We start from the raw sequence: 59,628 nt of genomic DNA on the forward strand, positions 1-59,628 counted from the left end.
CTTTCCTCTCTATTCCTGGTTGTTGATGGTGGTGTTGCTCTTATTTAAAATAGCAACCTTTTACGTCTCTCTCTTGGGGTACATTTGAGTCCCATACCAGATTGGTACAGAATTTTTCTGTCGCTGAAGGGTTAAGGCCAACCGTGTGAGAGATGTAAGAAGGGGCTGGTTCTTGCCGGATGTTTTCCTGTGAGGGGCCCTGAAATCTCCCGTTGACGTTGTGGTGGGCAGTATTTGGATTTCCAAATCACACCCACCCTGTCCTGGGCCTTTTTCAGAGAGTGTCTCTGCCCCATCGCACAAGGACCCCCTTCCAAGGCTGGCCTGATCTCATCCATCACAGCCAAGGTGCTTCGCTTCCTTTGAACACCCTTTATCTGGGAGTAGCATCAGTCACGATGTCATCTTTGGCTCCAGCCAAAGGGCCTTGATAATCTGAAAGTTCAAGGGAGAGACAAAGGGAATTAACTCCACGTGTTCCATGGCCAGCAGCTTCTGCAGGGAGCATCCAAACACAGGCACAGATAGCTCTTAAGTCCGGGAATTGTCAACTGCCTTGTATTCTGTGGGGTAGAAATAAGAAGGACTTGCAGTGAAGGTGGGTCTGTGGCCTATTCTGGACCGGCCACACTCTCCTTGAAGGACAAGGTGTATGGCTTGGGGGCAAGGGTGCCAACTTGAATAAAATATTGGGGAAGGGAAACAGGTAAGCCCTGCCTTGCATAATCACAAGACATGACACACACAAACACTATTTAAATGGCAGTGCCCATCAACTTTGGGGGGCCTTGGACCCCTCAAATATTTTATTGGGCAGGCCGAAGGAACCTTAGCCCTAAAAGAGTTGCTCCCTGCCCCATGCTTGGGGGTATTCCTAGATCCAGTCTTGTCCCAGGTGGCGTCAGGGGCATGGAGTGCCTTTTCCCAGTCCCAGCTGGTTGGCCAGCTCCAAATGGGTCGGGAGAGCCAAGCTACACCCTGCCCTGGCAGCCTCCTAAATAGACTACTCTAATGCGCTCTGCAAGGGGCTGCCCTGGTGTCTTCAGGTACGGCTGGGAGAGACTCCTGGCCTGAAATCCAAGGAGCCCTTGCTGTCGTTCAGAGTAGGCAGTGCTGGCCCAAGATGGACCAGTGTCCTGACTCAGTATGCAACGGCTTCTTCTGTTGCCTTAAAGACGGAGCTGGTGCAATCTGCTGCTTCCAGATCCCTGAGTGGGTCATTGAGGTGAGATCCACCCAGGTTAAGAACAGTTTCAGGTTAAGAACGGACCTCTGGAATGAATTAAGTTCTTAACCCGAGGTACCACTGTACACTCATCCTGCACAGCTTTCTTTTGGGAATACTGTTTTATTTTGGTCATTTTTTAAATGCTGCTTCTAACTGTTTTTGCAGCATCTTGTATACTTTAGCGTGCACAGTATTGCATTTTGCATCATTTGAGGCAATGGCAAAGGAGATGAGAGGGGAGACAAGGAGAAAGAGCCTCATTCCCTGGCAGAATCCGAGACCAGGGAGAAGAGTCAGTGGAAGAAGATTGGAAGAAATTCAAAATCTACCTACAGAAACATTGCAAAATCATTGAGGCAGACACAACTAAACAACTAAACAACAACAACAACAGCTCCCAGGTCCTAGTCTAAAGCTGTAACCGCTAGACCACCACTGTCTCTCCAAAGGCTTCTCTCCTCGTTGTGACTCACAGGCCCTCAACTGGCAGTCTCAGCGAGGAAGTTGAAAGGGCTCCCTCCCCTTCCCTCTCTCCGCCACAACCCAGCTGCTGGCAAGAAGTGTGGCAGCTGGCTCACAACTGCTCTGCTAGGAATAGAACAGACGGAAACTGTCCCCAGTCCTTGCCCTCTTTATAGCACAGGGGGAAGTTCAGAATTAATTGTTGGCTCTGCACACACGTCACTAGGAGTCTTGCTGATGTCGGGATTTCAAACCACAGGGCCCCCCTCTTCCTTTGTCCCGGGTCCCTCCTGACACAGGCTCTTGTTGCTCCGAGAAGAAGCTGCCAGACTGATTCCCCATCGCACAACAGCACCTGCTGGCAGCTGGCTGGGTACCCTCCAGAGTACCCAGAGGTCTACTCTGCCAACAGTTGTCTATGAAAAGCACACCAAGGGGGCATAAGAACATAATCCTTTCCATGGTGGCGCAGGTTACAGCAACAGTCAAGGCGACATTTTCTCACCTTCGCCGCATCAAGCAGTTGGTCCCTTACCTTTCCCACCCAGACCTGCCCACAGTGATCCATGCGACGGTCACGTCCAGGCTTGACTGCTGTAATTTGCTCTACGCAGAGCTGCCCTTGAAGCTGTCCCAGAAACTCCAGCGGGTGCAGAATGCTGCAGCGAAGCTCCTCACGGGGTCTCTGCCATGGGAGCATATTCATCCAGTGCTTTTCAAGCTGCACTGGCTCCCAGTGGAGTGCAGGGTCAGGTTCAAGGTGCTGGTTTTGACTTTTAAAGCCCTTCATGGCCTAGGACCCTCGTACCTACGGGACCGCCTCTCCCGGTATGCCCCACGGAGAGCCTCAAGATCCATAAATAGCAACACCCTAGAGGTCCCGGGTCCTAAGGAAGTCAGATTAGCCTCAACCAGAGCCAGGGCCTTTTCAGCACTGGCCCCAGCCTGGTGGAACGCTCTGTCTCATGAGACCAGGGCCCTGCGGGATCTGATTTCTTTCCACAGGGCCTGTAAGACAGAGTTGTTCCACCTGGCCTTTGGCTTGGAATCAACTTGATCCCCTCCCCTTCTTTCTTTCTTTTTTCATTTCTCCTCCTGTGATGAGGCTGCATTTTAATGTTTTAATGTTGTATTTTAATCTTGTTTTTAAAGTTGTTTTTCAATCAACTTGTTTTTATTATTGGTTGTTAGCCGCCCTGAGCCCGGTCTTGGCTGGGGAGGGTGGGGTATAAATATTATTATTGTTGTTGTTGTTGTTGTTGTTATTTCCTGCTGGATCAGGCCAATGGCCCTTCTAGTCCAGCATCCTATTCTTACAGTGTCCATCCAGATCCCTTGGGCAGGGAGTTCCACAGGTTAACCCTGCACTGTGTGAAGAAGGACTAGTTTCTGTCTGTCCTGAATGGCTCAACATTCAGCTTAAGGGGATGCCTGCAAGGTCTTGTGTTAGGAGAGGGAGATGACTTTTCTCTGTCCACCCTTTGCATGCCATGGATAATTTTATAAGCTTCTGTCATCACCGTCATAGCCAATAATAACAATCATGTCACCTCTTCATTTCCTTTTCTCCAAACTAAGAAGTCCTGAACTCTGCAACCTCCATAGAGGATTCACTCCATCCCCAGAGTCAGAACTTCTTAAAGGGGATGAGTGACTCCTGAATGTTGCTCTAACCACTCCGCGATACAACCAGAGTGTAAGGAGGGGGATTCTTTCCATATTGCTGCAGAGCTGGGCTGGGTGTGCGGTTCTTGCTCTAGCCCAGGGATGCCCAGCCTGTGGCCCTGCAAGGTTTCTATGCATTGGCGGACTGCAACTCCCAGCGGCCCCGTCAGACACGACTTGAGTTGCAGGTGTGGCTCACCTGACAAATCCCAAGGTGAGCTACCATTGGCCTCCCTATCAAATCTGAATCGACTCCCACTTCTTTTCCATCCCTTCCCCTGCTCAGTTTGCGCTTCAGAAAGCTGCACTTCTTCGGTTTTAAGATCGTGGGCAATTAAAGGCCCTTGCAAGGCCTGAGCTTGCCAGATTGGAGCCCAGAAAACTGCAAGGCTTACTCAATGCAAAAGGAGCGATCTATCTGCCTTGAGGAAATATTATTATTATTAATAATAATAATAAGATAATACAGTGGACGCTTGGGTTGCGAACGTGATCCATGTGGGAAGCACGTTCACAACCCGCAACAACCTGCAGTGCCACGTCTGTGCACACGCGGGTTGCAATTTGGCATTTCTGCACATGCGCAAAGCGCCGAAACCCAGAAGTAACCCATGCTAGTACTTCCGGATTTGGCGCGGTGCACAACCCAAAATCACGCAACCCAAAGTGTCTGTAACCCGAGGTATGACTGTAGATTTATACCCCACCCATCTGGCTGGGTTTCCCCAGCCACTCTGGGCGGCTCCCAACAGAATATTAAAAGCACAATAAAACGTCAAACATGAAAAACTTCCCTAAACAAGTACAGGTTTTCCTTAGACTTCCCGCCAGTTAATGGATACAGACAGTGGACTTTTCAGGACCCAGGAGCTGGATGAAAATGCTGGGCTGTGTGTGTCTGACAGCGGCAGTGTGGAGAGGGTCTTTCCTGGCTGCTCTCAACTTTCCCCTCTCTCGTTTTTTTAGAGGCAGCCGCAGCAGTGGCTGAGCTATGAAGCAAATGCAGGGATGCCCGCAGCTCTGTAGTGCTCTGGTTGAGCAGGGCCTGGCTGGGTCGATGGCCTTTGAGGTCCCTTCTGCCTTGAGAATTCAACGTTCCAGGTTGGTGCACAGGCAGCGAGTGCGGAGAGGGATGTGTCCCCCATGGAGATGTCATCATTTCTGACACGGCCGGGAGGAGGTGCGCTTGCATGGTGCTGTGTCCTTGGCCAGGGGAGGCCCTGGCAGCGTTATAAGGCCCCTCACTCTCTTCCTCCTCGGGGGAGAGCACTTGGAGAGGAACCAGAAGACCCAGGAGGTTGCTAGGGTGCTGCGAAGGCAGGGGAGGGGAGATGGGAACCCGCGGTCAGATGAGCCCCCGGTCTGCTCCTTCTCGTGTCCTGCGCTCCTTCTGCTCAGGGCAGCCACGCCATTCTGTGGCACCGGCCGTGGCCCCAAAGCCACCAATCTCCAGGGCGCTTCCCTTTGAGGCCATCCCCCGCAGCAGCCCCAACGCCTGGGTCAACCTGTACCAGTTCTGGAGGACCAACAGCTTCCCAAACTTCCACCACATCATGCAGAAGAACTTCCAGAACCTGGGGCCCATCTACAGGTGAGTTCCAAACCCGCTCTCTTATGCACTCTTATGCAGAAGCAATCCAGACGCGTCTTAGAGCTTTATTTAATCTAATTTTATCTATTTGATTTATATACAGTGGTGCCTCGGGTTGCAGACGCTTCAGGTTACAGACTCCGCTAACCCAGAAATAGTAGCCTGGGTTAAGAACTTTGCTTCAGGATGAGAACAGAAATCGCACGGTGGCAGCAGTGGGAGGCCCCATTAGCTAAAGTGGTACCTCAGGTTAAGAACAGTTTCAGGTTAAGAACAGACCTCCGGAACGAATTAAGTTCTTAACCCGAGGTACCTCTGTACTTGTCCTTCACCAAGAGAGCTCAGGGCCGTTTGCAAGATTAAAATGCAAGATAAAACCACAAATAAATAGTTAAACCAGAAGCAAGAAAACAATAATCTCGCATTTAGATCAAAGTGCCCTGTCATCTTAGCACAGCAAATCCACGTTCTTAAAAAAACAAACCCCAGACTTTTTGCAGGGGAAAATGTGGGGCAGAACCACATTGGAAAGTGTGGGATGTGTGTGGGAAGACACTTTCTGCTGGGGGTCAGGTGCATAAATGGTTGGACTCTGTCTGTGCCAAATCTTAGGGCTTTGGTCTCCAGAAAGTGTCTTGTGGATTTCAGCCCATTTCAGACTCCAGTCCCATAACAAGGGCTGTTTAAGCGCAACAGTATTTGTGCAAATGAACCAATGCAAATTTTGAGGCAGAGTGTGGTAGTGAGCCGTTTAAAACTTGCATGAGCTTGCGTGGCCATGCATGGCTTGCGCTTGGAAGACCACAGCCCAGGGTCTTCGCCTGAGCCACCGCTCAGCTCCTAGACCTGATTTCAGTATCAGGCAGTATTAGACTGCCGCCTTAGTGTGGGTTTGTGCGGCAAGAGGTCACTCACACATTACCAGCCCAATGGAGGTGGATTTATACTCAATGGTCTTCCACATGGGATCTTGCTCTGTCAGTTGCTCTGTGATGCTTCCGCAAATGCATTGCTTCCAAAGGAGAACACCCAACAGGCTTCCTTAAAAAGCTACCTTGCAAGAAGGTTGCTAGAAGGATTGGAGGCTGGGGCTGGCTGGGCTTCCCTAGGGAGGCAATTTCAGCAAGCCAAATAAATTAACCCCACGGCTGCTGAACAATGCAGACCCACCAGCTAGTACATCCTACAAGCCAGGTTTTTTGTTTTTTTAAAAAAACCTACTATCTGCATGTATGAATCAGCCCTCTGTTGAGGGCAGAGATTTCTGTTGAGGGCAGTGTGTGTGTGTGAGAGAGAGAGAGAGAGAGAGGAGAGAGAGAAAGAGAGAGAGAGAAAGAGAGAGAGAGAGAGAGAGAGAGAGAGAGAGAGAGGAGAGAGAGAGAAAGAGAGAGAGAGAGAGAGAGAGAGAGAGAGAGAGGAGAGAGAGAGAAAGAGAGAGAGAGAGAGGAGAAAGAGAAAGAGAGAGAGAGAGAGAGAGAGAGAGGAGAGAGAGAAAGAGAGAGAGAGAAAGAGAGAGCGAGAGAGAGGGGGGGAGAAAGAGAGAGAAAGAGAGAGAGAGAGAGAGAGAGAGAGAGAGAGAGAGAGAGGAGAGAGAAAGAGAGAGAGAGAGAGAGAGAGAGAGAGAGAGAGAGAGAGAGGAGAGAGAGAAAGAGAGAGAGAGAGAGAGCGAGAGAGAGAGAGAGGAGAGAGAGAGAAAGAGAGAGAGAGAGAGGAGAAAGAGAAAGAGAGAGAGAGAGAGAGAGAGGAGAGAGAGAAAGAGAGAGAGAGAAAGAGAGAGCGAGAGAGAGGGGGGAGAAAGAGAGAGAAAAAGAGAGAGAGAGAGAGAGAGAGAGAGAGAGAGAACTATTTTGTTTATTCTGCACTTTGGGAGCTGCACTCTGTTCTGGGATTTGGCAGGGGCAGTCTGGGGGGGGGGGTCCATATCTCAAGGGCTTGACTCCGTCCCACTTGGCAGGGAGACGCTGGGCACCTACGACTCCGTCCACCTGCTCCTGCCCCGCGATGCTGCCGTTCTGTTCCAGTCCGAGGGGATCTTCCCACGCCGAATGGGCATCAATTCGTGGATCGCCCACCGCACACTGCGGAACCACAAATGCGGAGTCTTCCTATTGTGAGTGAGGCCAGTAGGGAAGGGCGGGCTGCTGCTGCTGGACATGGCATCAGGAACTTTAGTGGCATGACTTCTGCGTTTCCCACACCCAGTGCCCCCCCCCCGATGGTTGGGATGGCCTCATGCAGTGGGATAACTTCCCATTTATTTATTTATGGGACCGTGTGGGTACATGGTTCCTCTTCCTCTCCTCATTTAATCTCCACAACAACCTTTTCAGGCAGTGACTGATCAACGGCCACCAAGTGAGCTCCATGGCCGAGTTGGGATTCGAACGCAGGTCTCTCCAGGACTAGCCCAACACTCTAACCTAGCCTTTCTCAAACTTGGGTGCCCAAATGTTATTGGCCTACAACTCCCATCATCCCTAGCTGCCAGGACTAGCGGTCAGGGATGATGGGAGCTGCAGTCTAACAACACCTGGGGACTCAAGTTTGATAAAAGGCTGCTCTAACCACTACACTGCACTGGGTCTCAAGGAACGCTGGTTCTCATCCCTTGTCAGAATGACCTCAAAGCATTCTTAGCTCAGTTGATGGAGCATGAGACTCTTAATCTCAGAGCTGTGGATTTGAGTCTCGCTTTGGGTGAAAGATTCCTGCATTGCAGACACAGCTGTCAACTTTTCCCTTTTCTTGCGAGGAATCCTATTCGGAATAAGGGAATTTCCCTTAAAAAATGGGAAACATTGACAGCTATGATTGCAGAGGGTTGGACTAGATGGCATTCGTGGTTGGTCCTTTCTGTGGTTCTGCGATTCTCCCAGTCCCTGCTGCCGCAATGCTCCAGAGCCAATATGGTTTTGAAAGTAGACCCATCTGCCTCCTCTTGAATCTCAGCTCCTCTGGTTAAAAGTGGCCTCCACAGAACAACCCAAGAAATCAGTGCTCTTCTGGCGTTACTGGACAGCAGCACCCTTCATGGCTGACCACTGGCCATGCTGCCTGAGGCTGATGGGAGCTGGAGTCTAGAGGACCTCAGGTACCCTCCGAATATGTGGAGGCAATGCTGAGCTCTGAGGCAGGAATGGTAACGCAGGGGAGCACAGAGCACAACCTTCTACTGAGTCAGATCATTGCTCCATGTAGCTCAGCACTGGCTGCACTGGTTGTGTGGAGAGTTCCCCGTCCACCACTCCAGTGGAAATAAAGACACATGACACAATTATGAAGGTTAATGGGCTAAATAAGGCCACAACTTTATTGGTTACGGGTGATGAGCGGTATTGGCTTAGGCATTGGTCCTAACTGACTATATCCGACTTCAGCCATCCGCTTGAAGTCCGGGAAGGGTTAACCACCAGTAGGGGGAGTCCTGCTGATGCACATCAACTAGGAACTCCCCTGGGGGTCACCGATAGGGGGAGTGCCTTAGGCCCTCACCTCCCTAGGCTTCGGACAGCGCCACCCCCCCCCCCAGAATCCTTTATCAGACTACCCTTCAATATGTGGGGCAGGTGATGGCGCTTCCTCCCCTCTTCCATCTACACAGCAATACCAATGCCTAACTGCCAATACCCAGAAAGTTGTGACGATTTGCTATGAGGTAGGCGAAAACCAAGTGGCTGGTGCCAATTTGCCAAGTGGAAAAATTCCTACCAGGCCCCTCAACAGCGACCAACCGAGGTCCATAGCAAGATCAAGGAATGAAAACCTTAAAGGGTGGGAGGGTGGGAAAAGCAGGAACAGCTGGCAGGCAGCAAAGAGGGAGATCCCCGCTGCCGTCCTGCCTTAAATAGGGCAGCCACGCCCCCTGAGCCAGCCGATTGGCCGGCCAGGGGGTGATGCGGCCGGAAATCCCCCCAATCGTGCAACCCCACCTCCTCCGTAGGGCAGAAGTGGCTTTGGCAGCAGCCGAATTCCAGGATTTCAGAGCAGGAGCCTCTCCCAGCCCTTCTTGGAGGTGCGGTCAGGATTCGAACCTGGGACCTTCTGCATGCAAGGAAGATGCTCTGCCACTGAGCTACCTCTGAGTGATGGGAGGAGGAAGGGGCTGATGGGAGGGTGGCAATTGGGGAGGGAAGGTGGGGCAAGCAAGGATTAGTGGTGGGTGATGGAGACCCTGCATAGGAAACCAAGCCAAGCACTCCAGGCGCAGAGTCTCCTACCTCACTTTGGGGTCTTCTTCCCACGCAGGAACGGGGAGGACTGGCGCTCAGACCGGCTCATCCTCAACAAAGAGGTGATCAGCCCTGTGGGCACCCGGAAGTTCCTGCCCTTCCTCAACACGGTGGCCGAGGACTTTGCTGAGTCCATACATCGGCTGATCAGGAAGAATGCCCGCCGCTCGCTCACGGTTGACCTCCACCGCGACCTCTTCCGCTTCACCCTGGAAGGTACGCGCCTTTTTTTTGGGGGGGGGGGAGTTCTTCTCCCTCCTCCTTCTTACTTGTGTAAGAATGCAAATACAGTGGTGACCCGCAAGACAAATGCCTCGCAAGACGGAAAACCCGCTAGACGAAAGGGTTTTCCGTTTTGGAGGCGCTTCGCAAAACGAATTTCCCTATGGGCTTGCTTCGCAAGACGAAAATGTCTTGCGAGTTCCTGCGGTGTTTTTTCCCTCCCCCCCCCCTTTTCCTAAGCCCTAAGCTGCTTATCAGCTGATCCGATAAGCCCCTAAAAGCCGCTAATAGTGCTAATCCGCTAAGCTGTCAATGGGCTTGCTTCGCAAGACGAAAAAAACGCTATACGAAGAGCCTCACGGAACGGATTAATTTCGTCTTGCGAGGCACTACTGTACCTATTTCAGCAGAGTTGAAAAATCAACACCCACCTGCAGCTTATCTCTAGAAGCCTTCACTGGCTCCTGGTGGAGTCAGGGTCAGCTTTAAGGTGCTGGTTTTGACCTTTTAAGCCCTATGCGGCCTAGGACCCTCGTACCCACAGGACCGCCTTTCCTAGTATGCCCCACGGAGGACCTTCAGGTCCACAAATGACAACACTTTGGAGGTCCCAAGTTGCAAGGTGCTTAGATTGGTCTCAACTGGGGCCAGGGCCTTTTCAGTACTGGCCCCGACTTGGTGGAATGCTCTGTCACAAGAGACCAGGGCCCTGCGGGACTTGACATCTTTCCGCAGGGCCTGCAAGACAGAGCTGTTCCACCTGGCCTTTGGTTTGGACTCAGTCTGACCCTTATGTTTCCCTCCCCTTAGGCTGCATTTTAAATTGCATTTTAACCTGTATTTTAAATTGTCCCCCCACCCCTGCCCATTATGTTTTTACTGTGATTTTACTGGTGTTAGCCTCCCTGGCTGGGGAGGGCGGGTATAAATAAAAATTATTATTATTTATTATTTAGGACAAGGTTGCATAACCTTCTGGAATAAATACGATATCCATGGATGCTTTAGGCAGATTTAGGTTACTTTTATCCCATTTGTTTTTCTCTTAACAAAGACTGTTTAGGTAAACAAGAAAAATACAAGCTTGACAGTTTACTCACTTTTAAAGTTTTGCCAGGTTTCAATATATTCAGTGATGAAAATCAGGCAGTCAATAATCCTTAAAAGTTACAAAAATCCGTGGTCTGGTTCAACTAGTATTCACAAGTATTGCTGCCTTTGGCAAATCCTGGCCATCGTGGCTCAAAGCCATTGAACGCCATCTCCTCCATAAATTTCCCCCGTCCTCTTTTAAAGTCATCCAGGTTGATGGCCATCAATGCCTCCTGTGGGAGAGAGTTCCACTGGAATATTCCCCTGGAATATTGCCTAGGATCAGTGGCGTAGCGTGGGGGGTGCAGGGGGGGCCGGCCGTACCAGGCGCAACATCTGCGGGTTAGGGGGCGCAAATCCACGGGTTAGGGGGCGCAAATTACTTGCCTTGCCCCGGGTGCTGCCAACCCACGCTACGCCACTGCCTAGGATTCAAAACTTTGTGGAGGAGGACGCTCCTTCCTTCCTTCCTTCCTTCCTTCCTTCCTTCCTTCCTTCCTTCTGGATGAGAGTGCATCTGGAAAGCCCCCACTCCCTCTCCTGTAACATCTAACCTCCATGCTTCCTCCAATCCCGGCAGCCAGCAGCTACGCCTTGTATGGGCAGCGCCTGGGCCTCCTGGACGAGAATCCCAATCCGGAGTCCCAGCACTTCATCGACACCGTGGAGACGATGCTGCGCACCACCTTGCCCCTCCTCTTCCTGCCGCCCGGGGTCATGCGCTGGGTGAACAACAAGCTCTGGCGAGATCACATGGAGGCCTGGGACGCCATCTTTAAGCACGGTGAGCCCCAGATCCCTGGTCGGGGGGAGAGGAGAGAGGACCACGGGGCAGTGGCCACCCTGCACCCACTGGGGTGCAAAGGAGCGGCTGAGCTGCATGGCTTGGTCTGAGTGGGTGGCAGGGCAAGCTCCATGCACCTTTGAGCTGGAATTAAGCATGCAGGGAGCATGCGTTGTCTGGAGCAGGAATGTGACACAGTCCTGGGCCTGCGTGAGTTGGCCTTAGATGGACCAGTCGAGGGGCTGGCAGTGGGCATTGGACAAGGGACATTTGGTGGCAATGGAGACAGAAAGGCTAGTTGCAGAGCCTGAGGTTGCTGAAGGTAACCAGAGTACAGTCATACATAGAATCATAGAATCATAGAGTTGGAAGAGACCCCAAGGGCCATCGAGTCCAACCCCCTGCCAAGCAGGAAACACCATCAGAGCACTCCTGACATATGGTTGTCAAGCCTCTGCTTAAAGACCTCCAAAGAAGGAGACTCCACCACACTCCTGGGCAGCAAATTCCACTGTCAAACAGCTCTTACTGTCAGGAAGTTCTTCCTAATGTTTAGGTGGAATCTTCTTTCCACCTTCTTTCTACCTCATGTTACGTTTGTTTCAGGTTGCACGTTTTCAGGTTGCATCCTGCAGCGACCCGGAAGTACCGGATACTTCCAGGTTTCGCCACTCACGCACGCGCAGACGCACAAAATGACATCATGCGCATGAGCAGAAGCGGTGAATCGCAACCTGCATGTGCGCAGATGCGCAGACGTGGGTTGCATTCTATTCAGGTTGCGAACGGGCCTCCGGAATGGATCCCGTTTGCAACCAGAGGTACCACTATATGTACCACCCTGGTACACCCTGCGCAGGCAGGTGGGGTCTCAGCCGGGGTACCAGATGGAGCTGGTAGACAGCCACCCTGGACGCAGTATTAACCTGCACCTCCACAGACTGCTGTGAGTCCAAGATGACCCCCAGACTATACACCTGGTCCTTCAGGGGCACAGTTACCCCACTTAGTACCATGGATCTAACAGGCACAGTTTAATGGGCAGGGAGTTCCTGCCCTCCAAAGACGCAGAAGGAGAGAAGGAAGAAATAATAATAATAATAATAATAATAATAATAATAATAATAATAATAATAATATTTCCCCAGCCATTCTGTGCGGCTTCCAACAAAGATTAAAAATACAGTAAAATGTCACACATTAAAACTTCGCTAAACAGGGCTGCCTTCAGATGTCTTCTGAATGTCAGGTAGTTGTTTGTCTCTCTGACATCTGATGGGAGGGTGTTTCACAGGGCGGGTGCCACCACCGACAAGGCCCTCTGCCTGGTTCCCTGTAGCTTTGCTTGTCACAATGAGGGAACCGCCAGAAGGCCCTTGGCGCTGGACCTCAGTGTCCAAGCAGAATGATGGGGTGGAGACGCTCCTTCAGGTCTACTGGGCTGAGGCCATTTAGGGCTTTAAAGGTCAGCACCAACACTTTGAATTGTGCTCGGAAATGTACTGGGAGCCAATGTGGGTCTTTCAAGACCGGTGTTATGTGGTCTCCGCAGCCGCCCCCAGTCACCAGTCTAGCTGCCGCATTCTGGATTAGTTGTAGTTTCCGAGTCACCTTCAAAGGTAGCCCCACGTAGAGCGCATTGCAGTAGTCCAAGCAGGAGATAACCAGAGCATGCACCACTCTGGCGAGACCATCTGCGGGCAGGTAGGGTCTCATTCTGCGTACCAGATGGAGCTGGTAGACAGCTGCTCTTGACACAGAATTGACCTGCGCCTCCATGGACAGCTGTGAGTCCAAAATGACTCCCAGGCTGCGCACCTGGTCCTTCAGGGGCACAGTTGCCCCATTCAGGACCAGGCAGTGGAGGCCTGAAGCTTGATCTTCTTAGCTTCCCTTAACTTCCAGGAGATCGGGTGCTGCCAACACACTGGTGCCCATCTCTGGTGAGTGAAGAGGCCCCTCACTGGTTCTCTCTTGCTGGGAACCATCTCATTCCTCATTTTGGTACCTGTTCAGCAACAGCCATGGCCTTGGAGCTCCTGGGGTCCCAATGTGCTATGTATGTCCTTGGGTGCCTTTGGGGGCCTGGATTCAGTGAGTGCTCAGCCAGCCCCACTTGCCTGCCTCCAATCTTTCCTGCAGCCAGTCCAGAGAGTGGCGCTTCCTGTCTGCTTCCTCCCTCCCCCCCAGTCTCAGCGGTGCTCCTTTTGGAACCCGCCATGGATGAGGATGGGGGCAAAACTTGGCTGGAGTTGGCCCTGCCTTCCATTGTCTCTGGCACCACCTGCTGTTGGGCTCCCTGCCTGCCACCCCTGGCCTGGATGTGGGCTTCTTTCTAAGGCTGAGAGTGGGGTGCTTCTCACTGCGCCTGGACCTGATCCCCACCTCTCTCTCCTTGCTTCTGCAGCTGACAAGTGCATACAGAATATCTACCAGGAGTTTTGCCTGGGGCAGCCCCGCAAGTATTCGGGGATCATGGCCGAGCTGCTTCTGCAGGAGGAGATGCCCCTCGACTCCATCAAGGCCAACATGACGGAGCTCACGGCCGGCAGCGTGGACACGGTGGGTGAGCCCCGCCCCATAAACAGATCAGGAACATCAGACCAGGCCAGACCATGGGTGGTGCTTCAGCTTAGTCTTGGCCACGTTGACCGGCAGCAATGGGTCTCCTGGGTTTCAGATGGGAGATATGGCCCAGCCTTAACTGGAGAGCCTGGAACCTCCTGCAAGGAGTCCTGTAAGGCCTGCCCCCTGCTTTGCCACCTGGCCAGCCCCCCACTGACTGCTTCCAGCTACGAAAACGGTTGCTGTGGAAGGGGCCACAGACCATGTCACTCTTAGTCTGGAAAAGCAGAAGGCTGAGACTATTAAACTGGCTTCAGTGGCTTTTGTCCATGTGTCCTGATGATGATTTATATACTGCCCTATAACCAGAGGGAATCTGGCAACCAAATTGCTGACCAAACAGTCTGAATATGTAACACCAGTTCTAGCACAACTGCTTGTTTGAGTTGTTGTTTAGTTGTTTAGTCGTGTCCGCCTCTTCGTGACCCCATGGACCAGAGCACACCACTCCTGTCCTCCACTGCCTCCCGCAGTTTGGTCAGACTCATGTTTGTAGCTTCGAGAACACTGTCCCACCATCTCGCCCTCCGTCGTCCCCTTCTCCTTGCGCCCTCCATCTTTCCCAACATGAGGTGGCCAAAGTCTTGGAGCCTCAGCTTGCGCCCTCCTCTTTCATCCTCATTAAAAGGTTCTTTAATTCCTCCTCACTTTCTGCCATCAAGGTTGTGTCATCTGCATATCTGACCTTGTTGATATTTCTTCCGGCGATCTTAATTCTGGCTTGGGATTCATCCAGCCCAGCTTCCCCTTATTTGGGGGAGGGGGGAACACAGTCCGAGGAGGTTCTTCCTCCCTTGACTCTCTCTCCCCCCCCTCCAGACAGCCATGCCCCTGCTCTTCACCCTCTTTGAGCTGGCCCGCAACCCACAAGTCCAGACAGCCCTTCGGGAAGAGGTCAAGGCTGCTGCGGTCTCATCCAGGGAGCTCTCCAAGGTGATGAATGACATGCCCTTGCTCAAGGGAGCAATCAAGGAGACGCTGAGGTAAGGAGGGCAGGATGAGTGCCATGCCTGGCGAGGAAATGGGTCCCACAAGGTGGCTGCGGGGGGAGGGGGCAGGGTGGATGAAAACCATGAGCTTGGGATTGGACTGGGAAGCTCATGGAAGAGGAATTAACAATGAGCTGCATGAAGAATGGATTTCCTGAAACAACTACTGGTGGTGCTAATCTGGGATAGCTCAGTTGGTAGAACATGAGACTCTTAACCTCAGGGTCGTGGGTTCAAGCCCCAAGTTGGGAAAAATATTCCTACCTGAGACTGGATGGATAATATTAGTTTTTAATTTGAAAAATAGCCGCAAATGCAAAGACATGAATGAGGATGATTAGACATCTGGAACATGGGAAGTCCCAATTTTTTATAATTGGAATATATAATTGGTGTATTGGATTGTTATTGAAAATGAATAATTTTTTAAATAAAAATATATATTCCTGCCTCACAGGGGGTTGGACTAGATGCAGTGGCGTAGCGTGGGGGGTGTAGGGGGGCCCGGCCGCACTGGGTGCAACATCTGGGGGTTAGGGTTAGGGGGCGCAAATCCACGGGTTAGGGGGCGCAAATTACTTGCCTTGCCCCGGGTGCTGACAACCACACTAGCCACTGACTAGATGACCCTCGGGGTCCCTTCCAAGTCTACATTCTGTGATGCTATTATTCTCTTCCTCCACTTTCTTTGGGAAGCCACAATGACATCCTTCTCTTGCAGGCTCTACCCCGTGGGGATTACAGTGCAGCGCTACCCGATGAGGGACGTGGTGCTACAGAACTACTGTGTGCCAGCTGGGGTGAGTGTCCTTTGCAGACTCCCTTCGTCACCTCCAGCCCCCTTCCCATCAGCCAGAATCCCAGGCCGATTCTTCTTGTTCTTGTCTGGAGCTCGTCCTACACTCGAGTAGGACCCTGGCAGAGACACGTGGCCACCTGGCATGTTCTCTCCCTCCTGGTCAATAGTTCAGGAGCTTCATTAGCGTTCTTCAGCCCAAACATCACAGTGACTGATGCCAACCGACACTGGCACACTTAGGGATCCACAGAGTTGGCGCAGTTCGCGTGACAGACCTCAGCAACTCAGCATTTTGGCTAATCTACTTTATTTACATATAAACACACACGGAGCACTGCAACATGGCTCCCTCTCTCTCTAGCATCAGACAGCAAAGAGAGAAAGAACAAAGGACAATAGTCCCACTTCATGGAACACAGTAACACAAACATCCCGTCTCCATCACTTCCCACTCTGTGGAATGAAAACATACACCATCATGATAGACAACAATCCCATGACTGCAGACACGGGGAATGAATCTTCAACAGTTCTATCCCCCATCAGAGACATTGTGATCAAGGAAGGCTGCCTTGGCCCAGACCGTTCCTCTCCTTGCAGAAGGACCATCGGTCAGTGGCGCCATTTCTGGCTTCTACCAACTCAAAGCAGATTTGGGTGGCAGAGTGATGGGAAAGACCCTTCTCTGCCTGAGACCCTGACATAATAATAATAATAATAATAATAATAATAATAATAATAATAATTTATTATTTGTACCCCGCCCATCTGGCTGGGTTTCCCCAGCCACTCTGGGCGGCTTCCACAGAAACAAAAAATACACTAAAATATCACACATTAAAAACTTCCCTGAACAGGGCTGCCTTAAGATGTCTTCTGAATGTCAGGTAGTTGTTTATCGCTTTGACATCTAATGGGAGGGTGTTCCACAGGGCGGGCGCCACTACTGAGAAGGCCCTCTGCCTGGTTCCCTGTAACTTGGCTTCTTGCAGGGAGGGAACCGCCAGAAGGCCCTTGGCGCTGGATCTCAGTGTCCGGGCAGAACGATGGGGGTGGAGACGCTCCTTCAGGTATACAGGACCGAGGCCGTTTAGGGCTTTAAAGGTCAACACCATCACTTTGAATTGTGCTCGGAAACGTACTGGGAGCCAATGTAGGTCTTTCAAGACCAGTGTTATATGGTCTCGGCAGCCGCTCCCACTCACCAGTCTAGCTGCCACATTCTGGATTAGTTGTAGTTTCTGGGTCACCTTCAAAGGTAGCCCCACATAGAGCGCATTGCAGTAGTCAAAGCGGGAGATAACTAGAGCATGCACCACTCTGGTGAGACAGTCCGCGGGCAGGTAGGGTCTCATCCTGCATACCAGATGGAGCTGGTAGACAGCTGCCCTGGATACAGAATTGACCTGCACACTCATGGACAGCTATGAGTCCAAAATGACTCCCAGGCTGAGCACCTGGTCCTTCAGGGGCACAGTTACCCTATTCAGGACCAGGGAGTCCTCCACACCAGCCCGCCTCCTGTCCCCCCAAAACAGTACTTCTGTCTTGTCAGGATTCAACCTCAATCCATTAGCCGCCATCCATCCTCCAACTGCCTCCAGGCACTCACACAGGACCTTCACCGCCTTCACTGGTTCTGATTTGAAAGAGCTGGGTATCATCTGCATATTGATGGACACCCAGTCCAAACCCCCTGATGATCTCTCCCAGTGGCTTCATATAGATGTTAAAAAGCATGGGGGAGAGGACTGAACCCTGAGGCACCCCACAAGTGAGGGCCCAGGGGTCTGAACACTCATCCCCCACCACTTTCTGAACACGGCCCAGGAGGAAAGAGCGGAACCACTGTATAACAGTGCCCCCAGCTCCCAGCCCCTCAAGACTGTCCAGAAGGATGTTATGGTCGATTGTATCAAAGGCCGCTGAGAGATCCAGCAGAACTAGGAAGCAGCTCTCACCTTTGTCCCTAGCCCGCCGGAGATCATCAACCAGTGCGACCAAGGCAGTTTCAGTCCCATGATGAGGCCTGAATCCCGATTGGAAGGGATCCAAATGGTCCGCTTCTTCCAGGCGTGCCTGGAGTTCTTCAGCAACCATGCACTCAATCACCTTGCCCAAGAATGGAAGATTTGAGACTGGGCGATAGTTGGCCATACTGGCCGGGTCTAAAGATGGTTTTTTAAGAAGCGGTTTAATGACCGCCTCTTTCAGCGGATCTGGGAATGTTCCCTCACAGAGGGAAGCATTCACCACCCCACGAAGCCCATCGCCCAGCCCTTCCCGGCTTGCTTTTATTAGCCAGGATGGGCAAGGATCAAGGAGACAGGTGGTTGGTTTCACGCGTCCAAGCAGCCTGTCCACATCCTCGGGGGGTAATGGATTGAAATTGATTCCATGCAACTTGACCAGACAGAGCTCTAGCACTCTCCCGCCCCAGCCCTGCTCTCACGGTGGTGTCTAGCTCCTTCCGAATATGAGTGATTTTATCTGCAAAAAACTTTGCAAAATCGTTGCAGAAGATCTTGGGGTGTTTACAAGGCCCCGATGTTGCAGGTGGTTCCGTTAAATTGCGGACCACCTGAAAGAGTCTCCTGCTAGTATTTTCTGCAGATGCAATAGAGGCAGTGAAGAAAGTCTTCTTCGCCGTCGCTATCGCCACTTAGAATCATAGAGTTGGAAGAGACCACAAGGGCCATCGAGTCCAACCCCCTGCCAAGCAGGAAACACCATCAGAGCACTCCTGACATATGGTTGTCAAGCCTCTGCTTAAAGACCTCCAAAGAAGGAGACTCCACCACACTCCTTGACAGCAAATTCCACTGTTGAACAGCTCTTACTGTCAGGAAGTTAGGTAGGCTCAACGTTGAGCTCTAACCTGTGTCCGGTCAGATTCGGAGTGAGTTTTTTGCCACCGACGCTCTAGCCGTCTCAGCGATTGTTTCATCGCCCTCAGCTCCGAAGAAAACCACAGGGCTGTCCATGCAATCGGAGAGGGCGCTTCGGAGCCAGACAGTCGATAGCCCTGGTTAACTCCGCATTCCAGCGGGCCACCATGGAATCAGCTGAAAGGCCATCAACTTGGGATATAGCATCCCCTACCACTCTCTGGAAACCATTTGGTTCCATTAAGTGGCGGGGGCGGACCATCCGAATTGGTCCCACCTCCCTGCAGAGGGGAAGGGTCGCGGAGAAGTCCAGTTGCACCAGGAAGTGATCTGACCATGGCACTTCTTTTGTTTCACTTTTACTTAGTGTCAGATCACCCACGTCACTAGAGGTGAACACCAGGTCTAAGGCATGTCCTTGACTATGAGTTGGGCCAAACTTATTCAGGGACAGCCCCATGGAGTCCATGCTTTGCACGAAGTCCCAAGCGGCCCCTTGTAAGGTCGTGTCGGCATGGATGTTAAAATCCCCTAGGACAACCAAAGTAGGTGTCTCCAGGAGAAAATCCGCCACGACCTGAAGCAGCTCAGACAGGGAATCCTTGGTGCAGCGGGGAGGTCAGTACACCAAAAGGAATCCTGTACTGCCCCTATTGCCCAACTTCCAGAACATGCACTCAGAAAACTGGGTCTTCCCAGTAGGACGCCTGATGCAAGCTAATGACTTCCTAAAAATCACTGCAACCCCCCTCCCCTTCCACATGACCTGGGTTGCTGTGCGTAAGAGAAACCTGGTGGGCAAGCAGCAGCAAGGACAGGCCCATCTGCTTCCTCCAACCAGGTCTCTGTCACGCATGCCAGGCCAAGTCCTCCATCCACAACCAGGTCGTGGATGGCAGTGGTTTTATTCATCATCGACCTGGCATTACACAGCAACACCTTCAGGTCCTGTGGGTTTCCCCTGTTGATTCCAGTATCCATCCGGTCAAGGCCAGACCCGGAGGCAGGGATAGTCTTCAAACAACGACTAGACCTGCCTCCTCGGTAATGCCATGGTCTGGTCTTAGTGTAACTCCTCCTCCTGCCCATGATCACCGAGATCGGATGTCCCAGTGCTTCCCCCCCTGTGGAACCTGCCCTAGCCATCGTGTTGGCTGGGGCCCTACTCCCAGGCAGCCCTGATCCCGCCCCTTAAAAACAAAACACAAACTATACAGAACCAATAAAACAACAACAAAAAAGGAACAGAACAATTATACTAAAATTAATCCCCCACCAAATATCCATCCCACCCACCCACCCCCAACAAAGCAAAAGAGGGAAAAAAGAAATAAAAATTTAAAATGCCACCGACTGCTTGAGGACATTTTAGACACATTGACCACTTGGAACCGGGAAGCAATGGCAGAACACTTCCCACACTTCCCCAAAAGTTTGTTCCAAATAAGGGCCTGGGACCCGCCCCCTGGGCCAGTTGGAAAATGCCCTGGAAGGGAGCAGGCCCTGCAGTCCTCACCCAGCTGATGGTCCCAGTCAGAGTAGGCAAGAGAAGAGATGTGGAGCTGCAGCATGGAGAAAGGGGAAATATAAGAGTTTTCCTCCCTCTCTCCTAATGCTAGAACTCATGGGCATCCCATGGAGCTGAATGCTGGGAGATTCAGGACGGACAAACAAAAGTCCTTCTGACAGTGCATAGTTATCCTTATGGCACTTCCTTCCACAGGAGGTGGGAGTGGCCCCCATCCTGGATGGCTTTAAAAGAGGATTAGGCAAGTTCATGGAGGAGAAGAGGGCTATTGATGGCCAACAGCCCTGATGGCTGTGCTCTGCTCCAACAGCCAGAGGCATCCATGCTTCTGAATCGCAGTTGATGGAAACCTCAGGAGAGGAGAGGGCTGCTCTTGTGCTCGGATCCTGCTTGCACGTTTCCCACAATGGGCATCTGGTTGGCCACTATGAGAACAGGAGGCTGGGCTCAACGGGCCATTGGCCTGATCCTGCAGGCTCTTACATTCTTAATGCCTGGTGTGTCCTTGCCTTCTTGGCTTTGCAATAGGATCTTTCAGCTTTATGTCTGCCTGGTGGATTGGGTGAGAAGAAGTCCTTTTGGTACACGCAGACAGGCAATCCGGATGTCCCTGAGAATGCACAGGGCAGCAGGGCTCCAAAAGATGCTCCAAAAGGGGATGAGGCGAACCTGCCTCCTTCAGAAATCCTCCTTCTCTGAGCTACCTGTCTACCCCCCCAAACCTGGACCTAGCTGTTGGTGGTGGGAAGGGTGATCATCTCCCCAAGATGAAGTTTCATGTCCTTAGTCCTGGCAACTGGGTGAAGAATTAGGGCAAAATTATATATATATATATAAAAGGGATGCGGGTGGTGCTGTCAGTTAAACCACAGAACCTAGGGATTGCCGATCAGAAGGTTGGCGGTTCGAATCCCTGCAACGGGGTGAGCTCCCGTTGCTCGGTCCCTGCTCCTGCCAACCTAGCAGTTCAAAAGCACCTCAAAGTGCAAGTAGATAAATAGGTACCGCTCTGGCGGGAAGGTAAACGGTGTTTCCATGCACTGCTCTGGTTCGCCATAAGTGGCTTAGTCATGCTGGCCACATGACCCAGAAGCTGTACACTGGCTCCCTTGGCCAATAAAGCGAGATGAGCGCCGCAATCCCAGAGTTGGTCACTACTGGACCTAATGGTCAGGGGTCCCTTTACCAGATCTGTGTGGAGTTTTGATCAATGATGGGCTGGGGGAAGTGAGCACATAACAGCCTGGAACAAACTTTTGTTGGAGGGACTGAAAGTCCAGGGTGAACGTACAAGCGCACCACCACCTTTGGAAGCTCCAGAGCTTGATTTCAGCCCACCAAGGATGTTGCCCCGGAGCCACCACTCAAGACTGTGTTCCTTCCCTTGCAGACCTTGTGCCAGGTGGGGCTCTATGCCATGGGCCGGAGCCCGGAGGTCTTCAGGGACCCCGAGCGCTACGACCCCAGCCGCTGGACTGGCAAAGAGGACAACAGCTTCAAGGCGCTGGCCTTTGGCTTCGGGTCACGGCAGTGCCTCGGGCGTCGCCTGGCGGAGGCAGAAATGACCCTCTTCCTCATGCATGTGAGTTGTGGGGTTGCAGGTCTGGGAGTTGGAAGCAATTTTCTGCCCGGCATCTTGGGAGGCGCCACAATGTGGGGGTGCACACATGACCCTTTGCTCAATGCCTTTGTACCCCTCTTGTGGAGTCCGTGTACATGGGTGTTGCCCACAGTTACCCACAGGCCACTGGTCCCCTCTGAAATATTGCGTTTTGGGGTGGCTCCCCCAAAGCCGATTTCACTCTGACTTCAAAACTGTTGAAATCCCAGGTGCCCACGGTGGAATGGTTTCCTGGGGGTGGCACCCCATGCTTGATGTTGGGGGTGGGTAGGTGGGTATCACGGAGGAGCTTCCTACTTCCCACTCACCCACTGCAACCGTATCCATGGCTACACAGAAGTAATCCCTATTGGATTCACTGGGGCTTACTCCTTGGCATGGACCCAGCTGTTCTGTGACTGGCACCCACTGCGCTTGTTCAAAATGCACCCACGGGCTCAGAAAGGTTGGTGGTCAACAACCATACAATAAATAAGTAAAATAACCAAGCAAGTATTAGAAATCACCCCAGAATTGGCCCTACTAAACATCTTCCAAGACAATAACGCCCACTTACACCACAAAGAATTCATAACCCACCTACTTTCAGCTGCCAAAACCATCATAGCCAGACACTGGAGAGACCTGTCAGGAGTAAGCATGGACCAATGGTACCAAATAGTATGGGAAACAGCCCTACTAGAAAAATTAACCAACAAACTGAAACTGACACGGGGACAAACAGAAGAAGACGCCTTCACCCCGGTGTGGCTCCCCTTCATCACATACACAGCCCAACAAGACAATGACAATAATCCACCAACTCCATGTGTTACGGTAAAATCTGGGTGCGAGGCTGCTCTGCCACCCAGCTCGTCGGACTAAGTCCGCGGGTCCCTGTGGAGGAAAATGAGCTCAGCCGTAGACAGGAGCAAGCTGCAGAAGATCCAAGTTTATTGCGCAACAGGTTCAAGGCGAGATTGAACAGCGAGAAAGGGGTGACATGAACTTTTAAAACTTCCCTCCATGTCCCAGAATACAGTGCAAAATACATCACAGTTACATCATGAATACATTAAGAAGAGGCTGGGTTACACCGGATTAACATATGGAGGAGGGAGGGGGGAATATGCAGAGCTGGAGATATGCGCAGATAAGCACATCCTGAGTACCGGTGATGAGAATGGTCCATGTATGCATAGTCTGCCACCTGGCATTGCCCGGAGGAAAGGCTTGGCAGAGCGATATGACAGGATTAGGGTCTTCCTGAGTATGTGACATCTTGCTTGAGGGAGGTGTCATGGAGTCCTGGAGAGACTGAGCCGATTGGCACCAAAAGCAAGAAAATTGGAGTTGTGGTTGATTTTATACAAATTTTTAAAGATTTTAGTCCATTTTATATTGATAATTGAGGTAGGAAACAAAATGGATACATTGTAGCAAGATTTGACACTTTTATGAGTTCACAAGTTTTGGTTCCATTGTTCTCCCAGTGCGGAGCGTCAGCAGCTTGTCAAGAGGTTAAATTTGGCGTGCAGGAGCTCGCTGAGCTAGCTCTGCAAGGCGAATACACGGTTCTGATTGGGTAGAACACAGCCATTGAAAGGATAGGGAATACAGCTTCGTACGGTCGACCCATAGTAAAGATAGAGCGGGAGGGAAGGCATAAGATTTTGGGCTTATTTCGCCCATAATAGCGGATCGGTGTAGGAAAGGGGAAAAGGCACTTTATTTATGGGTCTTGGGGTAGAGTGTGGTGCTTGTGCAACGGTGTGGGGGCTGAGGGGTCCACGTGGGGCTGGGTGCCCTTGAGGTCATCGCCTCGGACCCTCTGGTGACTGGCGGAAGGGTGAAGAAAGGCATGCCCCCCCTTCCGTATCAGCATGCAAATCAATATGGCTAACCTGATCCAAAACACCCACCCATCCCACTCACACACGAAAACAAAGACTGCCACAGCCAACCACAAATGAACAACCACACCCATGGCCAACCCCAACCTCTCTCACCACCAAAGGAACACAAGCAAACAACAAAGAACCTGCACAAGCAAAGCTGACACCAAACCCTACATATAGGAAGTAAAATAGAAACATCGCCACCCGACCCCCCCATCTCCCCCCCTCTTTCCCCCCTTTCTTCCTAATGCCTCAGCAAATGAAACTGATTTGTAAAAACGTTACATGGAAAAAAAAATACGAGAGAGAGACATTGCAAACACTTTTGTAAATCAAGAAAATCTTTAATAAAAATAAGAAAGGTTGGTGGTCCCTGTTTTCAGGCAATGGTGGGGAGAGAAAGGGGGTCCCTTGCCATGCACTTGAGGAACACCCACCCCAGCATACCTGCAGTCTCACACGGGTTGTGCTTCTTGTTTCAGATTCTGCGCAACTTCAAGATTGATACCGTCTCCAAGGCAGACCTCAAGACCGTCTATGGCTTCATCCTCATGCCAGAGAAGCCCCCTCTGCTCACCTTCCGGCCCATCGACTAGGGCACCAGCCCCTTTCTCTCCCTCTGGATCATGGAAGGGGCCCATCACTTGGGGGCGCAGGCATCCTGACACCCCTTCCTTTCTCTCTGGCCATCTTGCTGCCTTCCTTCCCTCCCCTTTGGGCTCCAACAGACATTCTTTCTGGCACTCCTCATATGATTTTATCCCAACCGTACCCCAAGGCTGGTAGAAAATTGCAGGCTGCATTGAAACTCGGAAAGCTGGAGAAAGAAGCCAATAACAGGTGACTACTAGCCCAGGCCAAGCCTTGGGAGAGGTTCTGTTCTTGTAATAGCACAAGACAGTGGATGCTCGGGTTGCAAACGTGATCCGTGCAGGAGGCACGCTCGCAACCCGCAGCGCCGGGTCTGCGCACGCACAGGTTGCGATTCTGCACATGCACAAAACGCGATTTAGCGCTTCTGCGCATGCGCGACCGCCAAAACCCGGAAGTAACCCGTTCCGGTACTTCCGGGTTTCGGTGGGTCCGTAACCCAAAAAAACATAACCTGAAGCGTCTGTAACCCGAGGTATGACTGTAATGGCTCAACCCATTGGGATGGCAAAACAAAACAAAACAAAACAAAACAAACAAATAAATAAATAAAATAAATCCTTCCAGTAGCACCTTAAGAGACCAACTAAGTTAGTAATTGGTATGAGCTTTCGTGTGCATGCACACTTCTTCAGATATACAGGAAAGCTCATACCAATAACTAACTTTCCGTACTTTTTGCTCTATAAGACTCACTTCTTCCCTCCTAAAAAGTAAGGGGAAATGTGTGTGCGTCTTATGGAGCGAATGCAGGCTGCGCAGCTATCCCAGAAGCCAGAACAGCAAGAGGGATCGCTGCTTTCACTGCGCAGCAATTCCTCTTGCTGTTCTGGCTTCTGGGATTCAGAATATTTTTTTCCTTGTTTTCCTCCTCCCAAAACTAGGTGCGTCTTATGGTCTGGTGCATCTTATAGAGCGAAAAATATGGTAGTTGGTCTCTAAGGTGCTACTGGAAGGAATTTTATTTTATTTATTTTGACTACGGCAGACCAACACGGCTACCTACCTGTAACTAGAACCACTGGGATGTGGTGCTGAAGACCCAAGTTTGGGGAGCCCTGCCATAGCTGGATCCTGTCCTCACAGTGGCCAGAAAGTTGTCTCTTCTGAGAAGACCACAGAAGAGGGAGCTGAGTGCAGTGGAAGCCCTCTCTGCACATGGGCAAATTCACAGAGGAGAGGGCAAGTGATGGCTATCAGCCACCATGGCTACGTTCTTCCTCTATGGTCAGAGGCAGAAAAAGTTCCGAATACCAGATGCCAGAAACTACAGGAGGGGCTTGCAGGCTTCCCACAGGCGACTGAGAAAACTGGGCACTCTTATGCTTTTATGCTCCAAGGAAGAGAGGGGCACAGGGATTGCTCATAAGAAACACAGGCCAACAAACAAGTCAAAAGTATTTATTTTATAAAGCTTTCCTTTGCTTTCTGCAAAGTCTCTTCGAACCCAACATAGTCTGGGTTTCCTTGTTCTCCCCTTCAAGGCAAGTCATGTGGCTGAGCAGGGGGGTCAGCGGGGGGACCAGGACTCCCACTTAATGTGCGCCTTTCTAGTCCAGAACTGTAAAGGGAGAAACTCGACATTCAAGGGGAACAGGAGCGATCAGATCAGCACTTTGGCAGCGGGGAGGCAGTCCCATCTGGGGTCTCCTGGCAGAGGAAGGCAGGATACAAATATAAAATAAATAAATGCACACACACTCGGTTTTGACTCACATCGTCTGGTTCATTTGGCGAAGGGGGGGGGGCTGCTGTGCCTGCTGCCGCCCCCCAGACGACGAAAAGGCATAGGGCAAGACAATGCAATCCCTATTCTGTGCACAAAATCTGACTCTACTTCAGCCCTGGTGGCAGAACAGAGCCCTCCTCTGCAGCCCAGGGCAGCAGGCTAGCTTAGGGCAGACAGCACCCAGCTCTAGCTTCTTTCCACCCCTCAGAATCTGCCGCCAGAGGCAGCTGCCTCACTCTGCCTCATGGAACGGCCGGCCCTGTATACATGGAGGTGTGGCCAGGTTTCTTGTGCGCGAAAGTCAAGGCAGGTGGCCGGGAGCCTGAGGCGGAAAATGAGAGCCCCTAGAGAGTTCACAGGAGCCCTCATTGGACTCTCTTGAAATCCAGGCACGGAACGAATGTGCCCACAGAGAACTCCGCCTCCGAAGGCAACCAAGAGTTCAAAGTGTATTCCAGGCAGTTTGGCAGCGGATCTCTCCCTACTGTTCATTTTGGTTAAACGGCTGTGTGCCTGTGTCCCTCCACTCCCTAGTAAATAAACCATTTATAGGGGGACTCTTGGCTTTGCCTGGTTGTTCAGAGGTTCTGCAAACTCTCTCCTAGTGACACCTCCCGTGTGAGCCTATCCAGTTCCACCCTGTGTTGGGTCGGTTGAAAACATTGATAGCCTCACTGCTTAAAATTGCCATTGGGCTCTGCCTTGGTCAGAGTAAATATCCCTTTAGGTTTGGGATTTTTGCCGTGAGCCTGTATACATATACGATCAGAAGGTTGGTGGCAGCATCCAAGGTTTGAGGAACCCTCGCCTCAAGGCTCTCACGCTGTTCTCCATCTGGGGAGAGAGGGGACCCCAGAAATGCCGAGGTGACAGCAGGGCTTTGCAGACTTAGCAGGCACCAAACCCCAGAGCAGAGGCAACTATTGCTCCCATGCAATTCAGATATGAACAGGAGGCTGCCTCGTTCCACGTTAGACGCAGGTCCATCTATAGCTCAGTGGGTTGACAGTGGATCTCTGGAGTTTCAAACAGGGGATCTTTCCCAGGAACCCCACCCTTCCTGGAGAACGGCAGGGACTGAAACCAATCTGCATACAAGGCGGGCGCTCTAATCCTCAGCTATGCTTCTCTGCCCTGGCTCATGTGCAATTTGACCTCTGCTATGCCAACTCAAGACGCCCGTCCCTGAACGTGTTGCCTGTGGCAATGCAGCTTTTGGGCCAGGGACCCCGAAGCCTCCCTGTCACTGTTCAAAGAGAAGCCGTTACTGGCTGCACGAAGGTGGAGACCCCAGCCCTCATGCAGGGAAGGGGAACGGCAGTGGTGAGCCGAGGGGTCGAGCACCCGGCAGCCCCTTGGCAGCCTCCCCAGGCGCTGCAACACGGCATCTCTGCAGGGAATCAGAGCTGTTCGCAAGTGCATGCAAGCTGGCCAGCGGTTTCCACTCGCCCCTGGCTGGCGTTTTGGCTGCCCCTTGCCCTGCAGAGCATTCCAGGAAGCCAGGAGCCTTTGGATCAGAATCATAGAGTTGGGTGGCCTTTGAGTTGATCCCTTTGCTCCGGGCAGGGAACCCAGAGCTAGGGCGCCCCCAAGAGGCGGTCCTCCAGTTCCACTGGGCACAGCGTCTTGCGCTCCAGGTCAGAAGAGCTGCAGGAGGAACTCGGGAGCCCACTCCAGGGCGGTCTGAGTGACGGCCAGGGCCGCGGCCCCCAGCGTGGCTGAGATGCCCCAGACCGCGGCCTTCACCAAAGGGCTGTGCTCGGCTGCAGGGAGGAGTTGACCCGCTTCCTCTGCCTTGCTGGTGGTTAAGTGTTGCTGCTGCTGGCGCAGGATGGCGTCTGGGCGCTGGCACGAAGCAGCCTGCTGGAAGGCTGAGAAAGTGCCAATGCTGATGCTGGAAGGGGTGGAAAAGAGAGGGGCAGAAAATGGGTCAGTTAGGGAAACAGACAAACCTCCTGGCTGTGGGATGTAATCCACTGGGAGCAGACAAGTACAACATTCCTTGTAATGCTAGAGTGGACATGCAAGGGAATGTTTGGTCCAGCTAGTCGAAACTTCCTGTTCCTCCTGGCCTGGAGGGAGCATCCTTCCTTGCATGGGGCTAGTGGGTGGGCGTGACCTAACCTGTCCAGGTAACAAAAGGACGAGTCACGCAGCACTCTCTCCCTCCTTTTCCATCTTCGTTTCTTCCTGTGAACTGCTGGACTGCTAACTGCAGTCACTGGGTGAACCCACATATGGGGCAAACCTGTTTGTCTATCTTTGTAACTTTAAGCCCAAAGCCTGACTTCAGGGATCACACTGTGCTCTGCCTGGTCGTGAGTAAAACTACTTTTTGTTACTTATGAATAAGACTGTGGTGTCTTTATTCTTTTAAGAGGGGTTAAAAAGGGGTCTTACCAGGAACATGTTAGGACACATTTCAATCTGGACAAGCCAGATTGAATTGCTTATTGTCTTAAGAAACTCACACAAGTTTGCAGCCAGTTTTCTGTTGTGTAAAAAGGGGGATGAAACTCTGCTAAGTAAAGGAACTTGCTAGCGCAGGTTAGGCAGGATATTAATGATCAACATATTTCTCGCCCTGATCTGGCCCCAGTGATTCCTGTGATGGTCACCTGCAGGTTTAATTACTGCAACTCGCTCTATGCGGAGCTGCCCTTGAAGCTGACCCAGAAACTCCAGCGGGTGCAGAATGCCACGGCGAGGCTCCTTACGGGGTCTCTGCCATGGGAGCATATTCACCCAGTGCTTTTCCAGCTGCACTGGCTTCTGGTGGAGTACAGGGTCAGATTTAAGGTGCTGCTTTTGACCTTTAAAGCCCTTCATGGCCTAGGACCCTCGTACCTACGGGACCACCTCTCCTGGTATGTCCCATGGAGCACCTTAAGGTCCACAAATAACAACACTTTGGAGGTCCCAAGTCTCAAGGAGGTTAGATTGGGCCAGGGCCTTTTCAGCACTGGCCCCTACGTGGTGGAACGCTCTGTCACAAGAGACTTGTGAAAACCATCTTCCGCAGAAACTGCTGCTTGCCTTCTATCACTGTGCCATTGAGAGTGTGCTCACTTATGGCTTATGTGTGTGGTACGGAAGCTGTACTACCCAGGACAGGATGGGGTTGTGCAGAGTTGTGAAGGCAGCAGAGAGCATTGTTGGCTGCCCACTCTCCACCTTAGAGCAGATCTATGCCACAAGGTGCCATAGGAAGGCACTGGACATAGTAAAAGATCCATCGCATCCTGGTCACTGTCTCTTCGAGCTCCTGCCGTCGGGACGGAGATACAGGACGATGAAGACAAGAACGAGCCGTCTCAAGAACAGCTTCTTCTCCAGAGCGATCTCGGCCCTGAATGGGAAACCTGAACTTTGAAAGTCATTTAATCTTCCTTGCTGTATTATACTGTATTGTTTTAATTAGTGTTTTTATACTTGTTCTGATTTTGAGTGGAGTGCCCTACCTGGGTGGATGGAGCAGCCAAGTAATTTCGTTGTCCCCGAGAGGGGGCAATGACAATAAAGATATTATTATTATTATTATTATTATTATTATTATTATCTTTCCGCAGGGGCTGCAAGACAGAGCTGTTCCACCTGGCCTCGGGTTTGGACTCAGTCTGACCCTTCTGTTTCCCTCCCTTTATGATCTTGATTTTTCAGCTACTTTAAAATGAGGCTGCATTTTAAATGGCATTTTAACCTGTGTTTTAAATTGGGTTTTTTCTTCCCCCCCCTTCCCCCCCTTCCCCCCTATTATGTTTTTACTGTGATTTTGTTGGTGTTAGCCCCCCTGAGCCCTGCTCTGGCCGGGGAGGGCGGGGTATAAATAAAATATCATTATTATTATTATTATTATTATTATTATTATTATTATTATTATTTCCTCTCCTGCCTCCCTCAACATTCCCACACTGGCATGGCAAACTCTCTATCTCTTCACCTCGGACTTCCACAGGATTCTCTGTGCATAAAAAAAAAACCTTAAGAAGCTTTGGAGAAGACTAGCCGTCTCCTCCCTTCCTTCGTAGCTGTGTGGAGCAGAAGGAGGGGAGGGTGGACATTGCAAAGACAAGCACAACAGAGCCCTACCTCACCCCATGCATCCACACACCTCCTGGGGGAGGAACCCAGGATCACACGGCCCCTCCTCCCGAGGTCCTGGCCCCCTCACCTCTTCTGGAGCTCAAGCGCTGCCTGCTTGGCTAGCTGGGCGTGGGGGAGACGCTGGAAGAGCTGGTGGGCACGGGCAATGAGGGTCTCGTAAGGCAGGTCCTGAGGGATCTGGGACAGGAGCTGGTGGATGCTGGGCATGTCGCAGTCACAGGCCAGCACCTCCTCTTCGCGGAAGAGGACAATCTAGAGGGGTGGGAAGGAAGGGAGAAAGAGGGGCTGGAAGTGTTAGGATATTCCTTTTCATCTTCAGAACAGACGTGTGGAAGTGTTGCATGTCACATGCCTGTTTACACTCCAGCACAGCTTGCTGGGAACTTCCCTTTTGCTTTTGCTGTCTTGCTTTGGATACGAAGGGGATCAGACATGTTTCCTTTTGTCCTGATGTATGCTGAATAACATATAGTTAAAGCTATGGTTTTCCAAGTAGTGATGTATGGAAGTGAGAGCTAGACCACAAAGAAGGCTGATTGCGGAAGAATGGGTGCTTTTGAATTCTGGTGCTGGAGGAGACTCTGGAGAGTCCCATGGACTGCAAGAAGATCAAACCGATCCGTTCTGAAGGAAATCAGCCCTGAGTGCTCACTGGAAGGACAGATCCTGAAGCTGAGGCTCCAAGACTTTGGCCACCTCATGAGAAGAGAAGACTCCCCGGAAAAGACCCTGATGTTGGGAAAGATGGAGGGCACAAGGAGAAGGGGACGACAGAGGACAAGATGGTGGGACAGTGTTCTCGAAGCTACCAGCATGAGTCTGCCCAAACTGTGGGAGGCAGTGGAAGACAGGAGTGCCTGGCGTGCTCTGGTCCAAGGGGTCACCAAGACACGACTAAGCGACTCAACAACAACATGCTGAATAAACTTCTTGTAAATAGGCTTACACAGCCTCTCCTGCCACTTCTGTTGCAAAGCATTTACTCTCCTGGTTTTCACAGCATTAAATATTAAAAACTTCCCTAAACAGGGTTGCCTTCAGATGTCTTTTAAAGATAGGATAGCTGCTTATTTCCTTCACGTCTGAAGGGAGGGTGTTCCACAGGGTGGGTGCCACTACCGAGAAGGCCCTCTGCCTGGTTCCTTGTAACCTCACTTCTCGCAGGGAGGGAACCGCCAGAAGGCCCCTGGAGCTGGACCTCAGTGTCCGGGCTGCACGTGCTCTAGGTTCTGAAACTTCTGAAGCTTGGGTCGCAGATTCATGCTGATCCAAGGACTGGAGTTTGCCCGGCACACCGGCTGGTGGGCTGGAGCCAGGTGGGGGCCTGCCAACTGCCCCTGTTTCCTTGGTTGCATGCCAACAGGAAGAGCATCTGCTGGGTCTAACCAGTGGCCAGTTTCGCCCAGCATCCTGTTCTCACAGTGGCCCACTAGATGTCTGTGGAAAACCCACAAAGAGGACATGAGCACCAGAGCAACTCTCCCCTCCTGCGGTTTCCAGGAATGAGATTCAGAAGCACAGCTGCCTCCAGCCGTGGAAGCAGAGCAGGAGCCAGCCTGGCCAGAAGCCATTGATAGCCCTCTTTTCCTCCTCCATGAATTTGTCTCATCCTCTTTTAAAGCCATCTAGGTTTGTGGCCACCCCTGCCTCATGTGGGAGGGAGCACTGGCAGAGGAAGAGGGGGCGGGGAAGCGCACCGCCCCCCGGCACCACGATCCCGGGGGGTGCCATCATGGCTGACACATACACCCCCGCGCAATACACACAATGGAAATTCCCAGCAAGCTGCGCTAGAATGTAAACAGGCATGTGACGCGCAACAGTTCCACACATCTGCTCCTTAAGGTGGAATAGAAATCTTAACAGGCGGCACGCCCCCGCACAGTGCGCCATGCCCCCAGGATGCATGCCATGACCCCCTGGGACATGCACCAGCCATGCCCCCGCCTGCTCTCTGCCCCTGGTGCTGGAGTATGAAGCCATAGCTGTCAACTTACAGATTTGAAAATAAGGGACCAGCAGCCTCGGAAATAAGGGATCAGCAGCCAAAATAAGGGATTTTCCGGGCACAGGTATGTTCAGCTTCTGAGCCCCTCCGAGTCAAAGGCAGAAAGCCCAGCCAGCAGCCAAACGAAGCCTCAAGCGGTGGTTCCCACAGCGCAGCAACCCGGCAAAGGGGATGCAGCAAGGAAAACCACCGTCACCTCTCCGCTGGGAAGCGCTGAGCAAAGGCGAGTCCCCAGGCAACGCGGCCGATTTGACCGGCACAAGGCATGCAAGCTCCACCCCCCAGTCGTTCTTAGACTCCTTATTGGTGAGCAACGCAGCCAAGCAACACAGTCGGAGCCTCCCTCCTCCCTGGCCAGCAGGGAGGGAGGGAGAGAGGGAGAGGAGCTGCTTCCTTTGAAACCCGGGAAATTTAAGGGACATTGTCAGGGAACTGCCATCGGAGAGACAGGTGGTGGACAGGCTCCAGGAGGATAGGAGAGAATCTGCAGCAGAAGAGGGAACCAGCAGGGGGAGTGCAGGAGTCACAGCGGAGGGGAGGCTCTGGGATGCTTCCAGTGAGAGTAGTGGAGAGGTAACGGGACCCCCGTTGGGAACTCCCACCCTTCGCCGGAAACTGTCACGCAGAGAGTCACGAAAGCGCATGTCTGTCAAACAGCTTTTATGTTGGCGTAAATTCCGTAGACGCCCGCTGTCAGATTCTACCAGCGACTGATGGAGTCATGCTTTGGGGGCTCCGTTAGTGCATCGGTTTGGATGACCAGCCAAACCCCAGAGGGATCAAGCTTTTACGCACAAGCAGCTCATTATCCCATCATAGCAATCTGACAGTCTTTGAAAGCAGCTTGTGCAAGCAGAAGGCATCATGAGCGAACCATCCGGAACCGGAGGAGCAGGAGCGGGAGCTGGAGCTGGAGCAGGTCCAAGCCTGGAACAAAGGTACAGGGCGTTGGAGGTCCAGCTGGCACTGCAAACGGCGAGGCTCGAGGAGAGGAGGGCTCAAGATGCAGATAAGGGGAAGACCACCCCACTTGCCAGACGGGTGCCTGGACTGGTGCAGAAATTTGGGGGGGATCCCCGGAACTATCAAGCCTTTAGGACAGAGATGCAATATGCTCTCAATCTACTGTTTGATGACTTCCCCGACGAGAACTCTAGAGTGGCGTACGTGATTGGCCATCTAGAGGGAGGGGCGAGGGACTGGATTCGGCCCCTGATGGCAGCCAATAATGAAATCTTAAAGGACACAATGAAGTTTTTCCGCGCCATGGATTTGATGTTTTCCAGCGAGATCGAGCAGGGAGTGGTGCGCAGGCAGTTAATGGCGTGTAAACAGGGGAGCCGATCTGTACGTGAGTACTGGACTGAGTTCACCATGCTGATTCATAGACTTGGGTGGGACCTTGCTAGTGAACCTATTCAAATGCTGTTTGAAGAAGGTCTCTCTCCGGCAGTGAAAGATGAACTTTCCCGGGCGCCTAGGGCGGAGTCTATGGGTCAGCTGACTAAATCAGCGCTGTCCATTGGGGCACGCCAGGAAGCTAGAGCTATGGAAAAGCGGGAAGGAAAGGGGGAACGTTGGAAGGACTTCCGCATTCCAGAGATTCCGGAGCAGCCTTTCCCGCCAGCAGAGCCGATGGAACTTGGAACAGCGCGCGCGCGCGCAGTTTCAAACACCAGTGAAGGGCGGAAGAAGGAGGGAAAGAGCGGCAAGAGATGCTATCTCTGCCAACAGCCAGGTCACTTTGCCAGAGTCTGTCCGCAAAGGAAGGAATGGCAAGGGATGGCGGGAACTGTTGGGGGGAAGGAGGAAGAAGAAATCACGGAGCAAGTAAAAGCCAACGCCTGGTTGCCAACATCAGGGCACAGCAGCCAGGCCAGGGAGTAATGAATGTGCCCACGCCGGAACCTCCAAGACCAGCGCTTGTGATAGAGGTGTTGCTGGAACTGGCAAACGGACACCCACTGAAGATAAAAGCGCTATTGGATTCAGGTAGCTCATGTAATTTCATAAGCAAAGAGTTTGCAGCTGCACACCAGATACAGACTATCCCATTGAGTAAGCCTTTGCAGGTTACCACGATTGATGGGAGGGAGCTGTTGGGAGGAGAAGTGAGCCAACAGACTGTACCAATGATAATGAGGGTGGCACGACACACCGAACTGATAGCGTTTAACGTAGCCACCTTGGGAGGAGCTCCTATTATCTTGGGTATGAGCTGGCTGGCGCTACACGATCCGCTAGTAGGCTGGCATCAGAGAGTGGTTTCCTTTGGATCAGCACATTGCCTAGAACACTGCAAGGAGGGAGAGGCTCAGGCAGGCGCCAGGGCCACTCTAGCAGGGATGGAAGTGATGGACAAGGGGAGGGTGCCACCACAATACGCTGACTTGCTTGACGTATTCAGCGAAAAAGAAGCAGATAAACTGCCCCCGCACAGACCCTTTGATTGTCAAATTACCTTACTCCCAGGAGCACAATTGCCAGTGGGCAAGCTGTATGCAATGTCAGACAGTGAGATGCAGGAGTTAAGGGAGTTCATTGACAAGAATCTCAAGCGAGGTTTCATCAGAGAGTCACGAGCGGTGGGGGGCAGCCCAGTGTTCTTTGTGGACAAAAAAAACACGGGCAAGCCCAGGCTTGTATGTGATTTCAGGGCCCTAAATGCAGTGTCAGAACCAGTGACTTTCCCTATGCCCAGAATTGATGACATTCTAACACGGGTGAGAAAAGGGAAAATTTTTACCAAGCTGGACCTTAGGGGGGCATATAACTTGATACGTGTGAGAAAGGGGGATGAGTGGAAGACCACTATGTTCACCCCCTTGGGGGCCTTTGAGTACACCGTTATGCCTTTCGGATTACAAGCGGGCTCCGCCTGTTTTCAATCATTCATGAATCACGTCCTGGGGCCACTGCTCTACAAGAACTGCGTAGCGTTCTTAGATGACGTCCTGGTGTACTCAGACAATGAGGAGCAGCATGTGCGAGATGTAAGAGAGGTACTGAGCAAGCTGCGAGAAAACCGGCTGTGGGTGAAACTGGAGAAGTGTCAGTTTCATACCAAGGAGGTGGAATTCCTGGGGTACCGGTTGTCTGACAAGGGATTGGCCATGGATCCCAGCAAGGTTCAAGCGGTACTGGAATGGAAAACACCAAAGACCAAGAAGGACGTGCAAAGGTTCCTGGGCTTCGGAAACTTCTATAGGAAGTTCATCAAAAACTTTGCCCATTTAACAGCGCCCATCACGGATTGTCTTAGTAGCAAAAAGAAATTTTTTTGGACGGGAGAAGCGCAGCAAGCGTTCGAACGCTCAAAGCAGGCGTTTGCGTCGGAAGAGCAACTTTTGCACGTGGATCTACAACAACCAATGAGAGTGGAGACTGACGCGTCAGACCGAGCGGTAGGGGCCGTTCTTCTCCAGCCGGGAAAAGATACGTCTGAATGGAGACCGTGTGCATTCTTCTCGCGGAAGTTGAACAAATCAGAGAGGAACTACACAGTGTACGACCGAGAACTGCTCGCCATTCATGAAGCATTCCGGAAATGGCGGCACTTGCTGATTGGGGCGCAGCACAAGGTTCAAGTCCGAACTGACCACAAAAATCTGGAATACTGGAGAACAGCCCGAGTGCTGAACCAGAGACAAGTGAGATGGGCCCAGGAGTTCTCCAAATTCCACTTTGAGATTCGTTACGTGCCCGGCTCCGAGAACGTGAGGGCGGACGCTCTTTCCAGGAAACCTGAGTACTTAGAGGGGGAGGGAGCGCCTGAGGCAAGGCATGTAATCCCTGAAGACCGCTGGGTGTGTGGGGCGGCATTGGTGGGGCAGAGGGAACTGATAGAGGGTACGGAGAACGATGAATACGCCCAAGAGAAACTCAGAGAGCTCCGGAGGACAGAGGAGAACACAGGGGGGTTCGAAGAAAAGAACGGGGCGTTGTATTACAAAGGGGCACTGTACATACCCGACGGGGAACTGAGGGGCAGAGTACTCAAGCAGTTGCATGACAGCCCCACAGCGGGACATTTTGGACAGCACAAAACCATGTGGTTGGTTACCAGGGAGTTTTGGTGGCCCAAGGTGAGGGAGGACGTACGGGAATATGTCAGGGGTTGCGACAGGTGCCAGCGAGCGAAGGGGGAGAGGGTGGCGCCAGCGGGGCTATTACAACCCTTACCCACGCCCGAAAGGCCATGGGAGGCAGTATCCATAGATTTTATGACGGACCTGCCAAAATCCAAAGGCAAAACAGCTGTCATGGTGGTGGTAGATCAATTAACCAAGATGTGTCATTTTATAGCTTGTTCACATGCAGTCACAGCGGAGGAAACCGCCAAGTTGTTTGTAGAACATATTTTCAAGTTGCATGGCGCCCCCTTGAGGGTTTTGAGCGACAGAGGGAAACAATTTACTTCCAGGTTCTGGAGGAAACTTATGAGCTTACTGCACGTAGAACTCAATTTCTCAACTGCCCGGCACCCAGAAACCAATGGGCAAGCGGAAAGGGCAAATGGGGTTTTACAACAATACCTGAGGTGTTATGTAAAAGACAGAGAAAATGATTGGGTGGATAAGTTACCTCTAGCAGAATTTGCCTACAACAACGCGGAGAACGTGTCCACAGGGATGAGTCCCTTCCTGGCAAATTATGGGTGTCACCCCCGGGCATTCCCAGGAGAGGGAGGGGAGAGGTGGAGCGTGCCGGCGGCGGAATATTTTTTTGAAGAGATGGAGGCGATCCATCGTCAGCTTCAACTTAACTTAGAGAAAGCCAAGGAAGAATATAAGAAGCAAGCAGACAGAAATAGGAGGGAAGGTGAAACTATAAGGGTGGGGGACCGGGTGTGGTTGTCCACCCAAGGGCTACCGTTCAAGGGCGGGAGTAAGAAATTGAGGTCCAAAAGATTGGGACCCTTTGAGGTCATACAGCAGGTCAACCCAGTGGCATTCAAACTCAGGCTGCCCAGTCACATGAAATTACACCCAGTATTTCACAGGTCATTACTGTCGCCGTACCGAGGGGGACGTGAGTGGGGGGAGCGTGAGAGAGAGGCCACCCAAACGCCCGTGATAGAAGAGAGAGAGCGCGACATGAACGTGGCAGGAATCATTGATTCCAGGTGGAAGGGGAATCAGGTGGAATATCTGGTAGAATGGGAGGGGGAAGCAGAGTCGGAAAACACTTGGGTACCAGCAGAGGTAGTCAATGACGAGGTTTTAATAGAAACATTTCATCAGCGTTTCCCAAGAAAACCGCAACCCGTGGCTCGATTTAGAAGGGAACACTTTGGGACCACCGATGAGGAAGGAGAGTTTGAAGGGTTCCCAGGGTCAGGGGTGGGTGAAGAAGCCGACTCCGACGAAGAAGAGGAAGACGGGGAGAGAGACGGTACGCCGTGGCTAGAAGTGTTAGAATCCTCGGACGACGAGGAGAGTTCCTTCAGGGGCTTTCCGCCCTCACCGCCAGTGGGAGAGGAGGCGGGAGGGGGTGAAGGGGGCCCTGGGGGGGAGGTGGATGTCAGGGAACTGCCATCGGAGAGACAGGTGGTGGACAGGCTCCAGGAGGATAGGAGAGAATCTGCAGCAGAAGAGGGAACCAGCAGGGGGAGTGCAGGAGTCACAGCGGAGGGGAGGCTCTGGGATGCTTCCAGTGAGAGTAGTGGAGAGGTAACGGGACCCCCGTTGGGAACTCCCACCCTTCGCCGGAAACTGTCACGCAGAGAGTCACGAAAGCGCATGTCTGTCAAACAGCTTTTATGTTGGCGTAAATTCCGTAGACGCCCACTGTCAGATTCTACCAGCGACTGACGGAGTCATGCTTTGGGGGCTCCGTTAGTGCATCGGTTTGGATGACCAGCCAAACCCCAGAGGGATCAAGCTTTTACGCACAAGCAGCTCATTATCCCATCATAGACATCATCAATAAGGGACAGCAGCGGGACACGGCGCTGGGATAAGGGACTTTCCCGCCAAATAAGGGACGGTTGACAGCTATGGTATGAAGCTCCACCACTGGGAGGGAGTTCCTTGGTTTAACTATGTGCTGTGTGAATAAGGCTTTTAAAAGACCGAGCGGTGGGGGCCGTTCTTCTCCAGCCGGGAAAAGATACGTCTGAATGGAGACCGTGTGCATTCTTCTCGCGGAAGTTGAACAAATCAGAGAGGAACTACACAGTGTACGACCGAGAACTGCTCGCCATTCATGAAGCATTCCGGAAATGGCGGCACTTGCTGATTGGGGCGCAGCACAAGGTTCAAGTCCGAACTGACCACAAAAATCTGGAATACTGGAGAACAGCCCGAGTGCTGAACCAGAGACAAGTGAGATGGGCCCAGGAGTTCTCCAAATTCCACTTTGAGATTCGTTACGTGCCCGGCTCCGAGAACGTGAGGGCGGACGCTCTTTCCAGGAAACCTGAGTACTTAGAGGGGGAGGGAGCGCCTGAGGCAAGGCATGTAATCCCTGAAGACCGCTGGGTGTGTGGGGCGGCATTGGTGGGGCAGAGGGAACTGATAGAGGGTACGGAGAACGATGAATACGCCCAAGAGAAACTCAGAGAGCTCCGGAGGACAGAGGAGAACACAGGGGGGTTCGAAGAAAAGAACGGGGCGTTGTATTACAAAGGGGCACTGTACATACCTGACGGGGAACTGAGGGGCAGAGTACTCAAGCAGTTGCATGACAGCCCCACAGCGGGACATTTTGGACAGCACAAAACCATGTGGTTGGTTACCAGGGAGTTTTGGTGGCCCAAGGTGAGGGAGGACGTACGGGAATATGTCAGGGGTTGCGACAGGTGCCAGCGAGCGAAGGGGGAGAGGGTGGCGCCAGCGGGGCTATTACAACCCTTACCCACGCCCGAAAGGCCATGGGAGGCAGTATCCATAGATTTTATGACGGACCTGCCAAAATCCAAAGGCAAAACAGCTGTCATGGTGGTGGTAGATCAATTAACCAAGATGTGTCATTTTATAGCTTGTTCACATGCAGTCACAGCGGAGGAAACCGCCAAGTTGTTTGTAGAACATATTTTCAAGTTGCATGGCGCCCCCTTGAGGGTGGTCAGCGACAGAGGGAAACAATTTACTTCCAGGTTCTGGAGGAAACTTATGAGCTTACTGCACGTAGAACTCAATTTCTCAACTGCCCGGCACCCAGAAACCAATGGGCAAGCGGAAAGGGCAAATGGGGTTTTACAACAATACCTGAGGTGTTATGTAAAAGACAGAGAAAATGATTGGGTGGATAAGTTACCTCTAGCAGAATTTGCCTACAACAACGCGGAGAACGTGTCCACAGGGATGAGTCCCTTCCTGGCAAATTATGGGTGTCACCCCCGGGCATTCCCAGGAGAGGGAGGGGAGAGGTGGAGCGTGCCGGCGGCGGAATATTTTTTTGAAGAGATGGAGGCGATCCATCGTCAGCTTCAACTTAACTTAGAGAAAGCCAAGGAAGAATATAAGAAGCAAGCAGACAGAAATAGGAGGGAAGGTGAAACTATAAGGGTGGGGGACCGGGTGTGGTTGTCCACCCAAGGGCTACCGTTCAAGGGCGGGAGTAAGAAATTGAGGTCCAAAAGATTGGGACCCTTTGAGGTCATACAGCAGGTCAACCCAGTGGCATTCAAACTCAGGCTGCCCAGTCACATGAAATTACACCCAGTATTTCACAGGTCATTACTGTCGCCGTACCGAGGGGGACGTGAGTGGGGGGAGCGTGAGAGAGAGGCCACCCAAACGCCCGTGATAGAAGAGAGAGAGCGCGACATGAACGTGGCAGGAATCATTGATTCCAGGTGGAAGGGGAATCAGGTGGAATATCTGGTAGAATGGGAGGGGGAAGCAGAGTCGGAAAACACTTGGGTACCAGCAGAGGTAGTCAATGACGAGGTTTTAATAGAAACATTTCATCAGCGTTTCCCAAGAAAACCGCAACCCGTGGCTCGATTTAGAAGGGAACACTTTGGGACCACCGATGAGGAAGGAGAGTTTGAAGGGTTCCCAGGGTCAGGGGTGGGTGAAGAAGCCGACTCCGACGAAGAAGAGGAAGACGGGGAGAGAGACGGTACGCCGTGGCTAGAAGTGTTAGAATCCTCGGACGACGAGGAGAGTTCCTTCAGGGGCTTTCCGCCCTCACCGCCAGTGGGAGAGGAGGCGGGAGGGGGTGAAGGGGGCCCTGGGGGGGAGGTGGATGTCAGGGAACTGCCATCGGAGAGACAGGTGGTGGACAGGCTCCAGGAGGATAGGAGAGAATCTGCAGCAGAAGAGGGAACCAGCAGGGGGAGTGCAGGAGTCACAGCGGAGGGGAGGCTCTGGGATGCTTCCAGTGAGAGTAGTGGAGAGGTAACGGGACCCCCGTTGGGAACTCCCACCCTTCGCCGGAAACTGTCACGCAGAGAGTCACGAAAGCGCATGTCTGTCAAACAGCTTTTATGTTGGCGTAAATTCCGTAGACGCCCACTGTCAGATTCTACCAGCGACTGACGGAGTCATGCTTTGGGGGCTCCGTTAGTGCATCGGTTTGGATGACCAGCCAAACCCCAGAGGGATCAAGCTTTTACGCACAAGCAGCTCATTATCCCATCATAGACATCATCAATAAGGGACAGCAGCGGGACACGGCGCTGGGATAAGGGACTTTCCCGCCAAATAAGGGACGGTTGACAGCTATGGTATGAAGCTCCACCACTGGGAGGGAGTTCCTTGGTTTAACTATGTGCTGTGTGAATAAGGCTTTTAAAAGAAATCTGTCCTGAATATTTCAACATTCAGTTTTATGACTGTAATGAGAACTGGAATAAAACTTTTTTTCTGTTCACTTTCCCCATGCCAGGCATCATTTTACAAACTTCTATCATGCTGTCTCTTAACATCTGGAGGGCACTAGATTGGCAAAGGCTTTTTTTACAAGGTTAAACTCTCAGGATGCTAAATTGGAGTGCTAAACTCCACAGCCATGAAGACACACCCACACTCAATAGGCGTAAGAAAGCTCTGAAATTGGGTGGGGGCACCAAAGAGGGAACCCCCCCAAAGAGGAAACCTCCCTCTGCTGCGGCACAGTGGCCCCTGCCCTTCGTGCCTGCAGCCTGACTTACCGCAGCGGCAAAGTAAACTGCCATGAGAGGGTGGGAGGCCAGGAAGAAATCATAGAGGCGAAGGATGTGCTGGAAGTTGGCGAGGACGTGGCCGTACCAGGTGATCAGCCAGCTCAGGGCGAAGATGGTCCCCACCTCAGCTCTGCAAGCGGAAGCAAAGAGAAGGAGTCACCACTAAGAAGTCCTTGGTCTCCAAATATAATGGTTTTTTATATCTGACGAAAACAAAGAAAGAAATACAATAACTTGGAACTGTGTGTGAAAAAATTGTAGAAATAATAATACAATGAGTCTAATCGGAAGCCAAATGTGTTTGTTTTGTTTTGTCTTCTTTTTCCTTTTCCTTCCCCCCCCCTTTCCCCCCTCCCCTCATTCCCCCCTTCTTTTTCCTTTTTTTGTGTGTGTGTGTCTCCTTTCTTGGTCTTTCTCTTTTCCATATGTTAAGAATGAGTTAAAAAGATAAAAGTGTAATATGAAAACTTCAGTAAGTTAAAAGTGAAGTTGTGTAATTTTTCTATTACTATTTATATATTGTTAAAATTGGTTAACTGTAATGAATTGATGGAGCAACTACTGTGGTTTTCTTCCCTTTGTCATTGTTGAATTCTAAATAAAGTATTATTTAAAAAAGAAGAAGAAGAAGAATAAGCCCTTGGTCTCCATCATTTTGGAACCTGCCCTCACACCCAAACCCACCTAGTAAAGGTAAAGGGACCCCTGACTATTAGGTCCAGTCGTGACCAACTCTGGGGTTGCGGTGCTCATCTCGCTTTATTGGCCGAGGGAGCCGGCGTACAGCTTCTGGGTCATGTGGCCAGCATGATGAAGCCGCTTCTGGCAAACCAGAGCAGTGCACGGAAATGCTGTTTACCTTCCCGCTGGAGCGGTACCTATTTATCTACTTGCACTTTGACATGCTTTCGAACTGCTAGGTGGGCAGGAGCAGGGACCGAGCAACGGGAGCTCACCACGTCGTGGGGATTCGAACCGCCGACCTTCTGATCAGCAAGTCCTAGGCTCTGTGGTTTAACGTACAGCACCACTACAGCTTTGCAAATGCCCCCTTTTTTTAACTTTCAGCCTTCCCTGTTTATATCTGATTGCACAAAAACCCACCCAGCCTGGGGCACAGGGTGCGGGGTGGGGAGAAGGTACCTTTGCATGAAGTCATGGAGTTGAGGGCTCTCCTGCTGCAGAATAGGCATGAGGTAATTGAGGATGTGCTTGGTGCTGTCCATAGTCGGGTCCATGAAGTCCCTAGAAAGCAAAAGATGAGGAGGTGAAATCGGTCATGATCAAATGGGCACAAGATATAGGTCATAACATACCATTTGAAGACTGGGAAAAACTGTGGAAAACAGATTTAAAATTCGCAGATTGCTCCCTTTTGAAAGAAAATCACATGAAAATGATGTATAGATGGTATATAACAACAGTATAGATTGCAAAAATGTATAAAACTGGGTCAAACACATGCTGGAAATGTAAAGAAAAGGAAGGGACCTTTTATCACATGTGGTGGGAATGCAGAGAAATTAAGAAATTCTGGGAAATGATATATAATGAGCTGAAGAAGATGTTCAAAATAACATTTATAATAAAAACCAGAGGCTTTTCTGTTAGGGATTGTAGGACAAGGCCAGCCAAGGAAAAGAAAGAATTTATTTATGTATGCAACAACAGCGGCAAGAGTCTTGATAGCACAAGGATGGAAGAATGAGGAAACCCCGACAAAAGAACAGCAGCAAGAGAACTTAATGAACTATGCAGAACTGGCGAAACTGACATGCAAACTAGAAGACAAGGACAACTGTGACTTTAAAGAAGAATGGGAACCTTTTATAAATTATTTTAAAAGACAAGAAAATGAATTGGACTCCTTGGCAGGTTTTGAATAAACATACACAAATTTATTGAGGGTTAATATAGTAGACAGATAATATAAGGATGTATACCATTTTATAATATGCAGAAGTTAAAATTGGTTGAGAAATCAGAGAGAGGAGCTGAGGGAGGGTCTGTTGGGGAAGTGGGAGGGAAAAAATGGGGTGGGGATAATGAAGATGATTTGTTTGAATAATTTGTTATGTGAAAATTGTTAATAAAAAAACTTTAATAAACAACAACATAAAGTCCCTAGAAAGAACATGGAAGCTGGGGAGGGCCATGTTCAATGCTGCCACTTTCAACCAAAGGTGTGTTTTCATCCTCCTCTACCACCACCTCTTCCCTGTGCCCAGTCCAGGTGACGCACCTGAGATGAAGCGTCGAGAGCCTCTCCAGCAGAGCAACGGCCATGCGCTCGCCAGAGACCAGCAGCAGTGTCACAGCAATGTCGTGGTAGCCCTGGTAGTAGTGCAGCTCAGGGTGGGTCTTCAGCACGTGGAGGATGATATTGGTCAACTGCTCCTGAAGGGCCTGACGCTGCCCCTCATGCATGCCTGCGCAGGGATCAGGGGTGGGTACAGAAGGTATGTTCTATCTATCAAGTCTATGGACTTGGTGGAGCCCCTCATCTTTCTTTTCTTTTCTTAAATAAGATTCATCTTACTTTCATAAAAAAGGTAAAGGGACCCCTGACCCTTAGGTCCAGTCATGACCGACTCTGGGGTTGCAGCGCTCATCTCGCTTTACTGGCCGAGGGAGCCGGCGTACAGCTTCCGGGTCATGTGGCCAGCAAGACTAAGCCGCTTCTGGCGAACCAGAGCAGCGCACCGAAACGCTGTTTACCTTCCCGCCAGAGTGGTACCTATTTATCTACTTGCACTTGACGTGCTTTCGAACTGCTAGGTTGGCAGGAGCTGGAACCGAGCAACGGGAGCTCACCCCATTGCAGGGATTCGAACCGCCGACCTTCTGATCAGCAAGTCCTAGGCTCTGTGGTTTAGACCACAGCACCACCCGCGTCCCACTCTGCAAGAATACTCTTTCTCAAAGACTCTTTTGTGCCAACTAAGGTCTGAGGACTAGACAAAGGAGTAAAAAGGAGGTCAGAACGTTTTCTTTTTGAAACACCAACACCGCCCTCCTTGTTGCATCTCCTCCACGGCTGCACCCCTTCACCCCTCCCCTTCCTCCCCTGCAAGAGACCCGTCTCACCTGGAGGAAAGCGGCGAACGGAACGGCGCACATCCAGGAGGACTTGGTGGCAATCTTTGTGGTTCTGGCGCACTTCCCGACCTGGGGGAGAAGCGAGGAAACGGGCTGTGGGTGGGATGGCTCAGCAATGGGCGCCCACCGCCAGGCAGGAGGCAGCATGCTCTACAAGACCTCTTCACGCGTCGCACCAACTTTCATCCCCTGCCCCTGTTTTCAGCTGTGCCAGATGAAGAAGCGCCTTGGTTTGCCACAAAAGGGCTGGCAGAAAACAAAACAAAAAAACCAACAACCCACACATGCACACATCTGCACAACATCCCAGCATGCCCTGCACCAAGATGTCCTTAACACAGGTGCCCAGAGATTCTCAAAGACTCCACCCCATGATGGCAGTGGGCACACTGGTAAGGGCCCCTGAGAGTGGCCATGGGGGCCATGACTCCTCTTCTTACCTCAGCTAATGTCAGGGCTGGGGTATAAGTAAAACAACAACAACAACAACAACAACAACAACAACAACAACAATATTAAGTAGGAAAGGCAGGCTCCCTCCATTCTTCTGCAGCCCCCTCCCTCCCTCCCTCCTCTGCTTCAGTTTCTGAGTCTGAACTGCTCTCTGCAGCCGGCTCTCTTGGCTCACAAAAGCCTGTTGCCCCTTCAGCATCTAACCATTCCTCTCCCCACTCCTCCCTCCGATCTCTCCTTGGTTTCCCACCACCAATCCCTGGGCTCTGAGCCTTCCTCCTCTGAGGTTCCCCTTGGGGGTCCCCCGGCTGGTGCCTCCTACCATTCCTGGTCTTCCAGCCAGTTCCTGACCAAGAGGAGACCAGGTTTGGATGGCACAGACAAAAAGAACCATGCAAGGAGTTCCACAGCAGACGTTCACATAACATCAACTGTGCCTGCAAACTATGCCACGCTGGGTCTAGAAAAAAATGAAAGCCATTGTGTGAACAGGGCTTTTCCTTCACCCAATCCAGGGCATGTCAGTGTTAGTTTCTGTTTGCCACTGAGCAGCTGCTTTTGGAGTCACAGGACTCTGTTTACATTCCAGGGATTCCAGGCTATTGGAAGTCTCACGGGAGAAGGGAGACGGGAGAAAGGATGTGACTTTAGTGGGTTTCCTGTTTCCTTTGTTCAGTTGCTCTCTGCTTTCACAGAGAGAGGATGTCTTTTTTGTCAGCGTAGTTAGGATAATAAAACTCTTTGCAACGTAGCCCAAACCTCTCATCTCTTTCCTGTGCTGGAAAGGAACATGCCTTGGAGCCTTATCAAAGGCTCAGGTCGTTAAACACGTCAGGAGGCGATTTCGAAGGACTCGGGGGAAGAAAATGAGCTTTATCAGCTTGGCCGAGTGGAGATCCCAAGAGTCAGAACACTGAATGACAAGATCTCCCGCACCTCTGCTAACACTGCTTGGGAGCAGGACACTATGCCCTAATTAGAATCATAGAATCGTAGAGTTGGAAGAGACCCCAAGGGCCATCGAGTCCAACCCCCTGCCAAGCAGGAAACACCATCAGAGCACTCCTGACATATGGTTGTCAAGCCTCTGCTTAAAGACCTCCAAAGAAGGAGACTCCACCACACTCCTGGGCAGCAAATTCCACTGTCAAACAGCTCTTCTTACTGTCAGGAAGTTCTTCCTAATGTTTAGGTGGAATCTTCTTTCTTGTAGTTTGGAGCCATTGCTCCGTGTCCGCTTCTCTGGAGCAGCAGAAAACAACCTTTCTCCCTCCTCTATGTGACATCCTTTTATATATTTGAACATGGCTATCATATCACCCCTTAACCTCCTCTTCTCCAGGCTAAACATGCCCAGCTCCCTTAGCCGTTCCTCATAAGGCATCGTTTCCAGGCCTTTGACCATTTTGGTTGCCCTCCTCTGGACCCGTTCCAGTTTGTCAGTGTCCTTCTTGAACTGTGGTGCCCAGAACTGGACACAGTACTCCAGGTGAGGTCTGACCAGAGCAGAATACAGTGGCACTATTACTTCCCTTGATCTAGATGCTATACTCCTATTGATGCAGCCCAGAATTGCATTGGCTTTTTTAGCTGCCGCGTCACACTGTTGGCTCATGTCAAGTTTGCGGTCAACCAAGACTCCTAGATCCTTTTCACATGTACTGCTCTCAAGCCAGGTGTCACCCATCTTGTATTTGTGCCTCTCATTTTTTTTAATTGACTGCTTCTGAAAACAGCCTGTTGTGTCCTTAGCATGTGCCACAGTAACATGTCTTGAATCAGACTCCGCCCACCTCGTGCCTTCCAGGGGTTATGGACCACTCCCATCATCCATACAGCCTGGGTGTGGGATGTAACACAAGCAGTCAAGTTCAACACTTCCTGTTTGCCCAGAGTGGACACACAGGGGGGATGAGACTCCAGCCAGGAGGACTTCCTGTCACACCTGGTCTGGAGCATCCTTCCCCTGCGTGTGACCAGGTAGATGGGCGTGACCCTGGGAAACCCCATAAAAGGGCCGGTCATGCAGCCATCTCCCTCTTTGATGCCATGATCTCTTGATGTCTTTTGCTGTCTGCTGGTTCTCAGCCAGCAGCACATGGGCTCGTATCCCTACATGGGATGAACCCACTCTCATTTCTGTAACTACAAGCTAAAAGCCTGCCTTCAGGGAACCTACTGTGAGCTGAATGGAAGTAAACTTCTTATCATTATTTCAAAGAGAAGACTGCAGTGTCTTTATTCTTTTTAAGAGGGAACAAAGGAGATGTATGAGGAACAAACCCAATCTGGACAGGCCAGATTGGCTTGCTTAAGTGAAGAGAGAGAGGAAAATTCTCAGGGATGGTTCACACCCTGGCCGGCACTTTCTTGATCTCCTGCCCTCGGGCAGAAGATATAGAAGCAGGATTAGTGGCACCAACGGGGTAAAGAACAGCTTACAGTGGTGCCTCGCAAGACGAAATTAATTCGTTCCGCAAGTTTTTTCGTCTTGCGAGTTTTTCGTCTTGCGAAGCACGGTTTCCCATAGGAATGCATTGAAAATCAATTAATGCGTTCCTAGGCAGACCGCCTTCAGACCAGGTCCGGGGACAGTCTTTCCCCGGACCTCTTCTGAAGGCTGGTGGGGGGGGGGAGGACTTTTCTCCCCACCGCCAGGCTTCAGAACAGCCTTCTGAAGGCTGGCGGTGGGAAGAAAAGCCCTTCTCCCGCCGCCAGCCTTCAGAAGAGTTCCTGCAGGGCTGCCTAGGCTGCGAATAGCAGCCTGCTGCCGGGTGCGAGGGACGCTCTGAAGCAGAGCGCCCCTCGCCCAGGGCAGACATCTGCAGCTTGGGGAGCCCTGCCGGACTTCCCCACAGGGCTCTCCAAGCTGCGGATAGCAGCCTGCTGCCCCGCACGAGGGGCGCTCTTAAGCAGAGCGCCCCTCGGGTGGGGCAGACATCTGCAGCTTGGGGAGCCCTGCCGGACTTCCCCACAGGGCTCTCCAAGCTGCGGATAGCAGCCTGCTGCCCCGCACGAGGGGCGCTCTTAAGCAGAGCGCCCCTCGCGCGCCGGCAGACATTCACAGCTTGGGGAGCCCTGCGGGGAACTCTTCTGAAGGCTGGAGGCGGGAGAAGGGCTTTTCTTCCCACCGCCAGCCTTCAGAACAGCCTTCTGAATGTTGGCGGTGGGGAGGAAAAACCCTCCTCCCACCGCAAGCCCCGGGAAGAGAGGAGAAGCTGCGCGCCTTCTCCTCTGTTCCCGGACCTCCCACCGCAAGCCTTCAGGACAGGTCCGGGAACAGAGGGGAAGGCGCGCAGCTTCTCCTCTCTTCCCGGGGCTTGCGGTGGGAGGAGGGTTCCCCGCTGTCCCCGGAGATTTCCCTATGGGCTTTCATTTTGCGAAGCAAGCCCATAGGGAAATTCGTCTTGCGAAGCCGCTAAAAAATCGGAAAACCCTTTCGTCTTGCGGGTTTTTCGTTTAGCGAGGCATTCGTCTTGCGGGGCACCACTGTATATCTGTGGGCTGTTAGGCTGCTGAATGAAAAGATAACAACAGGGCAACTGACTTTGGTGGGTGTGCGTCAGTAAACGAGGGGAAGAGAGCTGAGGGGGTGGTGCTTGTGTAATCTCACTGTATACAAGTTGTACCAGTGACAATAAAGTATTTCAATATACTGTGGAATGTACTCTGCTGTTGACTCCCTAGCGTGAGGGAGGGAGGATAATATTTATTCAATATATCCTCTCCTACTACCCACAACATTCCCACACTAGGGTTGCTGTGAAATGGCATCGCAAAAACTGGAACATGCTGGCCTACATAGGCAAATGCAGGCCACGGGTTTTGACCACTGCTGGGATTTCATCGCCCTGGGCATTCCAGAAGAAACCCGGGAGGTTTCTCAAGGCCTCAAAGGGCACCCAGGCACTGCTGGGGAGCTGCACCCAGTCTAACGAGACACACCTCGTGCCAGCCTTTGCAAGAACTCTCCTCCTCTCCTGTCCTGGATGCCATACCTGGCTTGGGCGGCAGGCTATACACGTTCACGCCCAGCAGTTTGGGCCACACCTTCCGGCGGATCTCGTCCGTGAGGAGCCCGCCCTGGCTCAGCGCCGCGGCCCGGAGGCTCTCGACATCAACGGGGTCTCTGGTCAGGGCCTGGTGGATCAGCAGCCGCTTCTGCTTCTTCTGCAACCCAGGTGGCTCTGCGGAAAGGAAGGGGAGAATGACAGGGGTGGGTGCCAAAGGCTGTGGCAAGGGCCTTGGCGCCCGCACCCTGCCCAGGCTGGATGGATCCTCTTTGGAGGGTGGTCTGGTGCTGCCCAGGGCAAACGCCAGGGAAGAACAGCCTGTGCCAAGGACCATTGGGCAGAGCAATGCCCTCTAGGGACACGGCAGCCAAGACTCCTCCACTTGGCACAGGTAGGCATTGGCTCCCAGTACAGTGGTGCCCCGCAAGACGAATGCCTCGCAAGACGAAAAACCCACTAGACGAAAGGGTTTTCCGTTTTTCGAGGCGCTTTGCAAGACGAATTTCCCTATGGGCTTGCTTTGCAAGACGAAAATGTCTTGCGAGTCTTGCGATTTTTTTCGCTTTCCCCCCCTTTTTCTAAGCCGCTAAGCCGCTAATAGCCGCTTAGCCACTAAGCTGCTAATAGCGCTAATCTGCTAAGCCGCTAATAGGGTTGCTTCGCAAGACAAAAAAACCGCAAGACGAAGAGACTCGCGGAACGGATTCTTTTCGTCTTGCGAGGCACCACTGTACGTTTCCAGGCACAATTCAAAGTGTTGGTGCTGACCTTGAAAGCCCTAAACGGCCTCAGCCCAGTATACCTGAAGGAGCGTCTCCACCCCCATCATTCTTCCCAGACACTGAGGTCCAGCGCCGAGGGCCTTCTGGCGGTTCCCTCACTGCGAGAGGCCAAGTTACAGGGAACCAGGCAGAGGGCCTTCTCGGGAGTGGCACCCGCCCTGTGAACACCCTCCCTTCAGATGTGAAGGAAATAAGCAGCTATCTTATTTTTAAAAGACATCTGAAGGCAGCCCTGTTTAGGGAAGCTTTTAATATTTTATGCTGTATTGTTTTTAACACTCTATTGGAAGCCGTCCAGAGTGGCCGGGGAAACTCAGCCAGATGGGTGGGGTATAAATAATAAATTATTGTTATTATAAAAGGAGAAGACAAGACTCCCTGGAAAAGACCCTGATGTTGGGAAAGATGGAGGGCACAAGGAGAAGGGGACGACAGGGGACAAGATGGTCGGACAGTGGTCTCGAAGCTACAAACATGAGTCTGCCCAAACTGTAGGAGGCAGTGGAAGACAGGAGGGCCTGGTGTGCTCTGGTCCAGGGGGTCACGAAGAGTCAGACACGACTAAACAACTAAACAACAACAACATTATTATTATTATTATTATTATTATTATTATTATTATTATTAGCCCTTCAAGGAAACAGGGGCAGAAGCAGCTCGTATTGCTGCTACTTGACGTTATGCAGGGATGTTTAATTGTTTAAAAACCCACGTGCCACCTGGTATATGCCAAGGAGAAAGCCCCTGTCCGCAGGAATTTCCCAAAGCCAAAGAGAAGCCCTTGAAACGCCTCTGGTCCCAGGAACCTGTTCGAACCCTAGAATGTGAGACGATTGGGTGAATATTTTTGTCTGGGTTGACTCAGCAGTTGCTAGGAGATGCTTGGGAACAGCAGCACCAGAGAGCCAGGGGGGGCTGAGCTATTGTTGCTGCAGAACTAGGCTGAGATGAGATGGCAGGGTCTCTCCCTGGGCTCAGCTGAGAGACCTGAAACTTTTGGCTCCTCCCCTCCTTGAACCGTTTCCCTTCCAGCTTGTCATTACAAGAACTCTGCAACTAAGAACTAATTCACGGGGTTGCTTTTTTTCCTCCTCCCTACCAACGCCTTTTCCTTTCGTGTCGTGTCTTTCAAACGGTAACCCTGAGCGCAGACACAGTCTTATTGCGGATATTTGCAAGCTGTTCCTTTTTCAGGCCAAAACCTGCATTTATTTATTAGATTTACCGTATTTTTCCCTCTATAACACGCAGATTTTTTCTCCTAAAAAGGAAGGGGAAATGTCTGTGCGTGTTATAGAGCGAATGTGTGGTCCCTGGAGCCGAAAAATCAGGCAAAAAACAAATCGCGGCGCTTCACGGAGAAGGGAAAACTGAAAAGAGGAAGCGGCTGCTTTCCTGCATTCTGCCTCAGGGTCTTACTGCCCACCCTCCTCTGTTTCGTTGCTGTGTTTGCTGAAACGGAACAAAGAGCAGGGAAAGCCCCTCCCCTCCAGGCAAGCTCCGGTGCTGCTGGGGGAGAGGGAGAGAGAGGGGGGAAGGGAGAGAGAGGGGGGGAGGGAGAGAGGGGGGGGAGGGAGAGAGAGGGAGAGAGAGAGAGAGAGAGAGAGAGAGAGAGATGGCTGGCTTGGGTGGGGGAAAACTTTTGCCTTTCTTTCCTCCCTCCCGTTAAATCCCTCTCCTGCATTCTTAGCCAGCTGCTTCTCTGCACACCCCTCTAATGTCCCTTCTTTGTTTTTCCTTCGCTCCCCACTTAAAATGTGGTTACAAAGCATAGATCCACATGGATCCTCAGGATCTTTGCATTGGGTCACCCCAAATTCACCATCAGATCACATAGCATGTCCATGGCTACAGCCTGCCCCCCCAAAATCACGCACCCACTGTTGCCTGGGGCTGCAATGGTGCAAAAACGTGGTTAAAAAGCATGGATCCACATGGATCCTCAGGATCTTTGCATTGGGTCACCCCAAATTCACCATCAGATCACATAGCATGTCCATGGCTACAGCCTGCACCAAAAAAATCACGCACCCACTGTTGCCTGGGGCTGCAATGGTGCAAAAATGTGGTTAAAAAGCATGGATCCACAGGGATTCTCAGGATCCTTGCATTGGGTCACCCCAAATTCACCATCAGATCACATAGCATGTCCATGGCTACAGCCTGCACCAAAAAAATCACGCACCCACTGTTGCCTGGGGCTGCAATGGTGCAAAAACGTGGTCACAAAGCATGGATCCACAGGAATTCTCAGGATTTTGGCATTGGGTCACCCCAAATTCACCATCAGATCACATGTCTGTGGCCACAGCATGAAGCCCCAAAATGATACATCCACTGTTTCATTCAGAATGTTTTTTCCCTTGTTTTCCTCCTCTAAAAACAATGTGCGTGTTATGGTCAGGTGCGTGTTATAGAGCGAAAAATACGGTATATGCCGCCCTTCATCGTAAGATCTCAGGGTGGTTCACAGAATGAAAAACAGATGAATCTCAATGGTAAATGCACGCAACACTTCTTAAAAATAGAAGTAACGCTTTGAAAAAAATAAATGCAAGCTGGGAACCATGAAAACCTACTTTGGCAGCTGCAGGAATGCTTTCAAATATGCCCAATTTAATTTAGGTAGAATGGGTTATTTGGTGTCAGATTCAAGTGGGAGCCCAGATGAACCGCTAAATCTCCTGTTTTCTGCTCAGCAGAGGCTTCCCCATCCATCTCTGCCTGCTAGCATGAGCTCCGAGGCCTGAATGTCAAGACCATGACCCCCCCCATGTGTTATGGGTGCCAAGGGACACCCCCTCGACTGCATCAAGGGACTTCAAAGGGGAAGAGGCCTCAGGGGCCTCGGGTGGCTGTAGGAGTGCAAATATCCAGAGTGTGGGGTCAGGTGGGATTACTGTGAGGAAATATAAAATATGCATCAAGCCGTTGTGTCCGCCATGAATGCATTGTGTTGACTGGGTTTGATACACTGACAATCATTTCTGATCAAATCCCACAACCCTCTGCATCTCTGGCCATTTCCTCTACAGCCCATTTTTCTCTCTTCACAAGTCACGTACACAGCCCAGGTGGGGTTGGTTGAAATGCTCAGAAGAAATCTGATTGGTTCTTACGAACACTCTGTAAAAAGCTCTTTTGTGAATAAAACGACCTGGGCCAGGGGCTGGAGGCACGCAGAGATTATTATACGCACCCTTCCCAGAGTCTTGCTGGTTCAAGCCTCTATGTGTATTCTTATTAATCAGAGTTCAATCCTTCCTTTACTTTGAGAATGCCTCAGGTGGCCACAGAAAATCCTGGCTGCTGCTGCTGCCAGCTCTGGCACCTTCTGCACAGAAGTCCAAATCCGGAATGAATCAGGGAGGGAGCAGAAGCCAAGCGAGAGAGCCAGTGCCAAGCGGGGGCTATTGGCCAGAGTGCAGGACAAGAAGTGGGGAGAGACAGGTTCAAATCCTGCGCACCTCTGAGAACCAGCTGCTGGGATTCGCAGGCGGGAAGTTGTGGACATTCAAATGAGCTGGAAGGAGGATAAAAGAAACCACTTCACACAGCCAACAAACGACGGAACTCCCTCCCACAGGAGCCAGTCAGGAAGGAGAGAAATTCCTGCCCAGTTCAAAGCTTCAAATCCCAGGCAATCTTCCAGGCATGGCAGAGCAGAGTTAAGCTGCGGAACTCACTCCCACCTGAGGCAGTGATGCCGCCAGCCTAGATGGCTTTAAAAGGGTGTTGGACATATTCATGAGGGAACAGAGGGCGATTGGTGGCTCTTAGCCAGGGTGGCCACACTTGGCCTCTACAGTTGGAGGCAGCCATGAATCATAGTTGCTGGAAAACATAAGAGGCAAGAGAGCTCTTGTGCTCAAATTCAGCTCACAGGTTTCCCACAGGTCACTGTGAGAACAGGGTGCTGGACCTAATGGACCCCCTCATCTTTCTTTTCTTTTCTTAAATAAGACTCAAGTTACTTTCTTAAAAAAGGTAAAGGGACCCCTGACCTTTAGGTCCAGTCGTGGCCGACTCTGGGGTTGCGGCGCTCATCTCGCTTTACTGGCTGAGGGAGCCGGCGTGCAGCTTCTGGGTCATGTGGCCAGCAAGGCTAAGCTGCTTCTGGCGAACCAGAGCAGTGCACGGAAACGCTGTTTACCTTCCCGCCGGAGTGGTACCTATTGATCGACTTGCACTTTGATGTGCTTTTGAACTGCTAGCTTGGCAGGAGCAGAGACTGAGCAACAGGAGCTCACCCCGTCGTGGGGATTCGAACCGCCAACCTTCTGCTCAGCAAGCCCTAGGCTCTGTGGTTTAACAAACAGCACCACCTGCGTCCCTCTTACTTTCTTATCCTTACTTAATTAGGACGCTGACTAGGAGACCCTCAGCCCGTGATGGTCCCTAGCCTCCCTCAGAGAGCTGTTGCGAAGATCTGCAGCTGGGGAAGAAGGAACATTGTGCCCTGAACTCCTAGGAGGAAGGGCGAGATGACAAAATAATGAGATCAGCAAAGATCTTGCCTTCGGGAGCGAGCATAACAGCCCAGAGCCCACCAACTGAGCTCTGCCTACTGAGCACGAAGGATTCTGTGTTTCTGAATATTTGCCAATGGCCACTTTAATCTCAATAAATTCCCCAAATAAAGAGCCATATGGGAGTGAGTAGCCTCCCTCGGCTGAGGACTAGCCGCTTGTCATTCTGCTTATTGCATAACTCTAAGCCTCCTTCCTGGAGTCATCTGGGTCAAAGGATCCAGCAGTTGCAGAAGCAGCAGCAGCACCCACGGGTGCTGTCACTGCACTGCAGGGCTGCATCCGCAGCCCGATTCCCTCTGCTGGGCGCAACAGGGAACAACCGGGCGAGATGGAGCTCCAAGCCTGCTCTTGCCTGGGGTGGGGGTCAGGCAGAACACCTGCTCCGCATGCAGAAGGCCCCCTGCTCCCACATCACCTCTCTCCAGGGAGGGCTGGGGAAGACTCTGCTGCCCAGGGTGGCCTACATGCAAGCCGAGGGCCCAGCGCTCAGCAGAAGGCAGCTTCCTGCATTGCAGCGGGCTGGACTGAATGACCCTTGGGGGTCCCTTCAAGGCCGGATTTGGGTTTGATGAGGCCCTAAGCTACTGAACATAACGGGGCCCTTTATATGTCCAGCTGTCCTTTGTCAACACTGTTTTATGTGTTGAATATATGCTATATGATAGGGACGCGGGTAGCGCTGTGGGTTAAACCACAGAGCCTAGGACTTGCCGATCTTTTTTTTTTTAAAAAAAATAATTTTTATTAATTTTACAACATAAACACAAAACAAACAAACATAACACGACTTCCCCATACCTCCCCTTCACTGCATCCTTGTTTTAAAATTTTTTAGCAATCCTTCATCCATTTTTATATTTAATTCTCTTTAAAATTTTCTTGAGCTTAAATTTTTACAGCTGTAATTCTTTATATCAAATCCCTTGACATCTTAACATTCCGAAATTTTACAACAATTTTTAAGATAAATTTTAAATTTTTTCCAGTGTCTCTCTCCTCTGGTCACGAATTCTGCCGGTCATCTCTGCCAGTCCCATAAATTCAGTCACCTTGGTCTGCCATTCTTCCAGAGTAGGTAGTTCTTTAGTCTTCCAGTACTTTGCCAAAAGAATTCTTGCTGCTGTTGTTGCGTACATAAAAAATGTTCTATCTTTCTTTGGAATCAGAGCCATGCCCAAGAGAAAAGCCTCCGGTTTCTTTGCAAATGTCCACTTAAGGATTTTCTTAATTTCATTATAGATCATTTCCCAGTAGGCCTTAATCTTCGGGCAGGTCCACCAAAGATGATAAAAAGTTCCTTCGCATTCATTACACTTCCAACAGTTGTTATTGGGCAAATGATATATCTTTGCAAGCTTGACTGGGGTCATGTACCACCTATAGATCATTTTCATTATATTCTCTTTTAAGGCACTACATGCTGTGAATTTAATACCTGTGGTCCATAACTGCTCCCAGTCAGCAAACATAATATCATGACCAATATCTTGTGCCCACTTAATCATAGCTGATTTGACCGTTTCATCCTGTGTGTTCCATTTTAGCAGCAGATTATACATTCTAGACAAATTCTTATAGGACTTGCCGATCAGAAGGTCGGCGGTTCGAATCCCTGCAACGGGGTGAGCTCCTGTTGCTCGGTCCCTGCTCCTGCCCACCTAGCAGTTCGAAAGCACATCAAGTGCAAGTAGATAAATAGGTACCACTCCGGCGGGAAGGTAAACAGCCTTTCTGTGCGCTGCTCTGGTTCGCCAGAAGCGGCATAGTCCTGCTGGCCACACGACCCAGAAGCTGTACGCCGGCTCCTTCGGCCAATAAAGCGAGATGAGCGCCGCAACCCCAGAGTCGTCCGCAACAGGACCTAATGGTCAGGGGTCCCTTTACCTTTTATATACTACAGTGGTACGTTGGGTTAAGAACTTAATTTGTTCTGGAGATCCGTACTTAACCTGAAACTGTTCGTAACCTGAAGCACCACTTTAGCTAATGGGGCCTACTGTTGCTGCCGCGCCGCCGGAGCACAATTTCTGAAGCAAAGTTCTTAACCCGAGGTACTATTTCTGGGTTAGCAGAGTCTGTAACCTGAAGCGTATGTAACCTGAAGCGTATGTAACCCGAGTTACCACTGTATATGGTAATTGATGGACCTAATCCAAAGCCATTTGCCACTGTTGCTGTATGTAGGTTTCGTTTTATTTGTTTTTTATTTGATATTTTGGGAAGGTACATGCAGGGTTCCCCCCCCCTTTTAATTTTTGGGGGCCCCCAAGAGAGTGGGGTCCTAAGCTAGAGCTTGTTTCGCTTCGACGTCAATCCTCCCCCGGGCTCCCTCCTTGCAGCCGTCGGGGCTGGAGGAGGAAGCCGAGCTCCTTCCTCCGTGCCCGGCAGCCCATCCCGGGCAGCTCCGGGGGTGGCAGCGGCTCCCCAGCTGTGCCCGGGCTGCAGCGGCTCCCCGGGCCCCGGGCGCCCCTCTCACCTCCTCCTGCCGGGGCTCCTCCGCCGCCGCCGCCGCCGCCCCCGGGACTCCGCCGCCGCCGCCGCCGCCCGCTCATCGCCCCGTCCGCCCGCTTGCTGCCACCCGGTGCCCAGCTGGCAGCAGGAATCCCCGCCTCCCGCCGCTCCCATTGGCGCGACGGCCGGCGCTCGGATGCCCCATTGGACGCCCGCCCCGTCCATCTGCCCGGTGGGCGGGGAGAGGCGCTTCGCCGCGCAAAGCCTCTCGGGACTGGTAGTTCTTTGCGGGCAAGGTGCCCGGGCGCCCCCTGGGGCGGGAGAAGGCGGCCGGGCGGGGGTCCCCCGGGATGGATCTGGGGCCATCGCAGCAGCGGAGCCTCCAAGGGTCCCTTTTTCCCAGGGACACTCCCTGTTCCTGATTGCATCCGGAATAGGAATAGTAATAATAATAATAATAATAATAGTAATAATAATAATAATAATAATAATAATAGTAATAATAATAGTAATAATAGTAATAAATGTCCCGCTTAGGTCGTCCCTGTTTGCACCGGAGGAATGTTGGAGGGGATGGAGTCGTCCGACCCCCCAAGCCCTCCAAAGGCAGCCCTGCAGAGGGAGGGTTTTTGAAATGTTTTATGATGTTTTTATATTTTAAGTTGGAAGCAGCCCAGACTGGCTGGGGAAACCCAATCAGATACTCGGGGTATAAACAGTAAGATGATAATGATGATGATGATAAAAAATCTTCCAGTCTCAAATCTTCCATTCTTGGGCAAGGTGATTGAGCAAGTGGTTGCTGAACAACTCCAGGCACGCCTGGAAGAAGCGGACCATTTGGATCCCTTCCAGTCGGGATTCAGGCCTCATCATGGGACTGAAACTGCCTTGGTCGCACTGGTTGATGATCTCCGGCGGGCTAGGGACAAAGGTGAGAGCTGCTTCCTAGTTCTGCTGGATCTCTCAGCGGCGTTTGATACCATCGACCATGACATCCTTCTGGACCGTCTTGAGGGGCTGGGAGCTGGGGGCACTGTCATACAGTGGTTCCGCTCCTTCCTCCTGGGCCGTGTTCAGAAAGTGGTGGGGGGGGATGAGTGTTCAGACCCCTGGGCTCTCACTTGTGGGGTGCCTCAGGGTTCTGTCCTCTCCCCCATGCTTTTCAACATTTACATGCAGCCGCTGGGAGAGATCATCAGGAGGTTTGGGCTGGGTGTTCATCAGTATGCGGATGATACCCAGCTCTACCTCTCTTTTAAATCAGAACCAGTGAAGGCGGTGAAGGTCCTGTGTGAGTTCTGGAGGCGGTTGGAGGATGGATGACGGCTAACAGATTGAGGTTGAATCCTGACAAGACAGAAGTACTGTTTTTGGGGGACAGGAGGCGGGCAGGTGTGGAGGATTCCCTGGTCCTGAATGGGGTACCTGTGCCCCTTAAGGACCAGGTGCGCAGCCTGGGAGTCATTTTGGACTCACAGCTGTCCATGGAGGCACAGGTCAAATCTGTATCCAGGGCAGCTGTTTACCAGCTCCATCTGGTACGTAGGCTGAGCCCCAATCTGCCTGTGGACTGCCTCTCCAGAGTGGTGCATGCTCTGGTTATCTCCCGCTTGGACTACTGCATTGCGCTCTACGTGGGGCTACCTTTGAAGGTGACCCAGAAACTACAACTAATCCAGAATGTGGCAGCTAGACTGGTGACTGGGAGTGGCCGCCGAGACCATATAACACCGGTCTTGAAAGACCTACATTGGCTCCCAGTACGTTTTCGAGCACAATTCAAAGTGTTGGTGCTGACCTTGAAAGCCCTAAATGGCCTCGGTCCTGTATACCTGAAGGAGCGTCTCCACCTCCATCGTTCTACCCAGACACTGAGGTCCAGCTCCGAGGGCCTTCTGGCGGTTCCCTCCCTGCGAGAAGCCAAGTTACAGGGAACCAGGCAGAGGGCCTTCTCAGTGGTAGCGCCCACCCTGTGGAACGCCCTCCCATCAGATGTCAAAGCGATAAACAACTACCTGACATTCAGAAGACATCTGAAGGCAGCCCTGTTCAGGGAAGTTTTTAATATGTGACATTTTAGTGTATTTTTCATCTTTGTTGGAAGCCGCCCAGAGTGGCTGGGGAAACCCAGCCAGATGGGCGGGGTACAAATATATTATTATTATTATTATTATTATTATTATTATTATTATTATATCCCGTTGAGGGAATAGCACACAGACTAAGGTTACCAGATTTTTTTCAATGAATCTGGGGACACTTTTCAACTTCAATGGATTTTGTATGGGAAATGATTTGTAAATCCGGGGACTGTCCCCGGGAAACGGGGTTGTCTGGTAACCTTAACCTAGACACCGATAATGCCAGGGTTGGAGGGACAGTTGAAAACCAGCCAGATGGGCAGGATATAACAACAACAACAACAACAACAACAACAACAACAACAACAACAACAACAAGAAGATATGGCCTTTCCTCCTCCTCCTCCTCCTCCTCCTCCTCCTCCTCCTCCTCCTCCTCCTTTTTGTTTTATTTAGGGCGTCTCTATCTTCATCAGAGAAATGTTGGAGGGTATGTTGCATCAAGCCAGGCGGTGACCAGTCATCCACCCCAAACCATCACAGCTGGTCCAGGTTGCCACTACCAGTTCCAGGGAATCGCAGGATGGAAGAGGCGCTTGCAGGCGTCTCCTACACTTGTGAATACCAGAACTAACATACTCAGTTATGTATTTCTGAGTAAACATGCGCACAGTCAGGCTTCTTTGGAAGAAGAAGAGGCGTTTGGATTTGATATCCCACTTTATCACTACCTGAAGGAGTCTCAAAGCGGCTGACATTCTCCTGTCCCTTCCTCCCCCACAACAAACACTCTGTGAGGTGAGTGGGGCTGAGAGACTTCAGAGAAGTGTGACTGGACCAAGGTCACCCAGCAGCTTCATGTGGAGGAGCGGAGACGCGAACCCGGTTCCCCAGATTACGAGACTACCGCTCTGAACCACTACACCACACTGGCTATTATGTGACCCTCAAATAATCCTGGTTATCGCTACCTTGTGTATGTGCATTGAAATCATGTCTTAATGCAA

At 51.5% G+C, this 59,628-nt stretch overlaps 2 protein-coding genes across 3 annotated transcripts; one reads left to right on the forward strand and one right to left on the reverse strand.

Annotated features, from left to right (window-relative positions):
- Positions 1 to 4,603: 4,603 nt before the first annotated feature.
- On the forward strand, positions 4,604 to 24,772 carry LOC309348525 (cytochrome P450 11B, mitochondrial-like). 2 transcript variants are annotated; one of them, XM_081873776.1, is made up of 9 exons: positions 4,604 to 4,946; positions 6,901 to 7,056; positions 9,192 to 9,391; positions 11,070 to 11,273; positions 13,681 to 13,835; positions 14,718 to 14,881; positions 15,609 to 15,687; positions 21,493 to 21,684; positions 24,083 to 24,772. In XM_081873776.1, exons 1-9 carry the CDS (start codon positions 4,687 to 4,689, stop codon positions 24,194 to 24,196), a joined length of 1,524 nt encoding a protein of 507 aa, XP_081729902.1. In that variant the 5' UTR covers positions 4,604 to 4,686; the 3' UTR covers positions 24,197 to 24,772. The 2 variants fall into 2 exon arrangements, with proteins under 2 accessions (XP_081729902.1, XP_081729903.1); XM_081873777.1 differs by lacking the exon at positions 11,070 to 11,273.
- An 867-nt stretch (positions 24,773 to 25,639) lies between these two features.
- On the reverse strand, positions 25,640 to 56,652 carry LOC309348773 (TBC1 domain family member 20-like). Its single transcript, XM_081874516.1, has 8 exons — positions 56,563 to 56,652; positions 48,758 to 48,946; positions 44,295 to 44,375; positions 43,450 to 43,636; positions 42,351 to 42,452; positions 41,196 to 41,337; positions 30,152 to 30,336; positions 25,640 to 27,874 (listed from the first exon to the last, which is right to left on the reverse strand). The coding sequence occupies exons 1-8, from the start codon at positions 56,636 to 56,638 to the stop codon at positions 27,619 to 27,621; spliced, it is 1,218 nt and encodes a 405-aa protein (XP_081730642.1). The 5' UTR covers positions 56,639 to 56,652; the 3' UTR covers positions 25,640 to 27,618.
- Between the last annotated feature and the right edge of the window lie 2,976 nt (positions 56,653 to 59,628).

Source organism: Podarcis erhardii, assembly GCF_964252035.2.
Source record: "Podarcis erhardii genome assembly, chromosome: 8".
NCBI lineage: Eukaryota > Metazoa > Chordata > Lepidosauria > Squamata > Lacertidae > Podarcis > Podarcis erhardii.

Excerpts from the sequence above, each read along its gene's own strand:
- LOC309348525 (XM_081873776.1), top strand. The coding sequence starts at position 4,687 with ATGGGAACCCGCGGTCAGATGAGCCCCCGGTCTGCTCCTTCTCGTGTC. Across the intron at positions 7,057-9,191 it reads AAATGCGGAGTCTTCCTATT|GAACGGGGAGGACTGGCGCT; the intron begins GTGAGTGAGGCC and ends CTTCCCACGCAG. Across the intron at positions 9,392-11,069 it reads CTTCCGCTTCACCCTGGAAG|CCAGCAGCTACGCCTTGTAT; the intron begins GTACGCGCCTTT and ends CAATCCCGGCAG.
- LOC309348773 (XM_081874516.1), bottom strand. The coding sequence starts at position 56,638 with ATGAGCGGGCGGCGGCGGCGGCGGCGGAGTCCCGGGGGCGGCGGCGGC. Across the intron at positions 30,337-41,195 it reads CAGTTTACTTTGCCGCTGCG|ATTGTCCTCTTCCGCGAAGA; the intron begins GTAAGTCAGGCT and ends CCACCCCTCTAG. Across the intron at positions 27,875-30,151 it reads GCGCTTGAGCTCCAGAAGAG|CATCAGCATTGGCACTTTCT; the intron begins GTGAGGGGGCCA and ends CACCCCTTCCAG.